We start from the raw sequence: 72,089 nt of genomic DNA on the forward strand, positions 1-72,089 counted from the left end.
TTTTTTTACAAAATATAAATTAATTTAATTAAAAAGAACTTTTACACTCTCGCTAACATATGACCATGGAAAATCATGATAACAACCTGAAGCCATTTCTTTTTACAAAATATAAATTAATTTGATTAAAAATAACTTTTACACTCTGGCTAATATATGAACATGGAAAATCATGATAACAATCTGAAGCCATTTCTCTATATAGCACTTGGCTTCGTGCTTGTAGAAGTAACTCTTCACTGTTTTTCAAACCAAAATGTGTTCAAATAAGGCTATGCGGTAAGCGTATTAACCAATAATATTATTTCAGAATTGTTGGGAGGTTATAGAGTAGGAAGACAACTGTTGAAGGACCTATCTACGTGACACTCTAGTGATGGGCATAGAACTTTGAACGGAAGTGTACTCTAGTTATGGCGCATTGAACTTTGAATGGAATGGTAAGATTCTGGTGTATGTGTGTTTAATAAATATTATGTCAACTTTAACATCCCCAAAGAAAGAAATCTATTTTGGTTTTTTTTGTTTAGTAGTTTTTGCAGGACAGTGCATAAGATGATAAATCTTTAAGAAAACAAGTGCTGGATGTAGTCCTTGCCTATATAACCAAAAAATTAGCAAGTTATCTGAAAAGAAATTCTCGTGAGATTGGGGTTGACCTAGTGTATATTACAGTTGTTGCAAGTGTGTGACAATTGTTGCCACTCATATTTAGTTATAATATTAAAAACACTTTAAAAATAATATTATTAATATTATATAATATTTATAATTAAAATTAACCAATATATATATTCATTTTAATTTTTTATTATAATATAAAATATTTTTGTTTTATTTTATTTAAAAAAATAAGTATTTCAATTAGAAATTGAACACATAAAATTTTACATCTCCCTAATACTATGAAAGTCTCATATCAACGACAATTTTCAAAAAAGCTATTTGGGGTTCTTGTTTACATTATTTTCTTATACACATTATTAAAAAGATATGTTAACATACTTTATAATAATTTCAAAAATCAAAATATTATTATGATTTATGTTTTATTATTTATATTAATTTTAAATTAATTATAAAACTTATAGCATTTTTAAACTGTAATTAACAAAGTTAAATAAATATGAGTAAAATCAAGGATTTCACTTAGCTTATGCTCATCGTATTTTCGAAACCTTTCAAAATTTACAATACAAAATCAAGTTCCACCAACTACGTGTAATTGTGATTGTTGTCGTTGTCCAATATTGTTGCTAGGTTGAAATCACATTTTATTGAGTTAATAGTAAGAAAATTGGTGATAACATGTGTAGCATGAACCCTATGAATGAGGAAATGTCTAAAAAAAAGCACGATATCGACATGTGAGCTTAGCTAAGCATGTGTGAGCTTAGCTAAGCATGTGTGTCTGCGGCCCGTGTCATGGTGACCCGATAGGATTGGAATGTCTGCAACTGGAAGAGTAATATCTTGCCTGTGTTAGAAGGGCATTAAGAAAAACCAAACACATAGTTAGTATGTCAGAAGACCACAGGATGAAACTAATCTTGTCATTGCTTCCTTTTTCAGCATGGTTCGTGTTTATGTTTGGTTGGATTGCGAGCTGACCGCTGGCCTCGGCACACAACCAACTTACTCATAGTAGAGCAATCCTCTTGGCCAAAACGTTGTGCATCGGCACACAACCAAATTACTCATAGTAGAGAAATCTGCTTGGCCAAAATGTTGTGCAGTAAGGAAAACAAATTCACTAGCTACCCTAACTACCCAAGAGAAACGTCCTCATGCTTCTATATTTTATCGGTTTGATGGCCGAATATTTGGGGAATATCTTAACGTTTGATTATCTAATATTTGGGGAATATTTTATCCGTTTGATTGCCTAATATTTGGTGAATATCTTATCTATGTGATTGCCTAATATTTAGAGAATATCTTATAGATTTAAAGAATTATGCCGTGTCACGTAACAAGTGAACAAAGTAATTTTGTTTGGCAACAGTTCAATAGTTTATTTTTAATATGGTTTTTAATAATTAATTTTGTATTTTTGTGATATAATTTGGCTAGTATATTTATCTAATACAGGTTCCTTACCACTCTAATTTTCAAATATTTAATATATATTTTTCTAAACTCATGTATAAATCTAAAGATTTAAATTTAAATAATCCTCATAGACAACACCTCATTTTCATAATTAATAAATTCAATATTATGTAAAACCATTTTAGAATTCTGATTTACAATATATTAAATTAAAAAACCACGGCTTTTGCTTCACTCCTACGCAATTGAATAATGATTTCAGTACAACACATTCATACACCAACTCTGATGCAATGCGAATACATTCATACAAGGTGTTCTACGTGGAGATGTATAATTAATTCAAGAGAAGCGATATATCTATTCTCAGCATCAAAAGCAAAACAAAAAATCTATTCCTAGCATAAGTGTCTGTTTTTTACCACTCCCTTAACTCTAATCTCAATCTCTTTATTTTTTATTTTTTATTTTGGGAATACGCATTACATTTCAGTCCTTAGTAGCAAATTAAATATAAACCAAAGAAACGGGGTTTAATGGCAGTCTACTGAAAGTATTTAGGATTGAGTCTTACCGTGGGTTTTACAGGGGAAATGTCCTTTGGAAATGAGCATATCTGAGTGATAATATATTATATACGATGCAGCGGACTGAGTCCACAACGAGATGAGAGGAACGTTGAATTTCTTGGCAATGAGCACCGTCCATGGCAGAAACGAATCTGCAATGATGCGGGAAATTTGATTGTCCTCCTGTTTGTTCAGCGTCTCGATTACTTCGTCCACTGGCTGCATCATTGTATTGAGAGTAAACTGTAAAAATCCTTCGTTGTACAAAGACCTATCAAAATCCATGGCCAAGTTATTTGAAATCTCTGCACAGCGAATGTCTAAAGCAGTTGTTTGAACAACATTGTTGATGTATGCTTGCGAATCAGATGAAGAACATGGTAACATATTGGACTATGAGCATTAACCATTAAACTTACCTCACTTGGAGCGATTCTCACAATCAATCATGTGTTTTTTGCAGCGATTCTCACGCATGTCTTTTCTGCTCTCAGTGCTTGCCTTGTCTTCTGTGGTGCAGGCGCAGATGAAAGGAGTCTCCATTTCTGCCACTCCTCCATTGCTGCCACTCCTGCCATTGCAGACTTCGGCTCTGAAATAAGGATGGAAAATAATACATTCAAACATTGTAATTATAGTCATAATAGAAATATTATTTTCTTAACTGTCTTCAAAAAACGAATGTAACCATTACCAGCCAGGATTTGAAATTCACCACCCTCGGCGACATATACAAACATGAAACCCCGGTTGACATGCCGGTATAAAAACAAAAAGTTTATAAAGACCGGAGGGCCGCATAGAAAACCTTAACTATCACAAGTGTTTACAGTTTTCGAAAAAGCTTAAGCAAAAGCTTGTGATATTACAGACTCGACAAAATAAATCATACAACAAGCTCCCTATGGAGCTGAAGCGCTCACCTCATAAACCAAGCAAGGAACCATGCACAATGTAAATACCCAGAAAGCATATGGGCCTGTTTTATTCGCGTTCAGGGAGCCAAACAACGGTCTCATCCAGTTCCTCGCCTGACGCTTTGCCTTTGAAAAAACCCTCCACCCCAACTGGGAGGAGAAACAGAGGTTAAAAACCATAACACAACAAATAAGAACAAAAGAGAAACCTTAATGATGACATTCTGCAAAATATACCTGGTTTAACTCGGTTGAAGAACCTGATCGCGGACGAAATCCGCGCCATGAGCACTGCGAAACCCCAACATATGTCAGGAGAAGCCGAGTGTTTAGATAACCAACAACGACCACCGTAACCGGAAACCTTCCTCCGCAGATGGTAAAGACTAATTTCATATTGTGTTTGGTGGCAAGAAATTGAGAGGCGGTGGTAGCCAGCTACCTGAGAGGTGGCAGATGGTGGCAGACGGTGGTAGCCAGCTGCCTGAGAGGTGAGAGGTGGCAGCTATATAATAAACTTTGCATGCGCCTAAGTTTCATGTTTGTCACCACAATTTTCCAGACTTTGGATAAAATATAACTTGTCACCACATTTTTACATTGGTATAAGCGAAGCCTGCAATAAGAGGTCCTTTTTTGCCCAGCCAAAAACCTTGGTTAAAATTTTGATAGACGAAAATTGTCATTCTAAAACATTGGTTAAACGATGATAACGCAAAAAAAAACATGGTCAACGAATGGATTAATAGGCGGTCAACGATCTATCGATCGCTATAGTCCCAGGCAGGGACTAATAACTCGTTTATGTATATTTTAGAAGTGGAAAATATGAAGAATTTTGGTTTGATTGTGCTTTCAACTGTAGATTAGTTCAACCCCATTCTAATGTGCAATTATTTTTATATGTTTTATAATTGGCTTAGAGTTTGGGATGGTAGATTTGTATTTGATTTATGTGTGATTTTAATTTAGATTCTATTATTATTTTTATTATTTTGGGTAATATAGTTTTTATGTTGGATTTTTGTTGGAAAATCTTAAGCCCTAAATTTTATAAATAAGTTCTTTTTTTTCTTTTTCTTTTTTTTTTAATGTTTTTTTTGAAAAGTTTCTCCAAATATTGTATAGTTTATTAACAAATATGATTCACCAAGGTTTTTATATTTTTAGATAAATTTTTATCCCTAAAAAATTTCCTAATTTTTGTCGGGGAGAGAATAAAAGCAATCATTAGGTGTAGGAATTTATAAACATTATTGGATTAGTGCACGAGTTTTTATTTTATTCTTATGGAAATAATGGTGACTGACCCAAGGGCTACGCCGCATATACCCATAGTATGCATAAATCTATTACTTTCCAGGAAACTCAACTCTCTGTCGAGTCAAACCTTCATTACTTAAGGAATGATTAAAGCCCCCTTTATTAATATCTCTGCAGAAAGATTCATTACAATAGCCCAATCTTTCCCTTAATTAATCCTTCTTTCCATTGGGACTCTATAACTCCTCTTAACCCTTCATTAATCCTTAATTAACCCTTAAGCCCGCATATATAACTAAAATCCCACACTTTACTTTGATAATGTTGGACTTACCCTTAAACAACCTCATATCGCGCTTTATTCTATTACAAACCATTTATAATAGAAATCCTTTGTAAACATGCCTTTCCGCTTTTATATGGTCTTTGCTCGTTTTCCGATGCAGGCCTTTATCGCCAATCGCAATCGGGGTTCTCCATGGTCACACTACACACTCCTCCTCCGCATCCGATATGCAATAACCAGACTTCAATATAACTTAACCACGCTTACTGCTTCATTGCGTCCACTTCATATCGCTTGTCACAATCCTTTTTTGGCCAATACAACTCCATTAAATGTTTGTGATGCAATCACTTATGGCCAAGGTTAATCACTTCTCAATGAAACATTGTGATTCAATCTCCTCCGTTGATCCTCTTCTCGATCTGACGGTTAACAATGTTGTTGCATGATCACAATTGCTAATCGCTCGGGTCGGGCTCATTCATTGCTGAGGCTCTCCTCCGATGTGGTATTAACTGCTCCGCTCCATTCTCTGTGATCTAATCTCGTCTGTTGATCTCTTAGGTCCAACGGCTTCTCTGCAATAAGGCTTCACTTCTTTGTTCTTCCTTTATACTTGGATTTACGCCTTTCCTTCAGTGTTTCACTGTGGTTTTCGAGTTTATTCCATGGTTCTGGGTCTTCTGTTGTTCCGCTGCGCAATCCCTCCTAAGCTTAATGCTGCGTGATTCTTTCATCACTATCCCTCTAGAGTATTATCTTGATCTTTTAAATGGATTCTGCGATCCATCATGATTCCATTGAATCTTACCTCTTCTCCAATTTCGACGAAGTTTGCCTACACACATGTACTATACAAAATTCCATGATTCATTCATAATTCAACGTTCGATATTCAAAACACACATTTGTATAATCTTGGAATTAAATCTCTGTCTACGTAAATATAACAACTAATTACATAATGAGTCTCTTTGTCTCTCAAGCCTATTCTTCTAATAATAGTGGCCTCTTTTTCACACTCTGCCCGCAAGCTTACAATCACACTCTCCTTAGCTGGCTGGCTGGCTAGCTAACCTATCCAACCTCCCCCTTTTTCTCTTTTCAATACATTATTAGTAGTTTCTTTATATTTGAGGAACTGTTCCTCAGTAACTTTTCAGTTGCTCAACAGTTTCTTCAAACAAGTTCCTAACTAATCCTAACTTGATTTGTTTGCCTAATTTTAAAACTAATAATGGTTGAGTTAGCCTCAATGTTAAATGAAATACTAAATAGATTCCCTATCTACGCTTGCTAAGAAATAAATATTGTTTTACATGAAATTTTACAGTGGCCCCTTCTTAGCTAATGTCTAGACCCTTAGGTCCGATTAGTTACTTCGAGCTTGATCTTTGAGAGCCAATGCTCCTACATCAGACTCCCAATGTTGAAAACATTTATGGTCTCCTGATCATGTGACTTCATGTGTTGATAGGAAACCTCCAGTGTCCCAAACTTTGGTTTGTAGTTGTCTGAATGCTTTGCACCTTTTTTGTTGTTGTATGTCACCTGTCTTCTGTTTCCTCTTCCTCTCATTGTCAATCAGTTTCAAGTTCGGATTGATCATTCTTCCTGTTGCTTTCAACCTCCTCCATATGAACTGCTTCATCATTAATTGCCGTAACTCTTCAATATCCATCTCTAGCATATCTTTGGGCTGGTCCATATTCTGCCATTCACTGTTACTTCTTTCTCTCTGCTTCAGGTTGTTGTTGCTGTCCACTAACTTTTCAAATTCCTGTTGGTTACTTCCACTGTGTAGTTGTTGGTTCCTTACTATCACCCTTACATCCTTACCCTCTTTCATGATTGTCTCTTTCTGCATTGAATCATGACTTTCCAACGTTCTCTCCAGCAATTGAACATCTATGTTCCATGGATTAAAGTCTTCCATAGAATATTCTTCTTTCATCTTTATTTGGCTGCTCATTTGTGCCAAATTTCCTCTAGCGTCTGCAACTAAACTTGCACTCATAAAACAATTGTTAAAATCAAAAACATAAGGCCTTGGTGCCTCTTCTTCCTTTGGCAACAACTTAGTTTGCTGCTCTAATTCTTCCTCCTCTGTCAGCACATGAGAGTGCTTTTTTCAATTCTCAAAAGAATTCATGAGACTGTCAGCTAATCTCTCCTCCACATCATCTGCTCCAATGATGTCTTCCTGTCTTTGTTCACTGTAGTGAACTCCTTCTGCAACTTCCACTTGTTGCTTCATATCCTTCTCCACTTCTTCTTTCTTTTGGCCATCATCATAAGCCAAAATTTATTTACTCTTACCCCTTACAATATGTTGAAAAGCAATACTTTTCCCCAACTGTGTATGGACATTTATATGAGACCTAGCTATCCCAACTTCTTTCGGAATAGAGTTTAGATTCTGCATGTCTTCTTCCTCCTTGATGACAATGTCAGCAAATTTTCCTTCCTTACATGTTCCACCTGCAAACATACACAAGTTATCAAATTTAACACCATAAGACCTCTTGGCCTCACTTGAAGTTTTAGTCTTCAAGTCTTCCTCCTGATACTCACTTATTCTAAGTAATTCTTCCTTCAGTTGAGCATTCATCATTTGCTCTTTCCTCCTCTGTAACTCTTCTTCCAGAGCTATCCTTGTCTCATCATCTGCAGTAATATTCTCCTGCATTTGTTCTTCATCAATAACATTAATCAAATTCATTTGATTACCTTTCTGAGACAATATTCCTTCATTCTTCATCAGAATAAGATCCTGATCCCCCATCTCTATGACAGCTTCCATAGACTCATCCATAGACTCTTTCTTCTGTATCCAGTCAAATTCTTCTTCTTCTGAGAAGTTTTCTTTGTCACCTTTTACTTCTAGATCTTCATCTATTCTGAAGATATCTTCAAAAGGTTTCTTTTCTCCTACAATACCTGCCATCATACACAAACTATCAGTTTGAACAACATAAGACCTTGTGGTCTCACTTGATGCTTCAGTCATCATGTCTCCTTGTTATTCTAAATCCTTCATGTGATTCATAAGATCTTCTACAAATCTCCAGTCTTCAACTTCACCCAGAATTTCACTCTGTTCTGGTTTACAAATGGATTCTTCCATTTCCAACTCTGCCTCTCTAAGTTCTTCCACTAGGCTCTTCACTTGCCTCTGCTATAGTCTTCTATGTAGCTTAGACCACTTCACTGCCTTTTTCCTCAAGGCCCAACCTTGTCTTTGGCTTTCCTCTAGCAGCATTGTTAACACATTGAGTTGTTCTTTCATCTCTGCAATTTCCTTGTCAATTTCCTCTTGCCTCATCCTCTTTCCATTTTCCTTGGCATTCTCTTTCTTCATCTTTCTTCTGTTGTGGTCTTCTTCAGAACCTCTGTTACCTCTATTATGACTATCAGTAGTCATCTTCTTCTCCATCTTCATGAGTTTCTCATTCATTCACTATGAGCTGCACTAAAGCCTCTGCAACAACAAGTCCTCCTTGTTGCAACCTACCTCACCAAGCTTTCCTCTGAACTTGGCCTTTTGGCAAGCACTAGTTCTCTATCTCTGGAACCTCTTTGAGCACTTTTCTCTACTCCTTCTAGGCTTCAACTCATCTGCCTCTTCTACGAACACAACTGTCCTCTTGTACTTCAATCACAATTGAAATATTAGGTTCTGACCACCTTTTTCTTCACTCAGAAACTCTTACCAGCTTTCTTCATCCTTTAGCAATTCTACCCACATCCTTTGTGGAATTTCCTTTGTGAGCTGCAACACTACCTCTGTGGTAACAAGTCTCCTTCTTGCTACATATGCCTCACTAAGTTTCTTTCCTCTGAGCTTAGTCTGTTAGCATTTCTCTGGTTCTTTCCTCTGAAACCAATTTGGCACTCCTTGCTCTAGGTTGCTGCAATTCCCTCACTTTCTTATGCTGTTACCTGTGTATTAGTATAAAAACATGCATTCTCCAATCTTCAATCAGATCAAAACAAAACATATCATCTCACCTTTTCAGGATCTCTGCATGATCTTGTTCCACCATTCTCCTGCACTTTTAATGGATTGTTCTCTGTCTCCTTACATCTGCAAGTTCTGTTGCACATCACCTCTATGTGCTTACCATTTGTTAGATTAAAATTTGATCTCCTCTTATCTCCATAAACATCTTTACACATAACTCTGTTCTAAGTTTTCTACAAAGAACTTTAACTACTCTGATAGCAATTGATGCAGGGGATACCCTGCATATACCCACAGTGTGCATATAGTATGCAGAAATTTGTTTCTCCCTAGGAAACTCAATTCTCTATCGAGTCAAGCCTTCATTACTTAAGGAATGATTAAAGCCCCCTTTATTAATATCTCTATGGAAAGATTCATTACAATAGCCCAATCTTTCCCTTAATTAATCCTTCTTTCCATTGGGACTCTATAACTCCTCTTAATGCTTCATTAATCCTTAATTAACCCTTAAGCCCGCATATATAACTAAAAGCCCACATTTTACTTTGATAATGTTGGACTTACCCTTAAATAACCTCATATCGCGCTTTATTCTATTACAAACAATTTATAATAGAAATCCTTTGTAAACATGCCTTTCCGCTTTTATACAGTATTTTCTCATTTTTCGATGCATGCCTTTATCACCAATCGCAATCGGGGTTCTACACGGTCACAATACGCATTCCTCCTCCACATCTAATATGAAATAACCAGATTTCAATATAACTTAACCACGCTTAATGCTTCATTGGATCCACTTCATATTGCTTGTTGCAATCCTTTTTCGGCTTATACAACTCCGTTGAATGTTTGCGATGCGAACACTTCGCTTTATTGCAATCGCTTATTGCCAAGGTTAATCACTTCTCAACGAAACATTGTGATTCAATCTCCTCCGTTGGTCCTCTTCTCGATCTGACAGTTAACAATGATGTTGCATGATCGCAATCGCTAATCGCTCTGGCCGGGCTCATTCACTCATGAGGCTCTCCTCTGATGCGATATTAACTGCTCCACTCCATTCTCTGCAATCTAATCTCGTCCGTTGATCTATTAGATATAATGGCTTCTGTGAAATAAGGCTTCACTTCTTTGTTCTTCCTTTATACTTGGATTTACGCCTTTCCTTTAGTGTTTCACTGTGGTTTTCGAGTTTCTTCCATGGTTCTGGGTCTTCTTCTGTTCCGCTGCGCAATCCCTCCTAAGCTTAACACCACGTGATTCTTTCATCACTATCCCTCCAGAGTATTATCTTAATATTTCAAATGGATTCTGCGATCCATCATGATTCCATTGAATCATTCCTCTTCTCCGATTTCGATGAAGTCTGCCTGCACACATCTACTATACGAAATTCCATGATTCATTCATAATTCAATGTTCGATATTCAAAACACACATTTGTATAATATTGGAATTAAATCTCTGTCCGTGTAAATATAACAATTGATTACATAATGAGTCTCTCTATCTCTCAGGCCTATTCTTCTAATAACAGTGGCCTTTTTTTCACACTCTGCTTGCAGGCTTACAATCGCACTCTCCCTGGTTGGCTCACTGGCTAGCTAACCGATCCAACCTCCCCCTTTTTTTCTTTTCAATACATTATTAGCAGTTTCTTTATAGTTGAGGAACTGTTCCTCAATTACTTTTCAGTTGCTCAATAGTTTCTTCAAACAAGTTCCTAACTAATCCTAACTTGATCTGTTTGCCTAATTTAAAAACTAATAATGGTTGAGTCAGCCTTAATGTTAAATGAACCACTAAATAGATTCCCTATCTACGCTTGCTAAGAAATAAATATTGTTTTACATGAAATTTTACAATGGCCCCTTCTTGGCTAACGTCTAGACCCTTAGGTCTAACTAGATACTTCGAGCTTGATCTTTGAGAGCCAATGCTCCTACATCAGTGACATTATGAACAAATTCTCAAGCCATCTTCTCCTTTTTCAATATGTTAGAGCCTAGATTTACCTCAGGCTGAAAAGGTAAGGTTCTAGGTCCACATCAAACCACGCTCAGCCTCGTAGCTAGCCCTACGAGGATAAGAGAGGGCTCTCTCCGGGTCAATTTCAGCAAAATATAATCAGATGGGACTTGAGATGAGTGATTTAACAACTCATCTTAGGCTAGGTCTGAAGTGCAAGGATTTGATTTGATTGTTTTGGGGGTTTTTTGTTGGAAAAATGGAAAGGCAAATTTGGGTTCAGGGATGAGGCCAAATTTTTGCAGAGTTCCAGCGGGGGAAAGGTAGGCAGTAATTTTGATGCTTTAGATGAAATGAATGGATAGAAAAGACCGCTGAGGAGTTGAAGAGGGCAACAGGCTACAAGAAACCTCTCCAAATAGATGAAAATATGTAAAACTTAACAAAGTTCCAGGCAGAGCACCATAAGTTAATGAATTCTACCTTTGTCACTCAATTTGTTTAGTTTCAGAAGCAAAGAGAAGGGAAACAGCATACATAAGAGATCAATGAACTTATAATTACGTGAAGAAAAACACCATCAAAACACATAGCCACAAGGATCCTAACAAGTGATGCAAAACCCTGGTCTTTCCTTTGCCAAAAATGCAGAAATCAGATGTACAATGAAGTGCCAAGCAATCCCAAGTGTCCAACCCTGAAAATGACTGAGAAATTACATGATATAGACAATCCTAAATCCTTCCCATGCCTCTAGGGGTCAAGCTCATCATTTTAGGAGCTGTTTCAACCAATTCTAAACAAGGCACTGAAATCTAGGTAGTCAAACAACTTGCCTCTATATGTTAGGAAACTGATTCATTCACTCACATTTCACCTTTTGGTGAATGAATCTTCTAGAACAAGTAAAAATGTGCCAAAATTACATCATGGTCATGAAATTACATCCAAATAGATCAAGAGTTACATGAAAATGTGAAACTAGTCAAAACTGGGTGAATTTCTGAGCTGAAGAGTGAAAATGAGGCCAAATTTCTCTATGCGCCGCGCCCAATATCTCTATGCGTAGTGAAACTTTGGAGCTGATTTTGAGGCACTTTCCGAAGTCCAAATTGAGCCCAAGATAGCTTATTGGAAAGCCCTACCTGTCTACTTTCCAACCAAGTGGAATTTCTAGATTTGGATGTCATTTATCCCTCCAAAACATCAATCTCCCAATACTAGTGCTTGTGTGTGCAAAAGGTGGCAGAAAGGCCATTTTCAAGGTGTTTTTGACCCTTTAGGCATCCCAGAACTTGATGAAATCTCTCAACCATTCCTGAGCATGCATAATTTATCATAAAAAACCCAAAAAATATCAATTTTTCCTCCAAAATATTTCCCAATCATAAGCGCGCGCCAAGTGGCGCTATGCGTTGGGCTAGAAAATCTGTTTTGTGACCAAAAAAATTCAAAGATGACAAAATTTTCTCCAAATTCCTTGAAATTTGGGTTGTAGGTCCATCATTGAGTATCCTGCTCAGCCAAAGAAGCTTCGGCCAAGATTCGGAGCCGATCATGCGTTTTGCGCCTCCTCAGTACCCTCCTGGTGTATGCAGTTCCGTGGTGCAATTACTATCTTGTTCATATGATGAATCCGTGTTCATCATGGTATTGCAATGTGTATGAAAAGTGTATGTTTGATTGGTTGAAAATGAGAAATGAAGACTTGATGTCTTTGTCTCCAAGTGCCAAATATGCCAAAGGGAAATGAGGGACTGTGAGAAATATGGAACAGTGGATATAGTGGACAGTGGGAAAAATATGATTCAATCAAGTGAAGATGAGGACAATCACTTAACTGTGTTTTGGAATTGGGATTTGGGGATTTTAAAAGTGAAATGAAAGAGGGAGAGTGATAGGGAATGATAGGCTTGGTAGCACAATAGTTAATCAAATCCTAAGCAGCAAGGGTTTTCAAATGGTAGGGTTTGATTGTTTTTTACAAGTACCACAAAAAAAACATCAACTTGGCTAGCAAACGGTATTTGAAGGCTCTACCCTATTTCTTTCAAGACCATTCCATGCGATTTCGGGCAATTGGAGAGAGTTTGGGCAAGTTTCGAGCCCTCTGGCTGTATGCGCCGCACACCCAACCCAATGCGCCGTGCCTCACCAGTGCGTCGTGCCTGTGTAAAAATGCACTAAGTTTTGAGGCCCACTACACCGCGCCTCACCAGTGCGCCGCGCCTCCTATCCAGTGCGCCGCACCAGCAACTTACAGTAATTTTTTACCCAAGCTTCACACTTATTCACCCAAATCGTTTAGCTTTGGTTCTCTTTTCTTTCTTACGTGTAAATGAACTATTGAAGCACAAGAATATCCCCTATGGCATGGACTTTGATTCTTCATTTGGCAAACCCACTTTTGTAATCTTGCAGACTTTGGCACTTTCGCATAACTCTGTTTTTGCTTCCACTTGGATTTTTGGTTGAACGATGAAACTCGTCTTTCTGTGCAGGGATAGCTATCATTGGATTCGGCAAAGGAGACCAGGGCTGCGCTTGAAGAATTTCACAACTGAAGGAGCTTTGAGAATTACATATTAGATAAAATGGACGATTTTTCTTCAAAATAGAGTTTTGAAGAAGAATCATGATCAAGCATATTGACAATAAAATTATATCATGAAAACTTATTGGAGACATCCTCATGGCCTGCTGGCATTATTTGACATTCTGAAGACCAAACCCTAGACCTAATGACTGAAATGACTCTTGTTTGACCACGAGAACAAACAAGATTGTACATGACTATAAAAATGATTTTGATGAATAGAAACATATCAACAGGTACATGACATGAGGGGTATGAGTGAAAAGACCCTTCTGTCAAGAGAACGATGCTCCTAGTGGAATGCAGATGATCGAACTGAATGAGACCCCTAAAATGAAATACAACAAAAGAGATTTTGATCGCTAACAGAGGGATGAAAAGACCGACTCTAACATTGGCTCCAATGGGGATGGTAGCTCCTTGGAGGTGCCAAGAACTGCAGATCTTTGGGAGAGCAGACAGTGCCTTCATCCATTGGGCAACAGAGTCAAAACATAAAAACTGACATTATGCAAACTGACTCTGACTCAAGGCTAAGACCAAAAACCATAATAAAATCAAACATGACTAAAACATAACTAACAAACTGGAAAGATGCTCATAATTAAGCTTATTCATCAAACCTACTCTAATTACTCTTTTCACCACCCGATCAAGTGAAATGGAACAACCAATGCAACCAAGAAAGTATTCCGACTGGTATTTGATTTCTTCCCAAATGTTTTCTGATGTGCAGGTAAAGGAAAGAATCGAAAGGCAACTCCCATGGAAACTTGGGATCAAGTTGAGTAATGATAAACTTGCAAAGCGTGAATTGATTAGATGACTTCAAGAATACTGCGAAAGGATCTTCATAAACATCGCTATTGATTTCCATTAACACATTACTGCTCTGGTCCAAGTAGTCTTCATAATTGGATATTAAGATTTTCCTCACATATGTGTTGTCTTTCTTTGGTGATAGCAGCAGGCTATCAAAAGGATCCTGAATTTCGTGAATAACCAAACTCTGTTGTTGATTCCAAATAGAACAAAAGTCTCCTTTATCAATCTCCTCATATGACTGCAAACCTTGGTATGGGGTATGCAATGAACAATCGGTTAAACAAGACAATGAAGGTGACTTTTGAATAAGATTATTATCAACATTATTTTCTGGCACATGGTTAGCCAATGGGGAAGAACTTTTACAGCAAACATCATCCAACACACGAGCAATAGGATCATCAAAAATTTGAGAAGACTGCTGCGATGTATCCATTAAAACTGTATGACATCCTACTGGCTATTCATATTTTTCTTTAGAGATATTACGAAGATTCTGCCTTATAAATTGAAATGCTTCGAAACAAAAGGGTACAGAATCCTCTTGCATCATTAGATCATGTATTTCAAATTCCACGCCTTCATCTATAATCTGATCTTCAATTGCATTTGGTGGCTGCAAATCTGGTGTTAGGGAGGGTTTTGTATCCAAAATGATTTCATCAATCATTTCAGGGGAAGATTTCTCATTAACAACTTGCTCAAGTATTTCACTATCTATCTCATCCTCAACATTAAAACTGAGAGATTGTTGATTTCCTATAGGTTGTTCATTTGAAGATTTACTATGCAATTTACCCTTCAAAAACTGAAATGATTGAAAACAGAAAGGTAGGGAATCTTCTTGTATCATTTGATCATATGTGTCAGCTTCCATGTCTTCATGTCCAACTTGACAATCAATGGCATTTGGGGGATGCAAAGCTGAATATGAGAAGTCAGAAACAAATTTTTCATCGCCCTCAAGAGGGTCCAAATCAAGACTTGTTGACAGTTGATTTCTGATTACATGGAAATTGTCTCTGATGAACTGAAATGAATCAAAACAAAAAGGCAAAGATCCTTCACTTACTTCAAAATTTACTGCACTTTCCTTGTCATTGTCATAGCTGATATGCATCGGTTGATCACTGTACTCGAGCTGCTAAAAGTGAACTTATTCCTCCCACAAACTAGCTGTTGATTTGTCTGCAAGATTAGCTTCTGTTTGGAGAACATAATCATCATCATACTGATCAAACTAAGGCAAATCATCAGTATAAAACACATCATCAAGCATACATGTCATATCAACAGATCTCTCTTCTCCAAGATGATCTATAAGACAATCATTATCAGATCTATGACAACTGGGATAAGAAACAAAATGTCTTGGATCAGCCACTTGTTCATGAACGTCATTTTCATTTTTTGCAGTCATTTTCTGCACCATCTCTTCTACTTCACTTACCAAAAAATCAAGCTTTACCTCTAGAGATGTTGATTCCTCCGGATATATGTTTTTCATCTCTTCTTCTTTCAACCTTGTCCTTCGGATCAACAGATGAGCCTCTATATTTACTGCATTGTTCTACATCTCCTCAAGTGTTGCGACATTCCTTTCTCTCAGCTGAAAATCCATTTCCGGATCAAAGGTGCCCGGGTAGTGCAAGAGAGGAGATCTAGGAGGAGGCCTTATATCAACTGGCACTGAATAATAAACTTGATTAAATCTGGCTGAAAATTGTTGTACTGTCTCCCTTGGCAATCTTTTCAGCTGGTTATACTCTTCTATAATCAAGAAAGGGTTTTGTCTTACCACCCACCTGTCGAGGAAAACTTTAACGAACTGCTGGAAATCTGAGATGCTCGCATCAGGCAGAGTTTTGAACCAAATCTTGACTTTGCCTTGCAAAGAAAGAGAAAAAATACTTATACTGACATCTTCTTCATCAACTTCAAAAAGGTCTAGAAAAGTCTCAACATTCTGCACATGTTGCTCAGCATTGACATTCTTACATTCACCGTCAAATCTTGGTAAATATAGATAATAATTTGCAGGGAAAGCATGGAGTACAGAAGGTAAAACAAGAGGTTTATACCTATCTGGGACTATAAAAGGTGTAGGAGTATATACAAGAGCTATGGGATCATTTTTGTTTTCTTTAGGCTCATCACTCTGAAGAGAGTCATCATAAGATGTGGGAAAAGTAAGGAGGCCAGGATCAAAGGGAAACTTAGTATTTACACTTTTTGAATAGGTCAAGTGAAGATTTTGATCACCTTTTCATACAACAAATCTTGAAAAACTTTCAGGACAGCTTCAAGAACAACAAATACGTAATTTACAAGAAAGAAGACTAGATCCAGAATACCATTCCACTTTGGATACCCGAACTTTTTGTAAGATCCTTCCATTTTCTCAGAGAAGAGTTAGTCCTCCAGTGGAGTCTCTACATTGAGTTGGAGTCACCAGGTGAATGATTTCAGCCTTCTTATGTCTGATCGTTGTCCACCATCAACCATCAGATCTAACTTGATACATGTACTGGGGTGATCGTTTAGATCAGATGTTCAGTTTATAAACTAGACCAGAGATTGATTGAAGCAGATTTTATCTACTTTAGCTAATGCAAAGCAAGAGCGTTTCGAAGGCTACCTGGCTAACTTCAGGCTCTATCTGTAGTCTACAAAGCCAAACAATGAAAATAAACTTTCTTCCCCAGTATGGTCGCCACTATGTTAGAGCCTAGATTTACCTCAGGCTGAAAAGGTAAGCTTCTAGGTCCACATCAAACCACGCTCAGCCTCGTAGCTAGCCCTACGAGGACAGGAGAGGGCTCTCTCCGGGTCAATCTCAGCAAAAGATAATCAGATGGGACTTGATATGAGTGATTTAACAACTAATCATAGGCTAGGTATGAAGCGCAAGGATTTGATTTGATTGCTTTAGGGGTTTTTTGTTGGAAAAAGGGAAAGGCAAATTTGGGTCTGGGGATGAGGCCAAATTTTTGCAGAGTTCCAGTTGGGGCAAGGTAGGAAGTAGTTTTGATGCTTTAGATGAAATGAATGGATAGAAAAGACTGTTGAGGAGCTGAAGAGGGAAATAGGCTGCAAGAATCCTCTCCAAACAGATGAAAATATGTAAAACTTAACTAAGTTCCAGGCAGAGCACCATAAGATAATGAATTCTACCTTTGTCACTCAATTTGTTTAGTTTCAGAAGCAAAGAGAAGGGAAATGGTATACATAAAACATCAATGAACTTACAATTACATGAAGAGAAACACCTTCAAAACACAGAGCCACAAGGATCCTAACAAGTGCTGCAAAACCCTGGTCTTTCCTTTGCCAAAAATGCAGAAATCAGATGTACAATGAAGTGCCAAGCAATCCCAAGTGTCCAACCCGGAAAATGACTGAGAAATTACATAATATAGACCATCCTAACCCACTCCCATGCCTCTAAGGGTCGAGCTCATCATTCTAGGAGTTGTTTCAACCAATTCTAAACAAGGCACTGAAATCGAGGTAGTCAAACAACTTGCCTCTATATGTTAGGAAACTGATTCATTCACTCACATTTCACCTTTTGGTGAATGAATCTTCTAGAACAAGTAAAAATGTGCCAAAATTACATCATGGTCATGAAATTACATCCAAATAGATCAAGAGTTACATGAAAATGTGAAACTAGTCAAAACTGGGTGAATTTCTGAGCTGAAGAGTGAAAATGAGGCCAAATTTCTCTATGCGCCGTACCCAAAATCTCTATGCATAACACAACTTTGGAGCTGATGTTGAGGCACTTCCCGAAGTCCACATTGAGCCCAAGATAGCTCGTTGGAAATCCCTTCCTGTCTACCTTCCAACCTAAGTGGAATTTCTAGATTTGGATGTCATTTGCCCCTCCAAAACTTCAATCTCCCAAGACTAGCTCCTGTGTGTGTAAAAGGTGGCAGAAAGGCCATTTTCAAGGTGTTTTTGACCCTTTAGGCATCCCAGAACTTGATGAAATCTCTCAACCATTCCTGAGCATGCATAATTTATAATAACAAACCCAAAAATATCAAGTTTTCCTCCAGAAGATGTCCCAATCATAAGCGCGCGCCAAGTGGCGCTACGCGTTGGGCAGGAAAATCTGTTTTGTGACCAAAAAAATTCAAAGATGACAAAATTTTCTCCAAATTCCTTGAAATTTGGGCTGTAGGTCCATCATTGAGTATCCTGCTCAGTCAAAGAAGCTTCGGCCAAGATTCAGAGCCGATCATGCGTTTTGCGCCTCCTTAGTACCCTCCTGGTGTATGCAGTTCCATGGTGCAATTACTATCTTGTTCATATGATGAATCTTTGTTCGTCATGGTATTGCAATGTGTGTGACAAGTGTATGTTTGATTGGTTGAAAATGAGAAATGAAGACTTGATGTCTTTGTCTCCAAGTGCCAAATATGCCAAAGGGAAATGAGGGACTATGAGAAATATGGAACAATGGGTATAGTGGACTGTGGGAAAAATATGATTCAATCAAGTGAAGGTGAGGACAGTCACTTAACTGTGTTTGGGAATTGGGATTTGGGGATTTTAAAATTGAAATAAAAGAGGGAGAGTGATAGGGAATGATAGGCTTGGTAGCACAATAGTTAATCAAACCCTAAGCAGCAAGGGTTTTCAAATGGTAGGGTTTGATTGTTTTTTACAAGTACCACAAAACAAACATCAACTTGGCTAGCAAACAGTATTTGGAGGCTCTACCCTATTTGTTTCAAGACCATTCCATGTGATTTCGGGCGATTGGAGCGAGTTTGGGCAAGTTTCGGGTCCTCTGGCTGTATGCACCGTGCACCCAGCCCAGTGCACCGTGCCTCACCAATGCGCCGCGCTTCCTATCCAGTGCGCCGCGCCAGCAACTTACAACAATTTTTTACCCAAGCTTCACACTCATTCACCCAAATCGTTTAGCTTTGGTTCTCTTTGCTTTCTTGCGTGTAAATGAACTATTGAAGCACAAGAATATCCCCTATGGCATGGACTTTGATTCTTCATTTGGCAAACCCACTTTTGTAATCTTGCAGACTTTGGCACTTTCACATAACTCTGTTTTTGCTTCCACTTTGATTTTTGGCTGAATGATAAAACTCTTGTCTTTTTGAGCAGGGATAGTTATCATTGGATTCGGAAAAGGAGAGCAGGGTTGCGCTTGAAGAATTTCACAACTGAAGGAGCTTTGAGAATTACATATTAGATAAAATGGACGATTTTTCTTCAAAACAGAGTTTTGAAGAAGAATCATGATCAAGCATATTGATGATAAAATTATATCATGAAAACTTATTGGAGACATCCTCATGGCCTGCTGGCATTATTTGACATTCTGAAGACCAAACCCTAGACCTAATGACTGAAATGACTCTTGTTTGACCACGAGACCAAACAAGACTGTACATGACTTTAAAATTGGTTTTGATGAATAGAAACGGACCAACATGTACATGACATGAGGGGTATGAGTGAAAAGACCCTTCCGTCAAGAGATCAATGCTCCTAATGGAATGCAGATGATTGAACTGAATGAGACCCCTACAATGAAATGCAACAAAAGAGATTTTGATCACTGACAGAGGGATGAAAAGACTGACTCTAACACAATACACTATGAGTGAGAAGGCATGTAGTCATATTTTTGGCATTCTTGAATAACAAAGAAATTTAAACATTTTTCTATGGTATTTTGTATTTGTAAATTAAGGAGTTTCTTTTCAAAAAATGGGTTGGAAGAAAAGAATTTTTTGTGCTAACAAGTGTGAAATTTCGTCCATGAAACGTCAACCTCAATTAAAGGCATTACTATGAATTCCATAAATAGCTGGAAAATTTCCGTAGTAATTATGGCTACTAGTCCTTTATTGTAGCAATTGGAGGATTATCAAATATTTTCCTCCACTAGCTTGTGGAAAACATTTAGTTTAAATATGCTAAAGTTGTGAGAATTATAAAGTATGATTGAGAACCATTTTAGATAGATTTGTTATATTTTGTAGAATAATAATTACAATTCAACTAATTTTTTTTCTTTTTAACAATTCATTAAATCCTAGTCCATATTTTCTCTATGCAACATTTCTCCATAACAAATAAGGATGTTGAAATATATCCAAATAGTGAGTATGATGGAACACCATTTGCAACAATTGTGTATTGAATTAATGATATTTGGATGCAACAATAGAAAGAAAAACCAAATATGAACCATAGTGAAAGCGTAATAAATCATTGAATATAGAAAATATTGAAGCATCATAATCTAAAACATGGTAAAATTTGTGAATTATATAAAGCAAAATGCTAGCATCCATCAATAAAACAAAGTAAATGCCTGCTTAAAAGTGAAATTTTTACCCATAACATTCAAATTAAGGGTTTATTACAAAAGGGTAAATGTTTTTTCTACATGTATTTGATGCTCCATGTATATCTATCCTTTAATCTCTATGCATGCATAGACTACAAGGACAATACTAGTTGAATCAATATAATAACTAGAAAATACATGTTGTGGCTTGTCCAACTGTGACGGAAAAGAAATGGATAATTTAATCTACCTTAGACTCTGATATATGTCCTTCATTGCATGACTCTACTTAATTTGGACAAAGAAAAATAACATTTTTGTGTGGGAGACAAATTTAAGGTTTATGTTCTACAAGATTTTAAAATAAAACCCTATACACTACAAGCCATCATTTTTATTTTTTTCTATGCTATGTGTTGCACTTAGCTAGAGAGTAATGTTAGTATCTTTCCTCAGGAAAACAACTAATTTCTTAGGGAATTATTAAGATTCCCTTCGCATTTTTATAAAGGTCCCAATCCTCTTTCTCAATTAGATTTTCGATATACTTTTGCAAACAATAAGATTAGGATTTTATTAAATCTATATATGTGGGTGGACTAGGTGATTGAAAAGAAAAAATAACTATAGATGATAACTTCACAAGTAACTAAATTTATTGTCACATCTATCCAATCACATAATGATGAAAATAAGTTTGAAGAAAAATTCATAGATAGAAAGCAAGACTAATGGTCAACAATGGCAGAGAGTTTCAAATCATTTCATTTATTTAAAGTCATAAGATACATAAGAGAGACATATATGAGATCTCATGCTTTATAAAAAGTCTTGAAGCCACAAATGTCATGAACTCCTCTCTCTGAGAGTAAAAATTTTACAAACTGAAGTTCAATTTCAAATAATGTGATTGACTATCACGTAAGACAATGTTAGTAATACTTAAACAGTAAAAGGAAATGCATTTGTCCTAAATAGACTAGGATGGGGCTATCTTGGGTAAAATAAGATAATAACAGTAACTTGGAAGAAAAGAGAAATGAAGAGGATTATCTTCATAAATGAAAAGTATAATAAATGAAGCTAAATGATCAATTATTGAAATGAGAAAAAGGAAATTGATTCAAATACAATAAATAATACAACTACTAGATTACAAAGGAATTATGGATGAAATGTTTTTTTTTGTGAGTTTCTTAAGTCTTGGAGAGTGTTTGTGTGTGTGTGTGTGTGTGTATATATATATATATATATATATGGAATTTTCTTTGTGAGTTTCTTAAGTCTTGGAGAGTGTGTGTGTGTGTGTGTGTGTGTCTATATATATATATATATATATATATATGGAATTTTCTTTATGTAACTACTTTTAATAGTTATTCTATATTAACAATTTCTATTAAAGATCTTTTAAGCCAATCTTGAATACACTTATTCATGGGGGGAAGGGAAATATATTGTTTCACCTTGACAGAAGGTATTTCTTCTTCGATTTCTTTAACTTATAAGCATAAGTGTTCAATTATTACTAGGTAATTTTCATTATATACTTATAAAAACAACCCATTATAATTTATATTTTCCTTATAATTTATATTTTCCTTAGTTAGTAAGATTATCAAACTCACTAGCCACGAAGCTTTAGTTATACTCAACTCCATCTCTAGTTGATGTTGATATTAGGGTATGAGGGTATTAGCATACAATCTCTTAACAAAGATCCCGGGAGATCTTTAACAATTTTGACTACTTTAGAAAAGGCATTGCTTTTTTCATAAAAGAAAAATACTTAGCATATAAAATTGACTTTGACTACTTTAGAAAAGGCATTGCTTTTTTCATAAAAGAAAAATACTTAGCATATAAAATTGACCTCGACCGGAATATGATGTTGAATCTTATCCCCTTATTCAGACAAATAACCAAAAAAACCTTAGACCATTAATCATGCTAATCATTATCCCATTATTCATGCAAATAACCAAAAAAAACCTTAGACCATTAATCATGCTGATCATTATCCCATCAATCATGCAAATAAACAAGAATATAAGATGTTGAATCTTATCCCATTAATCATGCTAACAAGGATGGAGACCTAAATTCTTTCCATAGATTCAACCGTCCACCTTGTGGTAGGCAAAAGAGTCGGGCCTTTAGTCTTTTAATAGGATCATGTGGTTGCAACCCATTTAAGTTGAATTAAGAGGTTCACTTTTTTCTGCTTCACTTAGTATCATAGCAACCTGTCACCTGGTTTGTAGAAATTAACATAGATAAGTTCTTTAGGATCTTATTATTTTTTTGAATATCAATTCTTATGGCTCTATTTGTTTGCTATCACGATTTGAATGTTAACAAGATGAGTCTAAGCATAGTTTACAGTGTGTAGCAATTATTTTGCGTGTCAATTGCTTGCACATTGAATTGCTTCGCTGTAGAAAAGCTTTACTACCACAGATAAATATCACACCAGTCTTAAATCACCTTGTTAATCTCAGAGGTTGCTTATAATTTGTTGAGTTAACCTTTGCAGGGAAAAACCACGGGCTGTTGAATTTCATTAAGTTACACATGAATTTACGTAGATTCAAGTTGAAGAGCGTCATCCTTTTCTGTATTATGTTCGCTTGCCTGCCATACCTGCATGAGCACTTTGATGTTTACTGGGTTTATAAAAGGATTGAAGTTTGTTAATCTAAGATTTCCCACGTCATTTCGAACTCAAGAACTCAAAATACCTTGGCATGTGAAGAGTAAACATTTGGGCTTTCTACTATCTACCATGCATTTGAATATTTGTACACACTGTATAGCCTCTATTACATTGGGTGAACCTAACAAATAGGTAATTTCTGTCTATAACTTCAGGGAGCTTTTTCAGCTTATTACAGTTTCCTTTAATTGCCCATCTATCTTCTGTGCAAACCTGAAATCATTTTTATCGAAGTTTGAACTTTGGTCCGAGACTGACTCGGAATACATGTGAAAAGTAAATATTTGTCTTCCTCCTTAGATCACAAATTAATATGCAGCTCAAAGTATATTAGTGTATGCAGCTCTTATGTGTTTCTCATTTTTATCAAAGTTATAATTTTATATATTCATATTTAGAAAGTCTCATATTCTATTGCCATATTAACTTTGGAATATTGAGTCTTGATATAAGAGGCCAGAGCTTGACCAGCACAATTGACAGGACTGTAGACTTGCTTCCAAGTCATATCTTGCCATTCAAATCGCTTTAATCCCCAATGGCATAAATACTGTAAAAACCAGGTGTAGTTTGTCCACGCCAAAATTGTGGTCCTTTTACTGTAAAAACCATTTTGTAGTTCGTCAACGCTAAAGTTTCTCATTCCAAAGATTTCCAACTACATCTAAATGATAATTCCAAATGGAAATGAAAATTTTTGAATGTGGAATACTTTAAGAAAAACTCTAAGTGATAATTCCAAATTAATTTGGAAATGAAAATTTTTGAACGTGGAATACTTTAAGAGGATTTTCTTAGTTTCTCTTGGGAGTTGGATCTTGTTGTAAAAGATCCCAACTGGCTAAAGTATACGATAATGGCATACTCTGATCAAATTAAATTCGACCAAAAGAGAGACATACATTTTCCATTCACAACTTCCTCTTATCAAGTTAAATTCAACCAAAAGCCAGACAGTACATTTTCCAACACCAACCACACTAGGCACATTACATTTTCCATTAAGAGATCTTTGTATTTAATAAGTGAAGTAAACGTCACAGGAAAAAAAATAAGATTTTAAGATAATGTTTTATAAAAAAATTGGTCAAATTGTCAAGGTTAAAATAAATCTACGAAAATAATATGCAGTAATGCAAATAAATTATTTTTTATAAAAAAATAAATAAAAAAATTATGTCAATAAATATGTTTATTTTGGAAATTAATTTTTAAAATCAATAATTATTAGAGATGGTAGGAATTTAATTTTCATATAATATTTTTAATAATAATTATATATTAAAAATTGATATTTATCTCAAAAATAGTTGTTTTAATTAAATTGAGTAAACAAAAAAAATGTTATATGAACATGTGTTATTTGGATGTGTGGTATTTATAAATCATGATATTGGCCCATAATATTATAACAAAATCAATTTACAAGTTACTAATCTCCATGGTAAAGTAGAGTTGAATTTCTATAATTAAGAACCTTGTTACATGTAGAGATTTTTAGGGAAAAGTTGTGTAATGGATTTCTAATTTGTGCAACATTTGGGATGGACTCTCCACCCATCAAGAGGACCCTAAAGCATAACAATTTTAAAAGAGTGTTTAGGAGCCTTTTATGGATATGAATACAAATTAGTCATTAAACTAAACCAATAAATTAATCATGGGTTTAAATTGGATTAAGATGATGTCAAAGGTTTGAATTAGAAATTTGAGTTAGATGAAACTAAATTAGAATAAGGGGCAACAAAAAAGGAAAACGGGGTTATTATGATTAATGGGGTACAAGGATTAAGAGAATTAGAAAAAACATGTCAGAATGTTTATATTAAATTAATAACATAGAGGTATAAAATAGGGGATAAGTATCTCAAATAAAATTATATATGTGTGTGGATATAAGAAATGACAAGAATGGGAGAGAAAAAGAAAGGGAGGGGAAAGAAAGAAGGTAGGTTTGAAACTAGAAGAAGTTATTATATATAAATGGATAAAAGAGGAGAGGATAAAGAAACATGAGATGGATATTGAAAAATTATAAGAATAATAGATCCAAAATGGTGAAAAAATCTAAGCATTCTAGGATTGGATTAGCTTCTAATTGTCTCTCTTCATGAATTTATTGGGGTGCTTCTCAATACTTAGTGCTTCCCAAATGATTTAGGAGTTATAAAAAGGATCAAAGGTATGGATATTAGATTGATCAAAGAAAATGGGGTGTTTAGAATTGAAAGAGTTTTGAAAGTCAGTAATGGCTCTAAGTAACCCCAATGGACAAGTGTTTTAATTTCTATTTGTTTTTTCGAACAATTTAGTTTGTATGGATGTACTAGATATGATTAATTATCATATATATGTAATGATTACATGGATAAGAATATGTCTTTCCTCTTAAGAGGTCATGAGTTCAAATTCATAAGGGTAAGAGTATATACACCTTTGTAAACTTTAGTATTCAAATCCTTGAGTGAAAGCTAAGGGTATATTTTCAAGTCCAATTTATCCATAATTCAGTAGGGATTTGTTGGAATCACAAATTTGAGTTGTGAACTCTTCACAATCCAAGTTCCTTGGGGGTCTTTAGGGTGTTGAATCTATATATGTAGTGAAAAATACATTCTAAATAACAAAAAATCATGATTTGACCAAAATTTATTTTTCCTAATTCAAACAAAAAAAATGTCCAACAACACATAATAATTATATATATATATATATATATATATATATATATATATATAACCTTACCATATATATTACATTTATTGAGTGAAATTTGTTTGAAATTACCCTGTATTATTTTATATTTATAATATGTTTACTTACTATATCATTCTCATTAACTACACTTTGTGTAATATTAAATAATTATTGGTATTTGAATTTTTTTTTTAAATTTATTATCATTCATTGTAACGGTTATATATAAAATATATTTGTTTAATTAAAATTCATTTAATAGTTATTTAGTTAATTAATTTTAATGTACAAAATAGTTTTGCAATAAAATTGTTATAAGTTTTTTAATTGAAATTGAAAAATATTATATTAGAAGGCTTTAATAATATTAATAATAATCATGCTTATGTGGTGTAGAATAGATGGTGATGACATGGCGTAGAATAGATGGTGATGGGGTGTATTGTTAAGTCACTCCGTGATGTGAAGGTAACCGATTCGAAACTCCGTGGGAAAAATCCAATCATGTTAAGGGTTGGTGTGGCCTAAGCCGGGTGCAGTCCAGTGATTTTGATGGCTTAGATGCCCATGGGTCACGGTTTCTCAAGCCACAGGTCAAGCTTGATGTAATCTCTAGAAATTCAGACAACTTGACTATATATATATATATATATATATATATATATATATATATATATATATATATATATATATAGAGAGAGAGAGAGAGAGAGAGAGAGAGAGAGAGAGAGAGAGAGATTTTCTTAGCAAAAATAATAGCTTTTATTACACTCCAGTTAGTTTTGGAAGTAAACCACTTAAAATGAACTTAATATTATATTTACTCTAAAAAAAAATAAGATTTAACAAAAGATATGTTGATTACTTGCCTCATGTTGTTCAACATTAGATAGTAAAGTATTTTTCTACTCAAGATCTCTGGCATTTTTATTCTAGCGTATTATTTACTCCTTTTTGAAGTCTACTTGGAAAAAATTAATTGGTGTTATATTGTTTGAGCTTGAGTAATGGGAGTTTTTGTTAATATTGATTGCTAAGTTCATGGTATGCTACACTACTTCAAGAGAATTTGATTTCCACATTTGTAGGACCAAAATATTCATGATTGGTGCAAGTGGTAAGGAACATTGGCATTTATTCTTGTGTACTCTGCTAGTTACCAAGAATAGGGAGCTTCTACTACATTGAATAGACTATTCATACCTTTTGACTACTCTTCTAAATTCCAAAACATCCATGCAATCCATGGTCTTTAGACTGAAATGGAAGGATAATTGTGTGTAGAGTCAAGATGGAGACACGATATACTAAATTTGGCTCCATCCTATAAGAAATGTATTTTCCCCCACAACCCTAGTAGAAGGAAAACAAGACCATTGTTTTTCCAACAATGGTCATAACATGAATTGAGAATCTTCACACTTGCAATCCTACTTGTAGCCTAAAAGATATATCTCAAACATTTTAAAACCAAATCATATGGAGACAATGACTAATTGCTAATAAAATATAGAAAGTAAGTTGAATAAATGGTACAAGACGTCAAGAGAATAGAGAGTCCCTACCTGAGCAGCTTTTCTTGGATCAAGTCCAAATCATAAAGGTAAATTCTAAATTATAAATCCAAGTATGTTTTAGAAAGACACACACTCTATTACTTGTTCATTGAATGCCTTAAAATTTTAATTCTTTTGTCTGCAAACTATTGTAATCAAAGACTAAAGCAAATAAAAATATTTGTAGTTTGTCCTACAAGGGTTTCCACGTACAACTGGTGTTTTCATGTTTTGATTGTATGATGGCTTTTATTGATGCTTTGTAATGATTTCAGTTATGATCAAATTGTAAATTTGTATAAATTGGTAAAATTGGCTACTACATTTATTCAAACCCCCTCCCCCTCTCAGTGTGATAATTATTCTAACAATTGGTATTAGAGTAGGTTCCTTCAGGAACAGTTAATCACTAGAAGGTTGATCATAGGGAAGATAGGAAATATCAAATATTCAAGTATTTCCCCTCAGTTTGATGGAAAAAATTATGCTTTATGGAAGATAAGAATGGACACCTACATCATATCCTTGGCTCTGATATATGGGAATCTATTGAGAATGATTTCCAAGTATATGCACTCCCTCCCACTGATGGAATTGGTAAATCTCTCTATACATCCAATGTAATAGCTAGAAATTCCATCTTAAGTGGTTTATCAAATATTGAAGTTGTCAAAGTGATGCATTGCAAGCCATCCAAAGAACTAGTAACAAGCTCAAAAATTGTTAAGAAGGGGATAAGAAGGAAAAGGAGGTCGAGATACACACTTGTAGAGGTCAATTTGAACATTTGAAAATGAAAGAAAATGAAAATATTTATTCATTTTTCCTTCGAATAGAAAATATTGTCAAGTCTATCATATGTCTTGGTGAAGAATTCAATGAATTTGATAGTGTTCAAAAAATATTGTGATCACTTCCTTCAAGGATCAATCCTAAAGTATCATCCATTGAAGAGTTATCTTACACACAAAAGTTAAGCATGGATTTCCTTCACAAATTTCTTAATGCATATGAACTAAGGATGGAAAAGGACAAGATCAGAACTAAATAAATCACGTTCAAGGAAGCCAAGGAAGGAAGCAAGCATGGGACTCAAGAAGACTCTAGTAATGAACTAGATGAAGAAGAAGCCAAATTTTTCAGAAAGCTAATGAAGGGAAATAGAAAGTTAAAAGGCATGCTTCCATTTAAATGTTTTGAATGTGGAACAATAGGACAATATGCTTCTAAATTTTCTTTTGTAAAAATGAATGATAGTGATGATGAATTAAAATTCAAGTCTTATGATTATAAAAGAAGACAAAATGCCAAAAATAGAAGTACTCCAAAGAAGATAATTACTATGAAATAAATGGAAGCATATCTGATGATTAAAGAGGAGAGATATTGTTCATAACTGAAGAAGAAATTGAAGTGGAAGTGGATTATGAAGGAGAACTCATAAGTGGATGAGAAGAACTAAAATCTCTAAGAAAGATGGTAGATCAACTGGAATAATAATTGAAAGAATATGAATATAGATATCATGATGTAGATTATATTGTGTCTCCCAAAATTGAACTAGAAAGAACGAAGAGGATAAATGATATTTTTTCAAAGCAGTTAAACAAAAAGGAAGAACAATGTGAAAAATTGGAAGGATAAATTGCACTTTTGAGAGGGGAACTACAAAATACCTCAGATAATATCAATAAAGACTTGAAGTTTCGTAAAGTTTCTGAGTCCCCAGATCATATCCTTAGCCTATAGAGATATCCCCTCATTAAGATAGGTCTTGGTTATCAAGAAGATTGTGATACATCCAAAGGTGAAGCGCCCTCAATGACACCTTATGGAGAATCATCTAATATTAATTTCATAAGATCGAGCAGTAATGCAATTGAATACCTTAGTCAAGTAAAGGACTAACCTAATCATGTTCACTTCGATAGTGAAACTAAAAGAGGATCAAGGATAACAAGTTACAACTAGCTCAAGCAAAGGAAGAAACCAAGATGTTGATATAAGGACCACTATTATGGAAAATATTATCAAGGGATTGACAAGTTTCAGTGGAATAGGAATCAAATATCAACAAATATATAAATCACTTCCAAGAAACAACTTAAAAAGAAATGCTTCATCAAGATAGCTCCATTCATCTAGGTATCAAAATATGTCTTTTGGTCATTGTTTCTCATGCACTAAATTTAGACATAAAGCAAGGGACTGAAAAATATATGTCATGAATGATTATGTTAGATAAACTATAAGATATTATCATACTTCTAGGAATAAATATATGGGAAATTGAATAAGAATTTATAGCAGTAGGTCATTTCCACTAATATTCAAGCCCAATACATAATGTTACAAGTGCCACAATGAAGGACATATAACACATGATTGCAATCACTTTGACATGGTTCAAGGAAGAATGTCTCTCTAATAACCCAATAATTATTAGAAAATTATATATTAGAGAGAAATGGAACACAAAAAATATTGTGGAAACACAAATACAAAAACGCATAAAATAAGAGAGACACATATATACGTGGTTCACCCAATTTGGGCTACATCCATGGAGAAATAGCTAGTCCTTCCTTTTAAATTATCCAGTAAAATGAAGAGATACAACCTGCAGAAGATCTATTGTAATTTTCTTTTTGCTCTCACACAACCTCCTCTCTCTTTCTCGCTTAGAATAATAATTCATAGTTGCAATACAATTCCTTGATATAAACCGAGGGTTTCCTTATAGGGGAAAAACCTTAAATTAACATAACTTCTAACGCCAGATCATTCGCCTAATGAACAACTCAAATTGACTTCGAAATTACAATATTTACAAGGCAATCTTTTTTATTTATTTTCAGCTTCAGGGGCATTGTCCTCAAACCCCCGCCAGGGGGGCGGAGGCTCTGTAAAAGTAGCATTTTACCCCCTGGTGGCTATCACATGGGTGGAATTTCCACCCCGTTTATGAACTAGGGTGCAACGCAGCTAAGACCTTTGAATCAAGAAGATAATCAAGCTCCACACCCAATAATCTCCCACTTGGAGACTAATTATAGAAACTTGACCATTGCTTCATTTGCTGGAGAATGCTTCCACTTTGGACCTGACTATTTCTCATATTCATCATCATACTTGAAGACCAATTGAAACTAAGAAGGATCGTAGTTTCTCCTTGGTTACAACTTTGTTAACATATTTGCAGGATTTTGGCTAGTGTCTATCTTTTCCATCTTCAATTGTCCATCTTCCAACATTGACCATATGAAATGGTACTTGAGTTGTATATGTTTAGTCTTGGAATGAAATTTTGATTTTTTTAAAGATGAATGGCACTCTGGCTGTCACTATATAACCTACCCATCTCTTGCTTCTTGCCCAACTCATCCTTAAACCTTTGTAACCAAATCATCTAGACTATGTAGCAACAACATACTTTTGCTCCATTGTTGAAAGTGCAACAATGTTTTGCATCTTTGAAAACCAACTGACAATTGTTCCACCTATAGTAAACACATACCCTGTGGTGCTCTTCCTACTATCTCTATCACTTGCGATATCTGCATCAACATATCCTTGTAGAGCAATGTTTTAAGCACCAAAGCATAATGCTTGATTTTTGGTACCTCTCAAATACCTGAGAATTCACTTGACTGTCATCCAATGCTCTTTTTCCTGTGCTATTCATATACCTTCTTACAACTCCCACTACATGTGCAATGTCAGGCCTTGTGCATACCATTATATACATTAAGCTTCCAATTATTGATGCATGTGGAAATTTACACATATAATCCATCTCTTCCCGTGTCTTGGGAAACATCTCCTTACTTAGTTTGAAATGGATAGCCAAAGTTCTACTAACTAGTTTTGCATTCTACATATTAAATATTTCCAACAAATTTTCTATGTACTCACCGTAAGGCAATGTTAATTTGCAATTTTCCCTTTCTCTAGTTATTCTCATACCAAGGATTTGTTTTGCAACACCCAAATCCTTCATTGCAAATGAATTTGCCAAATTTCTTTTGAGCACATTTATTTCCTTCATTTTAGACCCTGCAACAAGCATGTCATCTACATACAATAGCAATATAATATAGTTTCCATCGTTTTTTTTTTTAAGATAAAAACAATTATCAGAATGACATCTAGTATAACCTTGTTCAGACATAAACTTGTCAAATTCTAGATACCATTGCCTTAGAGCCAGTTTTAGTCCATACAAGCTCTTCTTCAACCTTCACACTAATTTATCATTCCCTTTGACCCCATACCCTTGTGGCTATTTTTGTTGTCTAGGAAAGTCCTCTCTGCGGACAGAGATGATCCCACTAGCTCAATGAGTGGGACTAGCAACCTACATGACAATCTACAAGACACTTTCCTAAATTACAATCGAAATGTGAGAAGAGGAATATGGCCTACCTTGTTCTGATGCTATAACTCACTCCTTTATTGAAGATCTCAAATCGAGTGCTCCTCAGGCTCAACTCTATTGCTCAAAACATTTTAATACCTGCACAAGTGATCAAAGACGCAACGAAGCATACAATTGCAACAAGCATAATCAAAAGTAATCTACTTAACAGATCAAGGAGCATTAAGATAAATGATGCATTAGCAAAAACATTTATGGAAAGTGAACCAAAAATTGTATATATTAATTAAATAAAGGAGGAATCACATAACCAAGCCTTGATGTCAATAAACTCTCCTTAAGTGAATATCCAAGTCCAAGCTCAAGCTCTCCAGGCACTTCTACTCCAAGCCAAATGAGTAGCATGTAGGCACTATCTCAGCATAAGGGTGTAAATAATCAGAGACCAACCATTTGGGAATGGGAGAGGATGAATATATAGGTAGGGAGAGGCAGTTAGGATCTCTCCAAAGATAGGAGAAGGCCCTCATCTCAATGAGGTAGCTCATAGGGATAATATTAGAGGGAATATTAGGAGAATTCGACCACATCCACACCAAACAACCTCCAGTTAATCATTCTAGAAGCCTTTAGATCACGAAGCTTCTTGTCCTCTCTGGGAAAACTTTCCTTTTAGGTATCAACACAGGTATCCAAGTAAAAATTATGCTAGCAGTGCAAGGCCAGTATAGTGCAACTCACCATCAGCACTAGCTTCCAATTTCAGGGTCGCACTAGTCCTGAAAGTAGGGTTTTAGAGCTTACTTCTTTAGGGAAGGTTCAAGGCATATTTCCATCAGTGTTTCGGGGAGGATCTGAACCGCATATCAGGATGGATACACTACATGATTGCCAAGTTTTGGGCACTTCAAGGTATGACACAAGGAAGTGCAGGAGGCATGACAAAATACTGTGTAACAGATGCCCCCTAAGGCATGAAGCGGAACATAGAGAGATGGTTGATATGCTTTATGATCTTTTACAAGGACGAGAACAAAAACTATCAGGAGACCTGCAAATCAAGGATTCATATACATATACGTATCTGATATCAAAACATGAATTCACGTGAGGGACACAACCATTCAGATAAAAAGGACTATGTGGAAAGATCCACGGCATGGGCACAACCATCTGAATGAAAAGGATCATTTGTAAATCAAAGATCCAAGGCATGGACGTAGCCACCTAATATAGAAGGATCATCATCATCATAAATATAAAGTCATACTGTATGGTCACAACCATCTATATAGAAGAAACATGTGTACAACAATACATAACTCCACGCAGCCTGAGTGATATGGGACAAGAACCAGGGTTTCAAAATCCATCCCTAATCTGATCAAAGTAAGAATTCTAACGTGCGAATGAATGTGTTGAAATCGAACATGCTATAAAACCACTTGATTACCGATCAATGATGTGAACTGTTAACAAGCATGAGAGGAACCACAAATAATGACAATGGCTCTCAAGGTACAATAGTACAATCCATGAATGTGCAAATGAAGCTGAAGTCGAACACTCGTGAAATCACCCGATCAAAGGCCAATAATGAAAACCAGTCGCTAGATGCGAAGAACTTGCCATTAAGGCATGCAAGCTCTAAGGTACTGAAAAGGATTCCTAAGCCACCTTCCTGGATAATGAGTTGAATTCAACGGGAAGTGACCCATCGAAGGAGGGACATGATGATTCCCTCATCATCGACATGAAACAGGAATAAATGAGTATGATCCAAGACTGTAGAAAAAGGTCAAACAATGTATAGGTAGTAAACTGTAGATAGGACTTCTCTTGAACATATCGGTAACATGACTTTGGAGTGTGGCATCATTTGACTCAACATAAGACCAAGGGTCATGATGATGAAGTGGAATAGTCAGATTGAGTGAGGATATCCCAAAGCTGACATGAGAAATAGATGATTGTCATGTTCAAGAGTGACATGCTGCCTATACAAGAGATGTTTCACTTTCATTTTTCCCCACAATTTCTAGCGAGTGCCCCAATTATTTTTTATCACAAGTTTGAAGGGGATAACATATGCTTGTCCTATAAGTTCATTCTTCGAATGAATCCATCCTAGTAAGTTTTATGATCCCTAGGAAGGAGAAACTTGGTCTTTTCGTAGTGACAAGCCTTTCGTCGTTTAATTTTTTACAAGTCTGATGGAAGAATAACTCGGTATCCTTTTCATATTTAGAGACTTTGAAAATGAGACAAAAAATAAAACTCCATCATGTCCCTTTTCGTAATTTGTATCTCGAACCCAAAAATATAGAAAACAATATTTGAGAGAACCTCTTGACCATGTCGACCAAGGTGTACATTTTTCGTAAATAGTCAATCTCGGTCCGAAAAAGGGGTAAACATATACTGAGATGACATCAATTCATTTAATTTAACAAGTTCGAAAAGATAAGTACTTGACGATCTTTTCATATTTTGAGAGTCAGGAAAGAGCTTAAAGATGACTCCATGGGGGTTCCTTTTTAGTTTATTGTTAACGAGTCTGAAAAGGAGATAAAACAAAATCTCATTGAATCAGTAAAAAATGATCACTGTAACAACTGAAAAGAACCTGTAACTACACAAAGACAACCACACATCACTGATATCGAGGAAAATAATAAAATATTGGCAAAAATGTATTTAAAATCTAATAAATAGGCCAAAATTAAAAACATTTTTACCGTTTTACTTGGAGTAAATTGGAGAGTGGATTTTACCCTATTTTCCTTGATTCTTCAGGCAAGGAGTGTGGGAGATCTAGGGCACCATTTCAGGAATCGTCAGTTGTTGTTAAGAGCTCTTTCTTTTCTCTTGGTTTTTATTCTACTTTCATGCCATTTCATAGGATTATTTTTGGTTAAAAGGAAGGATTTAAATTTTAAAATCGGGGGTGACCAGCGCGAGTCTACTCATCAGATTCATATTGATCGCCCCTAAGCCCAAAAGGCTCTCATGCTACTAGCACGAAAATAATTAAAACATACATGCTGGCCGAAAAGCACAAAAAATAAAGAGAAATCCTCTCCCTTGAGTTTTCAATCCATGGAAAAACATTTAATCAATGTAAATGATTGTTTTGCAGGAGATTTCGACAACATGTTCATCGAATGGAAGGAAAGAGGCCATGAGGCAGAACATCACTAGGTTGCCCAAAATTTTGAATGTGTCAATGCTTTAAGGGACTGTGGGTTATTGAAAATTCTTTCGAACCCTAGGACTCAAAGCTCAAAATGAGTTGCTACACTATCTGATCAGTCTATGGGATGTTGATCAGCAAATTTTCATCATTGGAGACCAAGAACTAAAGCTGGAAGTAGTTGATATCTACTTCATTACTGAATTGTCTAGAAGAGGGCAAAGAGTTCAATTCTTTGGATCTCGTGGTGGAGGTGAGAGCACCAATGCCTTAATCATAAGGCATTTCCTGGGTGCAGAGACAACTGTGAGTGGGAATGTGAAGATAGCAACCATAGGAAAATTTCCCTTGAGAACAATCCAACACACCATGCTCCGTATAGTTGGGGCGTAGACTTTGCATGAGATCTCGAAATCACAATTCCAGTATGCAGTGGATTGTCTTATTCTAGCAATGTTCAACTAGTGTGAAGGACTACTGGTCAACATGAAAAGAAAACTGACCAAAGGAAACTTGGGAAACTTGAAGCAGTTCGACTTTGGTTCGATTTTGGTCACTTTATTTTTGGAGCGTGTGCCCCTATTTCGGTACCAGTGGGTAGAGGTGGAGGATCCAGCTCCACAAGATCCAAGGATGCTCATATAGAGTGAGATCATGCCTCATGGAGGAGGGGGCCAACAGATGCATTTCCCTCTGTCATTCCTTGGTTGGTTGCACCAACAATCGATCGTTCTAGATGACTATGCTTATGCAGGCACTGACTTCAAAGGAGATCCAAATATGCCTCTACCACTGGCTTAACAGTGGATTGATGCAAGTAAAACTTTTTTTGGAATTTTTTCTTATTTTATGAGTTTTTTAGTTAAAGTTTATCTAAGATTTTACTTGTGATAAATGTGAAAATGTAGGACCAGAAAGGCCTCCTAGCATGTCGCCAATAGTATGAAGGGTAGCACAACAGATAGAAGATGCTTCATATAAGGAATGAGAAAATCCTATGGTAGAAATGGAACAAAATCTGGAAGGGATCACCCAAGGGATTCCAGAATATGCGACTATAGATGACGTGTCACTGTGATACCAAAGGCATATAGTAGGAGTGTCTGCGAGACTGCATCGGCTGTTAGGCAAAGTGATTAGGGTGGTCTCATGCTATCGCAAGCATCATGTGGGCGAATAACCTTTTCTAGTCATGTTTTTTGCACTATTGTAGGATTTGAAATGCATGTGTCCTAGAACACTTATTTTTTGAGATTTTGATTAACAAACTTTGACAGATGCGATATATATATATATATATATATATATATATATATATATATATATTTCTATCTTCTACTTATGTGTTCATGTATCATGATGATGCGACCAATTTTATAAGTTATGCAAATGTCTATCAAGAACATAATTTGCTAATGCATCTATTAATGTATTCGAGTTTTTTGGGATGTGTTGATATGTGATATAATAAAAATTTCTTTGCAGTAATCGAACACGTAGATACATACGCGAAATTTGTGGATTTGTAATTGAGTAATGACTATTCAATTGTAACACAACAAGTTGTGAATCTAACTTAAAAAACTAAATTTCTAATGCCAAGAGCAATTGCTTCTGATAACAATTCAATAACTGCACTGTACTCGGCAATATTATTAGTTGTTCGTTCAAGGCAAATACCTTGTAATTCGATTAACTCGCCATTAGGGGTGAAGAGTTCTTTGCAGTAATCGAACACGTAGATACATACGCGAAATTTGTGGATTTGTAATTGAGTAATGACTATTCAATTGTAACACAACAAGTTGTGAATCTAACTTAAAAAACTAAATTTCTAATGCCAAGAGCAATTGCTTCTGATAACAATTCAATAACTGCACTGTACTCGGCAATATTATTAGTTGTTCGTTCAAGGCAAATACCTTGTAATTCGATTAACTCGCCATTAGGGGTGAAGAGTTCCCAAGTTGTGGATGATAAGTTGTTTGCGCTATGAAAAGCACCATCAGCAAAACCAACATAATGGTTTGACAACATTTGAAAACTGAGTGGAACACAAGGTAAGCAGAAGGAACATATCTGCAAAGCAAACAATCACACCAAAAAATCAAAACTGCACACCAACGAATTTACACACTAATGTACAAAAGTAATTACACAGATTTCACGCATAATATTTTTTCAGATAAAGACCATTATGGGGTTGTGATAACACATTACCTTCGTAGTAAACCAGCTCATAGGTGCCTTTTTGCAAGACACGTTTAAAGATATATGGCCCATTCGACATAGGTTCGAAATTCCCAGCTCCCAACTTATCGTTGGCTTGATCACACACCAAGACCAAGTCACCTTCAGTGAAAATGCCTATAGAAACGGTTTGACCAAAATGAGCTTTAACGCATTTTTTTTGTGTTTCGATCACCATCGCAGCAATACAATGGGCCTCATCAAGCCTCTCGAGATAAATTAACCACTCCTCTTCAGGTGAGGTATGAGGAAGTAGTTCGATAGCTAATTTTAACGAAGGAATTTCACACTCGATTGGGAGTGTCTTCTCTAAACCGTAAACCAGTTGGAATGGAGTGAAACCAATGGTTGTCTTAGCCGAAGTCCGGTAAGCCCAAAGAGCCAAGAATATCATGAGATGCCAATTTTTTTTATCCTTCTCAATGGTTCGTTGAAGCATAGTAATCAAGACTTTGTTAATTGCTTCAACTTTTCCATTGGCATGTGGGTAGTAAGCATTTGAGCTATCATGGTGAAGACCCAACTGAGCAGTCAGCTCTGCCATCATGTACTGATGAAAATGTAATCCACGATCAGGGACAATGGCTTGAGGGACACCAAAATAGGCTATGATATGGTTAAAGAAGAACTGAGTAGCAATATACCGTCAAAATTATATGTGGGCATCGCCTCGGCCCATTTAATAAAATAGTTGATATCAATGATGATATAGCCATGCCCCCCAGCTGAGCGAGGGTTATATGGCATGAAATATACATGCCATTTAGCAAATGGGCCAATGGTAACAACTGGGTGTAAGGGTGCGGGTGGGGCATGTTGTTTGCAATTATAAATTTGACATTCATGGCACTTTTGAACTGCCAGAATACAATCTTTGAAGATAGAAGGCCAGAAATAACCAGCGCAAAGAATCTTCTAAGCAGTGGCATAGCCTGACATGTGACCACCACATGCCCCATAGTGGTAGTCATTTAAGACTCATTCATCCTCTTGAAGTGTTAGTCATCTGCGAAGAATAGAATCAACACCGACTCGGTACAACGTATCACCAATAATCTGATAAGGTTGAGACTGATGCCAGATGCGGCGTCGGTCAAATTGAGACAAATCAGATCAGAAATTTTGGGTTTGAAGATAAACAATGATATCTCCATACCACGGGTTGAGAGTGTTGATGAGAAATAAAGTTTTATCAGGAATCTGCTTAGTAAAATTAGTGGAGGTGTTTATGGAAGGGTGCAGATCAATTTGGAAAAAATGAGTGACTTCTTCGATTTGGTAGGAGTGAACTCCAAATCAAACTGTTACAGGATAACAATCCATTTAGAGTATTTTCCCCAAGAAACTGAGAATTCATTATATAATTCATGGGGTTACAATTAGAATCACTATGGTCTTCCGTAAAAAAATGTAATGGTGAAATCGTTGAACAACATGGACTGCTGCCAAGGCAAGTTTCTCAACATGAGTATATCGAGTTTCAATGTCAATAAGATTTTGACTCAAATAATAAACCACATGTTCATTTCCATCTTCATCATCCTGAACTAGCACAATAGAAATGGTACTATCAGTTGTGACCAAGTATAGGAAATAATCGCAGTGATAGTCAAGGGTGTTGGGTTGTGTTATATTCTTTACATGACTAGCCCACGTAGTGAACCAAGGGGTTAGGGCGGAGCTCCCCATTCGCTGCACCGATTACATAGTGGGGGGTTCACGGGGGGGCGGCAGGCCCCCTTGTTCGGGGGGTTTGAGGGGGGCGGGTAGTCCTCCTCTACGAGGTTCGGGGTAGCGCCTCGGGGAAATTTTTTTTGGACCCTATATTAGGTTTGGGGGACCTACCTATGGTTTTGTGCATGGTTTTCACACATGTTTTTGGATGCGATGGTTTTTGGTCCATGGTTTTGGACGCGATGGTTTTCGGTCTATGGTATTAGATGCTTCAACATGTATAAATATGTATTGTAACATTGAAAGGAACATAATGAAAAATCAAACTGGTAATCTCAATTTTGGGATCCAGGGGAAAATCTCTGTGTATATGTGTTATGCTCTTGCATTATTTATTTTCTATTCTTAGAATTCATATGCAGGTAATTTCTGTACGGGGTCAAAACCTACATTTGGTATCAGAGATGTTTTGGCTTCAAGGGGACACCTTTGTTGCTGAGGGGTTTCGCTTGGGCCTATGGTAGATCCTGTTCAATGGGAGATTTGCGATATTAATTCTAGTGGTGAATGATGATGGCGAGCAGTGGAAAGATAGAGATCAAGAAATTTAATGGTCAGAGTTTTGAGCTATGGAAACTCAAGATAGAGGATCTGTTGGTGGATAAAGATCAATGGATCATGGTAGATCCAGGTACTAAACCAATGAGAGTGTCTGATGGAGAATGGAAGAAATTGGATTAGAAGGCAAAGATTTTGACTCAAATAATAAACCACATGTTCATTGCCATCCTCATTATCCTGAACTAGCACCATAGCAATGGTACTATTGGTTGCGGCCAAGTATAGGAAATAATTGTAGTGATAGTCAAGGGGATGCAATAAATGAGCACTGATGAGTGTTTGCTTTAGAGAATCAAAATATTTTTGGGAAATTTCATCCCAAATGAATGGGATCCCATTTTTGAGCAAGTGAGTAAATCCCTTAGCAAGCTCAGTGTAATTAGGGACAAAGCAATGAAGAAAATTAGCCTTTCCTTGCAAACTCTATAATTGGTGCAGCGATGAAGGAGGGGGTAAATTTACAATAGCCTCAACTTTCAGAGGATCTATTCAGATACCTTCTTTGGACAAAACAAAACCCAAGAGCCGACCAGATTCTATGCAGAAGACACATTTATGTGGATTGAGATGAATATTATAGTGTCGACAACATAGAAAAGTTGCTTGAAGGTGGTACAGATGGTCAGGACACTTAGCATAATGAGTTGGTAAGTCGTCTAGATAAGGTTGAACAATGTGTTTAATATCATGAAATGCATATGACATTTCTCTCTAAAAGGCAGCACTAACGTATTTTAGACCAAAAGGGAGCCTCTTATAAGCAAAAGTTCCCCATGGACAGATGAAATTTGTCTTGGGTTGATCAGCGGATAATATGTTATTTTGGTTGTAACCAGAAAAACCATCCAATAAAGAGAATATCTCACTCCCAACACATTCATCAATGATTTGATCAATAAAGGGAGTGGGTAGTTATCTTTAGGGCACACATGGTTGATGTCGCGGTAATCAACACAAACTCGGACTGTTCCCTACTTTTTAGTAACAGGTATGATATTAGAGACCCAATCCGTCAATGGGATTGGGTAAATAAAACTAGCCTTTAGAAGTTTTTCAACTTCTCCCTTAATAGCTACAGCCTTCCTGGGATGCAGGGGACAGAGTCATTGGCGAATGGGCTTTGCATCTGGATACGTGGGTATTTCATGCACGACAATAGGTGGATCAATACCAGGCATTTCCTCATATGAATAAGTGAAAACATCATGAAATTCTTTGAAAAGGTCACTTTAAACCCTGTTCTCATCAAGAGAACATGAAACTCCAATGTGAATGTTCTCGAAAATTCCAAGTTTAATGGAAATGTCAATTAGCATGGTTGTAGCAATATTTCCCATATTAACTTCGGTCAAAAATTCATGCACCAGAATGGGTGTTTAAAGTGGGTGTGTCAGGTTATGAAAAACAAAAGCTTCAAGAAATGAAGGGATCTCACTTAGACTTGGAAGAAATGAGGAATGATGATAGGCATCATTCCAAGGAGTTTAGTCAAGAGACAACCTCAACAATACTCTCGTCAGTGGGGAATATCTCGTTTAAGGAATCTGGAAAATCCTAATAACCAAGGCAATGAGATCTCAAATGGGTATTGAGGTGCATACTGAGAACAACATGACTTTTTGAAGTAGCCATTGAAGCCGAGACAATTTCATGATAAGCTTGTTCTAAGGGACTTAGTGGCATAACGTCACTAAATGAATCAACCTGATCCAGAGAAGGAATTATCCATGGGCTAGTGGAGATAGATATCATGTTGAGTGATGTGGCATAAGGAGGTGGGAGAGGAAAAGTTCCCATTAAAGAAAAATCTTTGAAGATACCTACCCCCACGCTCTCATATGGAATATCGGTATTTCCCACATATGGGACATTGCTATTTGAAGCATCAGAAGAGAAAAAGGACAATTGATCAACAGTGACAACTTTTCCTTCATGAGGAAAACAGAGCACCCAGAACAAAGAGGAAACCACACAAACCTGGCATGGGTCCAACTTCGACCAAGTAGAAGTTTGTAATTTAGATTCGCATCTACAACTTCTACTTCTAACTCGACAGTCTTCCCTTCCAAAGTGATGGGAAAACTTGTGAGAATATCGTAAGGGCAGGAGCCTCTGCCATCAAAGCCCTCTAAGATGTTCGGGGACTAGTTGAGAGGTGAAGAGCCATTAGCTTTCCAACATGAAACATACATGATGTAGGTGGAAGAACCTTCACCATTGTCAATATCATGAATCATCTTTCCTTTTATAAGTACTTGAATAAAAAATGAAATTTGTTGAGGAAGACGAGGAACATGGTTTTCAAGATCAAAAGTAATCAAGTTCGAATCAGCAGGATCGATGCCTCCTATAGTAGACAATAATGATTTTTGCTATGTTGGACAAGTTTGGAGAACTTCCAAAGTAGACATCGTCGAAGGCGCTTGAGCTAAATCTTCGACAATATTGTAATATTGATCAGCTCTAACGTTCAAATTATAGGATGAATTCCGAAGCACACCTTTGGGAGGCAATCAAATAACAAATTCATTATTAGGTCTCTCGATGTGGAGAGGACTAGAACTATGTGGGGTAGGAGTAGAAGGTATATCAGTGGCTTATTTTTCCACCCTCTGTTTTTGAGGGGTTTGATAATATTTTGATCAAGTGACTACAAAGATAGGCAATGAACCTATCATCATGTAAACCTGAGAAACAAATAAGGTAGAGGATTGTGGTTGGTCTACCAACTGAGTCTTCTGAGATGGGAATGGCTCTTTCAATACAGTTGGGGTCCCTTTCAATAAACGGCTAAATTCTTCACGTCAGGGACAATCCTTGGTGTAATGATCTTCCTCACAAATGAGGCAAGGATATCTTAGCTCCTGTATGAAGACATAATCAGTAGATGACTTAGGAGGATCATGTTTTGGGGTATTAGATTTTGGTTTACCTTTACCCTTCTTACCTTTCCAGGATTTATCCGCCGCAGTAGACTGGACGATGTTGACCTCGAAGGTTTTACTAGGATTCGATGGGCTTTTCGAAGGATGACTAGAACCAGTATTCGAAACAAATTTTTTATTCAAAGAAGATTTAGTGGAAGTTTCAGATACTGATCCAATTATACCATCAATAGGTGGCACATCGGGAGACTTCAAAGATGTTGGATCCGAAGATGGCCTTCAAGCATCAAGCAACATTTCATACATCGTGCTCGATTGGGAATAAACCAAATCCAAATACTAGGCACGGGAAATAGCCTAATCCTCGGTAACACAACCACCCATTGCTATATTTGCAGCAATTTTTTTTACGAATGACTTGGTAAACCATTCAGTCAACAAATCATTAGGGATTTCAAATTTGATGAGGCGATGCCTACATCTCCATTCATGGATGTGATCAAAGATATGGGTCGTGGTATCTTGTTTTAGAGATGTGAGCAAGTGGGTACCAGTTTCATAACGAACGATGACTAGAAGTGGCTGAGGAAGGCCATGGCTAAAGAGTTGAAGTCTACATAGGTACTTCCAAGCAAATCGATGTACTACTTTGCGGGAGCACCTATCAAGATTCGCTGAAAGAGGCGGAGACAAACATAATCGTCAATGTAGGAATTAGAATAACACCATAAGCAATATGTCATCACATGGGCCTGAGGGTCCTCTTTAGCTTTTCCTTCAAATTTGGGGAAATCACTTGGAATTTTAGTGGGAACTAAAGGCCAATAAGGCGAATGAACAGTTGGATCATTAGTAAACCTCGAGACATCAGGTAGTTCCAACATCGCTAAAAATGGAAATTACGGGTTAAAAGGCATATAAGGCCTTTGATAAGGTCCAGTTTGCAGGTTCCAACCTTGTTGGTAAGGATTATGCCCCCAAAGTGGAGGATTTTTGCCATAAGGGGCTTGATTTTTCCCCCATTGAGGGGTACCTTGACCATAAGGTGGATTCTGTTCAAGGTAGGGTTGATACTGACATGCCATAGGCCATTGATAACCATAAGGAGGATAAAAATTATGTGCAGCATATGGATGGTAAGGTTGCTTCACCTACTGACCCTGGTAATAAAGTTGTTGGCCCTGCTGTTGCAGGGGCTAACCTTGTGTCTGCAAGGTTTGACCTTGTTGATATACAGGTTGAGCTTACTACTGCAATGGTTGACCTTGTTGCTGCAAGGGTTGACCTTGCTACTGCAATGGTTGACCTTGTGGATACAAGGGTTGGTTGGTTTGTTGGACAAACTACGTTTTCTATTGCAAAGGTTATTGAAATTGATGCAAAGGTTTCCCATGCTACTGCAAAGGTTATTGTTGAAAAGGTTGTCCTTGCTACTGTAAAGGTTGTCCTTGTTGCAGTGAAGGTTTTTGAACACTTCCTTGAGGGATTCCCTGTTGGTACTGATAATTTCCAATTGGGATTTGACCATATACATCAGGAATTGGATTTCGACCACATTGCACATGAGGACCAACTTGTGGATTATAAGGTGTATTTTGCAGTGCTTGTGAACCATATGGATCATAAGATTGTTGGAGAGGTATCTAGGCCATGCAAGGATGTTGATATTGGATATTACCTGCCCCGGATGGATCAATGGGATTAGGAATACCACTAGGATTAGGTTGACTCACTCCAACCATGTGAGGTTGTGATCCACTCACATGGGTTCTACCTGACACAAGAGGAAAGTTTGGATTCTCCCCCCCAGGCTGTGAATGAGATGGTGGTACATTTTGTTCACTTGACAGAGGGACTGAGGAAATTACAGAGGTATAAAACCAAAATGTCATTTGCACTAGAATGAAAGGTTGAAATGATGGTAACGGTTGTGATGGAATCGTCAGTTGAATCGGAACTGAAGTGACGACATTTTGCACAGGTATCTGAGAGGTCATGTTAGGAATAAACAGACCAGAAGTAGGCATAGAATTCAATGACCAAAATGGATTTTTGTATACATAAGAAGCATTGGGAGTTCCTAAAACTAATTGAGCCAAGGTTATATAACCATGTGGAAGCATAAACCCAGTGTTTTTATGAGGTGGTTGAGAGGGAACTATTCCTACATAAGGAAATCCTTCCGGAGGAAAGTCATATTTAGACTCATTATCAACATTAGGAGTGTAAGTAGCGGAGATTTCTGGAGGACCTCGAGGAGAGGTTGGAATCTCACCTTTTGAACCCATAGGTGGAAACAACTAGCAAGGAGGAATCTGAGACGAGCGAGGAGATAACACCAAAGGAACACTTGGTTGATCGTATGGACTATAATGATGTTGAGGAGATATCACAAATGGATCAAATAATGGATTTGAAGGATAAAAAAAAAACCTCTGTGGACTCTCAGGTGTTTCTGGATCAGACTCCTGAGATGATGATGAGTCTCGAGGTGGAGGACAAGAAGCAAGGGATTGGATGCTTGGGACAATTCCAATTTCAAACCCTTGAGCTTCAAGTGACTGCGAAATTTTAGGATGAACTCCTTGTGAAGAGCCTTCAGTATCAAAAAAAGAAGGGGAACTATGAGCTAAACTCAATGGTTCAGCCACAGTGACATTCTCTGAAGAGAAGAATGAGAAGAGATGATTCATTGAGGGTTGATTAAAAATTTTATTTACAAGGAATTACTCAATGTGAGGCCAAGAAGCAACTGCATGGGTTTGACATGTAATCATTGGCAGTTAATTTTATGACACGAAACAACAAATAAATAAAAACGGGTAATGTTAGGCAAGAGGGTTTACCAAGTATCCGTGAACGTTATATACACCTTAGTTGAAACCAAGGACTTGACGTACGATCACTGATCTCCCCGAATGTTGTATTTAGTGTATCACGTTTACAAGGCAACTGACTCGGTTACATGTGGCTAAAAGATAGAAACCTAGTGGGGTCTCCCAATATATACTCAACGGTACGGGGAGCACAAGTCTATGTTAGCATTGTCTAATGCATAATCGTTCGATGAGAGCATCCCTATATACTTTCCATACTGAAGTGCCTCCTATATACACAAAAGTATTGGAGAACCTTTGATATAATTCCATACTAGGATGGGATTTCACCCCCAGGATACAATGTAGGCAGTTAACAACAACTGCTATGTTTAAAGACATTAGAACACGTCTCTAGCCTAGACCTCTAGATATTTGCGTTAGGATACAAATGCTCCTTAGGTTCATTTAGGTAAAGTTTAAGTTTATCTTGAACTAAGTTTCAATTTGATGGCTCAATGATGTCACTTGAATTCCTATAATGCAACTAAATGATAAAAATGAAATATTTTCATTCGATGAAGGCTAAACTAATGAAGGAAGAAAGACAACCAAATAATGCATCAATCAAGGAAAATGCATCAAAACACAATTCTTTGTCTTTCCAATAAAAAAGGTAAAAATGAAAACCGATCTTTCACTTTCATTAACAAATTCAATGTCAAAATGCAACCCTATGAGAAACAAAAATCACTTTCCTTTCACTAAGATGCACTAATCTTTTGTTGTTTTCCTTTCACTTTGATTTAACAATGCAAACTAATGCAATCAACAAAGGAAAAATGCAATCTAAAACAACTAAAATGAAAATTCCATTCACTTATGGTTTTGAATGCAAATCTTTTCAAAAATATTTAAATGAAGAAATCTTTGACTTTTCTTTTCGAAACAAAGAAATCAAAACAAGAATTCACTTTCAGTCCTTCCAAATAAAACAACTTTAATCTATACTTGACAACGGAGCAAAAGAAATCTTCAAAGTACCAATATGGCTCAATACTAATGAAAATAACTTCACAATCATGAACCGAAAGCAACTTGAAAATTATGTTCTAATTGCAACAAGACTCCTAAATGGAAGTAATCAATCTCAGAGAGACATGCCAAGCAATGAGCGAAGGGTGACCTAAAAACCCTAGAAACCCTAGAAGGTAATCAAGCTTCAAACACACATCAAGAAAGTCAAGAGAAAATTGCAATCACACAAGGATAACAATGAAGACAAACACATTGTAGTTACACTGGAAAACCATTGACAGAGGTCGAAAACCACTGAAAACAAGAAGAAACCATAATTTTTCTCCTATCATTTGAGATGAGAGCAGCTGTTAAAGGCAAAAGGGCGATGAAAGGCAGAGCAGTGCGACTGTAATTTGAAAATCAGCTCTGTCAATGCTTTTCTCAGAGAAGAAAATATGCTCAGCGAGAAAAATAAGGAAAAAATAAAAGATATTCAAGATCAAAGCAGGATTAACATTCTTAGGCAATAAACAGTGATTACAAATAGCTACAGTGATGCACACAAGCCAATAAATCGATGGTTGGTCAAACTCATCAGAGAATTTGATCGAAGGAATGGATGGAAAGGAACATAACATCCCCAATGGAGTCACCATTTTGTTTTCTGGGTAAATCCTCTATGGCGACAAAGCCGATCCCTCTAGCCTAATGAGTGGGACTAGCAACCTATGTGAAAATCTACAAGACACTTTCCTAAATTACAATCGAAATGACAGAAGAGGAAGATGGCCTACCTCATGTTGATGCTATGACACCCTCCTTTGTTGAATATCTTGAATCACTTTCTCGTCAGGCTCAACTCTATTACTCACAGTGTTTGGATACCTGCACAAGAGATCAAAGACACAACAAAGCATGCAAGTGCAACAAGCATAATCGAAAGTAAATTATGCATTAGCACAAGAATTTATGGAAATTGAACCAACATTTGTATATATTAATGAAATAATGGAGGAAGCATACAACCAAGCCTTGATCTCAATAATCCCTCCTTGAGTGAATATCCAAGTCTACGCTCAAGCTCTCTAAGCACTCCTTCTCCAAGCCAAATGAGTAGCATGTAGGCACTATCTCAGCATAAGGGTGCAAATAATCAGAGACCAACCATTTGGGAATGGGAGAGGATGAATATATAGATAGGGAGAGGGAGTTAATATCTCTCCAAAGATAAGAGAAGGCCCTCATCTCAAGGAGGTAGCTCATAGGGATAAGATCAAAGGGAAATATTGGGATAATTTGACCACATCCAAACTGAACAACCTCTAGCTTGTCATTCTTGAAGCCTCTAGATCATGAAGCTTCTTTTCCTCTTTGGGAAAACTTACCTTCTCGAGATCAGCGTGAGTATCCAATTAAAAAGTGCACTGGCAGCGTGAGGCCAGTATAGTGCAACTCGTCATCAGCACTAGTTTCCAGTGTCAGGGTCATGCTGGTCCTGAAATTAGGGTTTTAGAGAAAACTTCTTCAGGGAAGGATCAATGTATGTTTCCATCAGTGTTTCAGGGAGGATCTAAACCGCATATCAGGACAGGTACACTGCATGATTTCCAAGTTTCAAGTACTTTAGGGTATGACATAGGGAAGTGTAGGAGGCATGACAAAATACTATGTAACAATTGCATATATATTTCTTCCTTCAAATCCCCATGGAAAAGGGTTGTATTTACATCTATCTACTCAAAAAGTTTTGATTGAAGTCATTTTAACTACAGGAGAAAAAGATTCATTAAAGTCTATATCTTTCTTTTGTGCAAACCCCTTCACCACAAGTCTACCCTTATACCTGTGTTTTTCTCCATCTTCTTCTTTCAACCTATAAACCCTTTTATCTTGTAATGTTGTTTTACCTGCTGGCAATTTTACTAAGTCTCAAGCATGTTTATGCATCAAGGAGTCCATCTCTTATTCCATGGCTTGCTCCGACTTCTTCCTGGTTTCTATCTGCATTGGTTCATCATATCTTTTTGGTTCACCAGAATCAGTCAATAATACATAATATAATGAAGGAGAGTATCGTTTTATGGGTCTACTTATCCTGGTAGATCTTCTAACACCACTTTCAAGTGTTTGAGGTGCTTGTTGTTGTTGTGGTTGTTGATCATTATGATTTTCAGGCACCTTTACTTTTTTTTATCTCATCAAGAATTGGATATTCTTTTTTTTCCTTTTCAAGTTTCTTTTCAAGCATCTGATCCTTATACAAGACCTTTTCGATTTTGGGATTTTCATAATCATATAAGCGATAATGAAAAGCATTAACACTGTATCCAATAAAGGTACATTTCTTTGTTTTTTCCTCAAGATTTGTTCTATTTTCTTTATTAATGTGGACAAAGGCTTCACAACTGAAATTCTTTAAAAATGAGTAGTTTACCTTTTTACCTGTTCATGCCTCCTCTGGAATACCACCATCCAAGTAACTTGAAGGCCCTCTATTTATTAGATAAACAACAATATATAAAACATCTTCCCAAAATTGTAAGGGAAATCCTACATGCATTCTCATGGACCTTGCACGCTCCATGATTGACCTATTCATCCTTTCTGACACACCATTTTCCAATGGCATTCCTAGAATTGCCTTCTCTCTGCAAATTCCATGTTCTGAAAAGTAGTTATCAGACTCTTTTTTGTAGTATTCACCTCCATTATCTGATATGATACACTTCAACTTCTTTGTTGTCTCATTCTCAACCAAAGTTTTCCATTTCTTCAAAGTATCAAATACATCAGATTTGTTCTAAATGCAATAAATCCAGGTTTTTCTAGTTGTATCATAAATAAAAGTAACATAATAGTGAGAGCCACCAAGATATGATACCTGAGTTGGTCCCCATACATCTGTATGCACAAGCTCTAATTTTTCTCTCTTATTTTCCTTCCCAACTCTGATAAATTTGACTCTCTTTTGTTTTCCGTAAACACAATTCTCACAGAAATCCAAATCAACATGCTTCAAACCTGGAAACAAATTTCTTGAGTGAAGAATATGCATCCCTTTCTCACTCATGTGCTCGAGCCTATGATTCCACAATGTCATATCTTCTCTTGTGGAGGTTAAATCATTAACAAAATTAGAAATACCATTGCATAAATACAACATACCAACCTTTTCTCATTTTGCTATTACCAGGGCTCCTTTAGTGACCTTCCAAGTTTTGTCTGTGAATGTAGTTACACAACCTTCACCACCTAACTTCCCTGTTGAAATTATATTTTTCTTCATATCTAGAACATGACTTACCTCCTTCAATAGCCATTGGTTTCCATTTTGTTTCTTTTATAAAACCTTTCTCATTATAATGATTTTACGAGGTTTATCATCACCCAAACGAACATGTCAAAAACCTCCTTGAACATAGTCATGAAAATGTTTCCTATTAGGTGTAACATGGAATGAAGCCCCTAAATCAACCACCCAAACATCAATAATATTTTCTAATGAAAGAATTAAAGCATCTTGCAACACATCATGTGTCACATTTGCTTCATGATTTTTCTCTTGTTGTCCATTTGCTTCTTTTCCTTTCTGAGATTTGTAGTCTTTCTTCAGGTGTCCTTTATTCCCACATTTACAACTCACTATCCCTGATTTGGATTTGGATCTTCCTTTTCTTGACTTACTGCGATTTTTTGGGCTCCCTCGTCTTTCCATTTTTCTTCCCCTAGTCTCTACAGTCAAAGAATTACCTAATGTATCACCTGATATTTTCCATTGCAGTTCCTCACTAAGGATAGAACCACCAACATCATCAAAATTTAAAGTATGAGATCTAGAGACAGAGTTACTGATAGCCATAACTAAGCCATTCCAGGTTTCTGGCAATCAACACAGAAACAACAATGCCCTAACTTCATCATCAAAATTTACTCCTACATAACTTAATTGCCTGGTAACCATGTTAAATTCATTTAAATCATCAGCAATATATCCACCTTTTGACATCTTCATGTTAAATAGAAACTTCAAAATAAATACCTTATTTGAGGCCAAGGGTTTTTCATATAATTTTTCTAATGTCATCATTAAACCTTTTGTTGTCATTTCCTTTGAAATTTTGAATGTCGTCGACATTGCCAGACATAGCCGTATTGTTCCTAGTGCCTTTATGTCGAGAATCTCCCATTGTGCATCTATCATACTTGTCGACTTATTTGTTTTTCCGCTCAATGGTAGGTACAAATATTTTTTATACATATAATCTTTCATTTGCATCTTCCACGGCTGGTGGTTTTGAATGTTAAATTTCTTGACCCTAAACCTACCATATTCTGCCATTTCTCCCACTCAAACAAGGAACCCTTCTCTCATGTCAGTTTATTAGCCAAAAAGACCTTGGGCTTTGATACTAGTTGTAAGAAAATTATAAATTACAGAGCAATGGAACACATAAAATATTGTGGAAACACAAATACAAAAATGCATAAAACAAGAGAGACACAAATATATGTGGTTCACCCAATTTGGGTTGCGTCTATAGAGAAACAGCCAATCCTTCCTTTTATATTATCTAGAAAAATGAAGAGATACAACCTACAACATATATGCTATACTTTCATCTTCACTCTCACACAACCTTCACTCTCTTTCCCACTCAAAATAGTAATACATAGCTGTAATACAATTCCCTCATATAAACCAAGGGTTTCCTTCTAGGGAAAAACACCCTAAATTAACAAACTTCTACCATCAGATCATCTGCCTAATGAAAGACACAGATTGACTATGAACTTACAATATTATACAAGGCAAATTTTCATCTATTTTTAGTTTTGGGGGCGCTTCCCTCGAACCCTGCCAGGGGGGATCTTTAAAAGTAGTCGTCACCCCCCTGGTGGCTATCATACGGGTGGAGTTGTTGTACCTTTTATGAACTGGGGTCCAATGTGGCTAAGACCTCTAAATCAAGAAGATAATCACACTCCACACCCAACAAGAGTGAACACAAGGGAATGGAGAATGAAATGGGAGGAACCAAGGATAAATATGATCACTGAGATCTAACCTTTCGGAAATATTGTTCAAGAATATAGATGATTGGATTAAAAATTAAAGAAGCAAGATTATGCAGGATAGATGCATTTGAAGAAACAAGGAAGACCGCACATAGGGGGAGAAGCTATCAAAAGGATAAATTGAGTAGAAAAGGTAAGTTATATTATAGATGTGCAAGGGGAGTATAGCCATATGATAGGAAGCATTCACTATGAATAATTTAAGCCATCGGAGAGATTAGTTGAGAAGTCTAGAAAATTTTTACAATAGGTTGGATATTGAGTCACTTGTATTAGTTCAAAATCAGAAAGAAATAACTGTAATATTTTCGCATTGGAGGGAATGGATCACTATAATCAACTAAAGACTATATGGCTTCCCTCCAACCTTTTGATAGGAGGTGTATTTACATAGAAGGAATATTTCACAAGAAGAGAGCCCATTCACAGGCAGAGCAAGTCCATAGGAAGATACAAGAACATTTATGTAGTATTGGCCCAATAATAAGTAGTCACCAGATAAGCATCCATCTTTAGTTGATACCTTTTCCTTTGATTTCAAAGGGGGGAGAAAGTAGACATTGAAAAGAAAGCAGATTTTTAGCAACTTGACAAGTGGTCTTAAATTAATTGAGAAAAATCATAAAGCAGACATTGTACTAGAAACTCTACAGTGGGAACTAATTCGATTGCCATCAATGACCATTAAAGTCTAGTGGTGTTGCCATCGATGAAAAAGGGGGAGATTGTTGACATTTTTTGTCAATGATGACAACTAGTATATCAAAGGGTATGTCAAAGGAATCTATGTCAAGATAAGGAGATTTTTTAGGATATTGTTTTCTTCATGTCTTGAAAGTTCAATACCTTACAAAGTGGAATGAATATTATTGAGATTTTAGTTGAATGTATTATGTTCAAATTAATTTATAGATTTTATGTTTGGATAGTACCCTCCAATACCTTTACAACGGTGTATCACACTTGTTCAAACTCTTCCTAGATGAGAAGATAATTTATTTTGAATATGACAATGTAAAAAGGGAAAAAACACCAAATTTGTTAATAGTCATACATATTTATATTAGATCCATGTCTTTGTGAGAAATAAATGGTATATGGTGTGTGGAATTGCACACTAGTTAACAGGATTATACTTTTCACATCTCAGGGTAGATTTTACCCATATAGACTTCATGAATAGTGGATGGAATGCTAACTTGCAAAAGGTTTAACAAAGGTCACACTCCCATGTCATCCAAAATTGACCACGTTAGATCAATGGAAATGTGGCACGTGGAAAGTGTTAGGTGGAGCCTTTTTTTGTATGCCAAGTGTACCCCCCAACCTAGGAGATTAGTGATGTGGCACCTAACATGGATGCACAGGTGGCAGGACCAAAATGGCTAAGTGAAAACATAGTGACACATGGCAGGATGAAATTGGCTCAAGGTGATGAGATGATGTGGAAGTTGGCTAATTGTTAGGGTCCTACAATAATAGGATTCATAATTTTGAATTGGTTATGGTTAGTCTTCTAATATTGTACATACTTTTTCTTTCTGCAAAATTTTTTCCATACTATGTCCTAAAAGAATAATCAAAGGACAAAAAGAAAAAGAAAAGATCAAAAAAGTGAAAAATATGAACCCCAAACAAAAATAGATCAAGAAATTATGCAAATTCAAGTGCCACTACTTTTACTTTTATGTGCAAAATAATGGTCATGTGCAGCTTGTCATAAATGCCACAGCCCATGATAGTCAAATAGCTTAATCTTGACTAATTCATGCTTTAAATTGCATGTTTATAGATAGAGAATAAATATCTAGCCAAACTGTTTAACCTTGGCAGATCCATAGTTAGGTAGAGAAATAAAAATGTGCTCATCAGATTAATCTGAGCCATTGCAAGTTATAAGGTTAGAATTAGATAGTTTTCTTGTCAAAAGAAAAGGAAATAAAGGGTCTTCTAGCTCAAATCTACCCAATAAAGTGAAGAAAAAATGTTAGGGTAAATAAAGGGTAGGTAGAGGAAAGGTTACAGATGTACAAGGTTGTTAAATCATGAGCACATTTATCATGTTTAAACTTATGTTTCAGTGTGCAGGAACATTTATGAGAGTGAAAGGATGTTCACTAGCTTACTTGATTAACTTCCCCTCATTTCATTTCACCCCCCACATACTTGCTTATTAATTCCCCCATTATCCCATCATTTCTTATAAAAACACCCTTTTTCCCTTCATTTTGACCCTTACCCCTTGGTTTCACACATTTCCTTAGTAAATTACCCTCCAGAGGTCACCCCCTACCCAAAACCCCTTTTCCCTAGTGTGAAGCCCATTCCCCATTGCAAAAATCTCCCTTCCCCCTTATTAATTTCCCTATTTTACCTCAAAAACCCATAAAAACCCCTTATCCTAAGTTTTAATCCCCCCCCCCCACATTATTTAATTAACTCATCGATTTATATTTCCCTGACATAAACATTTTAACCCACCAACCCAGGTGTAGTTAAACAAACCCTGCCATATTAACCCCTGGTCCCACTCCATTAAACCCGCTCATTATATTTTTAAACCCTGCCTTATTCATTAAATAATTACAATTAGTTGTAATTAACCCCCAGGCCCTGCAAATCTTCACCCCTATTCCCTCTGTGTAGCCTGTCCGCGCAACAACCATCCAATCTTCCAACCCCATATCTGATGGCACGCATCCATATCGTGCTCATTCCCTCTCTGACCTTTACCAACCCAAGAGCACACGAGATTCGCAGTTTTTCTTGGGCCCTATTCTGCTACGTGGCAGCCTCAGGTGAGATTGCATTCTCTCAAGGAAATACTGCCTGCTCTCCAAAAGTGGTGCGATGGCCCCTAAAACCACCTCCCCACCAAAAGCTAAAACCATCCATTGTTCATGTATGAATTCCACGCCAACTTGTGACTGTTGCTGGTTAAAAGGCCAAAGAAGCCCATTTCGACTCTTTTCGCTCATTTTCACTGTGAATGTCGCCCAAGCTTTCCTACACCACCCTGAGCCTCTGCAACTGAAATTGAGCATCATTTACCACCTAAACAAGCTTCGAACACCCAATTGAAGAATCAGTGCACAGCTGAATCCACCGTACCATCTACAGTCACCATTGAAACTAGTTTGCAACTAATACTGCCAATTTCCAGGTATTTTTGAGAAAAAAACATAACGACCATGTAAATTTGAAAACGTACAGTCAAGTTTAAAGATTAAGTAATTGAAGTTAATAAATTTTCCTAATTGAAGAGTAATTTGCCTGTATACCCAAAACCCCTCTTTTGCAAAGTGTGAAAACCCTCTCACTATACCAGTTTCCCAAACCTCACTTCTACAGCTACTGCATGCCTAATCCCAATCCATAAACTTAGTCATGGCTTCCCAGACATCTTTGGATGTGAGCCCTGTGTCAACCCCCCACTTGGACATCAACCATCTGGCACTAGCAAACAGGGATTTCTAGATAAAAGATACTGCTACCCCAACCTACTTTCTAAAGCTCCACTGTTGGAGTAAGGACAGATTTCTGAGCCATGCTGATGACATCCATCTATGGGAATCCAATTTACCCAAATATCTATTCCCAGAAGTTCACCCATTCCCTGATATCATACATTTTTTTCATGCCTGTTATATCCCTAGCCAAAGGGCTATTGTTGCCCTAAACCAACAACTCTTATTCACCATCACACTAGAGTCTATCAATCAAATGATGCAAGTCCAAACTAGCCCTAATCAGACCCCTCGATCCATTGGAGACCTGTTGGACTTATATATTGCACTGGATGTTGGCTTTATGGGGCCTGACCTAGGTTTGGAGTTAATTAGCCAAACAAATCCCTGTACTACTGGCCCTTTCGGCAACAGCCCATGAAGCGCGGATTGAGGTCTCACCCGAAGTAGTATGGGGGGATGATGGAACCAAGTTTCTACACCCTTGAGATGTCTGAGGGGTCGACTTAGTCCAACTAGGAATGTCTTCACGTAGGTCACTTCGTGCACTATCTTGACCTACGAGACCTTCGTGATCTATTATAATCGCCTTTGCGCAACCTAACCAAGGGCTGAGATGCTTTCGCGTTGCTAAGGCAGCGATCTGCGCTATTTTCCCAAGTACACCACGGATCTTACTTATCTTCTTATAACTGTTAGTTAACTTCGTGTAAACAGATACTTATCTTATATTCACTTGTTCAACACATTCATATGAGTTCACACAACAAATAAACAGTAAACTTGCAATTCATACCCAATATACTTCAATGCATCAAATAGGAAAAAGACACACAAAAGGGAAAGAAACTTCTCTTTATTATTTCTCCAACGGTTACAGACTCAACTCACCCTGCGCACTCAGCTGCTAACTACTAGGCCTCTACACACTTAGCTGCAGAGCCTTCTCCTACTCTATGACCCAAAGACACGACTTTACACTTCCACTCAGACTCAATGCTTCTTCTTCATTCTCTTAGATTAGATTCAATGTCTCTTTACAACTTAGAGCCTCGCTCTATTTATACAATCCCATGGTCCGCAGACCATGGGTAGAAATCTCAAGCTGACATTACATTACAAAAGTAAGGGCAGACAACCCTATGACTCAATTACAACTTTGTGCTCCGTGCCCACAAATTGCGGAGTCTTTACATCGGACTTAGTCAAAACTTGGGCTTTAAGCCCCAAAACTTGCCTTTGAGGATCCCGCACCCAACAGGCCCCCAACAAAAACATCGTGACTCGCCCTCGGTTCACTCTATCGGTGTGCAGATATTCACGTGGAGACATCCCAACTCTTCTCAGACTGCTGCAAGGTTGGTAGCGCACTGAGCAGCTGCCTGCTATATCACTTAAACGCATTGTTTAGAGACCGCGGTATCTGAACGGCTTCCCTATATCTGCTCCTGCATCCCCAGCATCTGTGCGAGCTCTCAGGTATAGTAGTTTATAGTCTCGTGCCTCCTTTCAACTGCCTAGAGCGCTAAGACTGTGTTTCCCATTGCTAGTCAGGTGGCTGCGCCACCTGTATATGGTTTCAACTGACTATCGTTTACATTTCATGGGAAAATTTCACCTTTTAACTTCAATACCTACATCACGCAATTTACCAACTACATCGCACCACCATCTGTGATCCCCTTAGTAATAGGCGGTCCAATCCAAGGCATCAAACTAATCAACTCTCAGTGGTAGTCTCTAAATTTATCATCATAACTGTGTGCACCCTATTGTATCACCACAGTCATTTTATCAAGAAAATCCATTTTTATTCCTTCCTCCAGCTTCTTGACTTCTTCTTCCGCCATGGCACTTTCCTCGCTCAAGTGAACTTTTTCCTTCATGAGTTCTTGGAGCCTAAGATCACCTTGCTGGATCTCTTCATCAGGTCCCAAGCATTCTTCTTCTTCCAACTACGCGATCCCTTCTTTCAAGGCTCGCGATCTGTCATATCCACAGGTGTTGCTATGCGCAGACTAGGCATGACATATTTCATCGGTATTTCAATGTTTACTTCATAAACCAACCTAGAAGATGCATGTCCCATTAGTTTCTTGCACATTTCCCTATAAGCCCATAGGACTGCTAGTATGCGCAGGTCCTAATCACTTTGTTGTGCATTACATACCTTGTTCAATGTTGTACACACTTTATTAAGGGCTTCCACGTGGATAACCTTCTGTGCGCTCGCCACATTATGTCATTCTAATTTGAGGAGTCGTTCATGCATTTGCGCCCCCAACACATGCTTATTGATCATATTTCCCATCGCGAAGTTCATGTGCATCTGCATAGGTTGTTTATCATATGCCTGTACCCACCTGGACAGATGCACGCGCGAACTATCTTGACCATTGTATCTATTCACCGACCACCCTATAGGTTTCCCCAACCATGTATGCATCATCCTCCTACATGCACGCCAGTCATCAAAGTTTCCTTTGTGCATACCCCACCACCTCGCGAGCATAGCGCACAGTACCATATTCAAGGCTTTGAAACGTTGTTTTTCCGGCACCTCCCTCTCAAATTGATCTAGGAAAGCATCTACTTCACCTAATCCATCATAAGTAGATAAATCTCTCGTTTCCATGGATATGCAACGTAGTGATCTTGTCATCATGTTACATTTTAACATGGTTACCTCATGTAACCAGTTCTACCACTGCTCTATCTCCTCATCTGAATTTGAAGTACAGGAGCTTTCACGCTCCCATGAAATTCGTCCATCTGTGGTAGGATTTACCCAGTATTTCTCTCGTGCAGTTATCTTGTAGATGAAATCCAAATCATTGTCACTTACATAGTCACGCACCGGCTTTGTGTAGCGCTATCCCTCAACAGGTTCCAAGGGTATAGCTACGCACAAAGATTTCTTCTCAAAAATCATCTTGCGCTTCTTCATATTAATCACCCCCTTCATGCCAATGGCCCAATCAATTCCTAAGAGCACGAGGTAGGGATTGCTTTCATCGACAAACTCTATCACCTTAAAGTCAGCTAGCATGCTTGCTCCTTCAATATCCATTGTGATTCCATGCAATCACCCTAGGGGTATTATCTTCTGTTGGTTCGCCATGCGCAGCTGAATAGCAAACCATTACAGCGTAGGCCTCCCCATGCACTCCCATGTCTACCTTGGAAGAATGTTCGCATCCAACCCTAAATACTTGGTCCATCTCATATTCTCCAACCTATGCGGTTAACCTCATTTCTCTTCCTATTCTTGTCCTATTCTTTCCAATCTTTCGGACTATGCGCGATTCTCCTGGCGTGGTCCCAACGCATCTGTTAATGAGTTCCTGTAATCCATTTATAGCCTTACTATCGCATAGTAACTTCATACATGTTTCCAGGAACATCGCGAGCATCGATGGGTCCATTTTCATCTTCGGTCTATCTTTGCTTCCTGAAGTGGAGGCATCAGCGAAGCTCTTCTTAGATTCCCTAAAAGTTTACCGAGTGCACTCCAAATAAAACTCCGCTTCTTTCGCCAGAGCTTTGTGAACCCAAGTACTTTCTTCAGGTTGTTTGCCTTTATCATCTCGTGTTGTATTTCCACTTCAGAACACAATATTCACATTTGGCTCTTCCTCGTGTGGCTCAGACCTCATCATTTGCAGGTTCTAAGTCAGGGGAGGTGGTAGCGCTCCATTGCTGCATATCCTAGCTATTAGCGTAGGACAATCTTCTGTCTCATGATCAAACAAGGTACAGTACAAGCATGATGAATGTGTTGGATTCGTAAAATCATAGGCATAATGTCCTGGCCCTCCGCAATTGTAGCATATTAGCTATCTGCAGCCTCTTCGAGGCCCTCATCCACCTCGGCCTTGTCCACGCCCCTGGAATCCAGTTCGTGACATCCCTGCTCCCTAGTCTAGGGGCCGTGCTTTGGCCTGAGCCCTGTAGGTGGGGGTTCTATCCATCATCAGCTCATAACTTCTACATGTGCGCTCATCGTGTCCCACCAACCTACAAAAGTTATAGAACAACTGTTGTGAATTCTACGTGTACTTCTGCAAAAAATGGCAGTTGTCTGTAGCATGCTTTCCTCCTATTTGACAAATCACGCACCACAGAGCAGGTTCTGCACTTGGTCCTACTTGTGCTTCTGATATTAACGACATCGTTCCTCCTCCTATGAGGTAATTTGTGAACACCAGGAAGTAATCTTTGTCAAGACCCTCACTCTTGCATTTCACGCACCACACCTTTTCATGCGCTTCTGGTCGAAATGTCCTGTCTTGTTTTAGACTCTACATCTCAAGACATAAGTTTTTCAACTGCGCATGGATTTGTTGAACTCCCAAGTTAGGATCCTGTATTGGGGTCTCTTGCAGCCTCATCGTGATTTCTAAAGCTTCCACTTGAGTTGTTAACCTCTTTTGCGACAGTGTGTTCCTCAAATGTGGCGTTAGTGATGCTACAAGCCATTCGCGGTGATGTCCATCTTTCAAAGTCATATTAGCTTTGTAAATCGTACACTTCAGCCCCTGATCAAGTTCCCATGGAGTCACGCCTGGTAGCATCGTGATCTCCTTAAATCCAATGATTGACTACGCCTCTGACTTTGGTCTGCTGAATTATTTAGTTAGCATAGCTTGGATAGCCACGATTCCTGCATTTGGATTATCACCTGAGTGCTTAATGTACCAGGTCATCGTGCGATCCTGCAGAGTGCTAACCAACATCGCTTTCTTGATATTATCATCTGTAACTCCCTGTGCTTCCCATACAGCCTTTACAACAAACCAAAACTGGTCCGGATCTTCATTTCCCAATCCTTTGAACACAGGAAACTTTATCGTGTTGGCCATGTTAAAATGCGGTGGTGGTGAAGGTGGTACAGGTGAAGATGGAGATGATGGTGGTGAAACTGGTGATAATGTGGGTGGAGGTGGTATGTGCAAAATCCTCTACCTTATCAAATGGATCACACTTCGTAGAGAGACCCTCGTAAACTCTTCCTCATCCCCTCATCATTGTAAAATCAAGGGGTTAGTATCTAGTCTTGAACTTCCTTCATTTCCGTAAATTTTCCCATTTTACATAGCCCCGAACATCAATGTAACTACATAATCCTCTTTTCGCACAGTAGCATTTTAATCCAAGTGTTCAGAGACTTTATGTACTTACCTTGCGAGCCTTTGAGAAAGCATCGCTCTGCCTCGCTATAGCTGACTGAAGTATCTACCACAAACTCAGTAATTAATACTCCTATAATCTGATCGAGCCAGTGATCAGCAACATGCGCGATCTTATAATCCGATGCTTCTAATATGCGCACCAATTCAGGGGTCCACACAATAGGACCATCAAGCTTCTGCCTTCCTTGGCTATCTGCTAGCTTCACGATCCACTCGTACAACTCAGTAGGGAAAGATGCGAAGAAAATTTCATGGATCTATGTGTATAGGTAGCAGTCTAACCACTCTTCCTTCGATAGTCACGGACTCCTGTTCTCCTGCACTGTGAATTCATGAATTTTCTTGTCCAACCACCCTTCAATCTCCTTCTTAGTTGGATTCTAGTGATGTGACATCAGACATCTCTATGCAAATTCCGGTCTCGACAACGAAACCATTTTTTGGCTTGATGGGGCTTGACCCAGGTTCGGAGTTAATTAGCCAAACAAATCCCTATACTACTGACCCTTTCGGAAACAGCCCGCGGAGCGCAAACTAAGGTCTCACCCGAAGCAGTATGGGGGCATGTTGGAACCAAGTTTCCGCACCCTTGAGATGTTTGAGGGGTAGACTTAGTCCAACTAGGAATGTCTTTGTGCAGGTCATTTCGCACACTGTCCTGACCTACGAGACCTTTGTGATATGTTATTATTACCTTTGCATAACCCTAACCAAGGGTTGAGATGCTTTCGCACTGCTAAGGCAACGATCTGCGCTGTTTTCCAAAGTACACCGCGGATCTTACTTATCTTCTTATAACTGTTAGTTAACTTTGTGTAAACAGATACTTATCTTATATTCACTTGTTCAACATATTCATATGAGTTTGCGCAACAAATAAACAGTAAACTTGCAATTCATACCCAATATACTTCAATGCATAAAATAGGAAAAGGATACACAAAATGAAAAGAAACTTCTCTTTATTATTTCTCCAAAGGTTACAGACTCGACTCATCCTATGCACTCAGTTGTAGGGGTCCACGCACTCAACTGCGAACTACTATGCCTCTCCGCACTCAGCTACAGAGCCTTCTCCTACTCTACGACCAAAAGACATGACTTTACACTTCCACTTAGACTCAATGCTTCTTCTTCATTCTCTTAGATTAGATTCAATGTCTCTTTACAACTTAGAGCCTCGCTCTATTTCTACAATCCCATGGTTCGGGGACCTTGGGTAGAACTCTCAAGCCGACATTACATTACAAAATTAAGGGCAAACAACCATATGACTCAATTACAACTTCACGCTTCGCACCCACAAATTGCGGAATCTTTACATTGGACTTAGTCAAAACTTGGGCTTTAAGCCCCAAAACTTGCCTTAGGGGATCCCGCACCCAACACTGGACCTAGTTAAGATAAGAAAAATCTTCCAAACCATCATCATTGAAGACTACCATACTTCCACATATACTCCACCTTATTCTGCCACCATTTTTTCAGAAACAGGCAGACATATAATCACCATGCTCTTTTGCATCCTAGGATATACCTCAGACGAGCATGTGGATGAGGTTATCCTGGCCTTCCTGTCCATATTCACCCCAAGAAAGCCTCCTGCTATCATGTACAATCATGCTCAGTTCATTGCAGACAAGATGCATGAATGATTCACCAGATTGCCAATGGAAAGAGTTTTCAGATACTCTTCAGTGCTATTTCACATGTTTTTGTATTACCAAGCAGATAAGTTCCCTGTAAGTCTAGAAGTTGGATACCAAGGGAAAAGATAGATCAGTGGTCTACTGGACACCCTTGATCGAGAAATACTCCAAAGAATTACCTACAAAGACTTCATAGATTCATTTGTCTACCCAGTCATGAACATGCTGACCAGTAACACTCAACCTAGAATCAGCCAATAAATCAAGAGGGTGCTACAGTTGGCTAAGAACAGCAAGGTGGGAGACTAGTACCTGTACCAGAACCACACCGAAATTAGGGTTTATGGCTGCCAATTAGCCCCTTATAAGTTTCCCAAATACCTCCCTATGAGGATATTTTCACTTAAGTATATCAGACAAATCATCAACTATGATGACCTTCACTTCCTATCTGCTAGGAATAAGACCCAATTTAAAATGAAAAATTAATTGGGCCCATTCATTTGCAATAATAGAGAGACTGGACCAGAGGCTGACAAGATACTACAACAGATGAAATTTAGAAACAACTTCATGTGGTAGTATGACCCTCATGGGGTCATAAACAAATTGAGAATCAAGGTCAAATTGGGACCTTTCATCCACCACCCAAGACCTGATATTGAATAGTTTGCCAACCAATCTAAGTGGTTGGAAAACACATTGATTGATATGGATATCACAGTTGTGGATGTTGAAAACACACTCATTGATCTAGAAAAGCAAATTGACCAAAGCTCTTTCTTGTAGGTTCCAGAACTAGAGGAACTAATGAGTAATCCTCTTGTTTTACAGACCCCAGCCAATGAGGAGAAGAGTCCAAAGAGGAACAGGGAAGAGGGTTCTACTGCCATGGAAACTACAGATGAACTTTTTGATCTCAGAAAAAGGTCCAAGTTGAATCTTGTGTCTGAACAGGAGGAGAACATTGAATCATTGGAAATAACTAACACTGAAACAATGGGGCAGAGGAGCAAAGACACAGTTTCTTCAGGTGAAACACAACAACCATCAACCTCCAACACTCAAATGATTGAGAGACAACAAAGTGTTGAGGTTTCTTCCTTTGTCAGGCCATCCGACAGAGAAAAGGATATCAAAGACATGTACAAGGAAATAAAAATGAAAAATGAGAAGTTGAACACACAGACATACACCCAATACTTCAAGAATACACCGACTAACCAGAGCAGGTTGATGTCAGCCTTTGATATCAAAGAAGGAAAGATGCAGGTCTCATTTTTACAGCCCACTGTTCACCAAACAAAGACCTCAGTTGATTACAAGAATACTAATTTTGAGGTGTTTTCCAGTGATGTTCATCCCATTGACCAAATAGAGTTTCATAAATAGGCTGGAGAAATGATTTACTCCACCCTTATAGGAAAGGCCATGGATGCACATAGGTTGCAGGATTCACTAGATAATGTAACAACCCAGTATAAATTGGAGAAGGCCTCCTCACAGGCCAAAGATAATAGGATCAAGTCATTAGAGGACTTGGTCATTGAGTTGGGCCATGATCCTAATAACATTAAGGCTGTTGAGAAATTGATAAAAAAGAAGAATGAGGATATAATAGCCCTCAAGAAACAACTTAAGCTACCTCATTTACAACACCCATAAACAAAGGAGGTCCTGGAGAGCCAAACCAGTCATGAAGAGATGATGGACCTAGTGCTGCAACTGAATGATCAGTTAAAGGAGATGGAGAAAGAGTTGGATAGCTTGATTCAGCTAAAATAAGCTAGTCTTGATGATGCCCCTGCAACTATCATCCCAACAGTTACCCCTGATGTACCTTCTACTTTGGCAGCAAGCTTAGCTCCCACAGCTCCAATAGCCACAACACTGCTAGCATCTACACCAAGTACATCAACAATAGGGTCAACAACAATAGGGTCTATAGGTGACGAAGCAAACAGGTTGGTCAAAGAAATGGAAGAAATGTCCATTCAGACCACTGAGATGAACATGCATAAGGAAAAAGTGACCAGCTTGGAAACAAACTACAAAATTTCCCAAATCATGCACAAAGAAGAAAAGTAGAAGTCTACAAGGGTGAATGAACGAATCAAAAACCTGGAGAAGGAACTGACATTGAATGAACCTATAGGTTAGGCTCAGGAGCAACTGTGGACCAATATCATTGACTCTGGCAATGATATTTGGCCATCCATACAGGTTATTTTTGAACAAATTGATTTAATAAAGCAGGCTAAAGAATCCATTCAAAGGGTCAAAGCAGAACTTAGAGACATGCCAGAGGAAGCTACAAGGATTATTCACTTCCTCAACTCCAAGAATAAGTATGAGCTGTAGGAATTGGAGATACCTGACAGAACAGGTACAATTTTGGAAGTTAAAAGGGTCCTCACCAAGAGGAATTTGATGTTGAAGCTAGAGGATAAGTGTTAAACCATGCAACTAGGATAAAAAGATTCATGGTTAAGTTCGCAATTTTGAGGCAAAAGGGTTTACCAAATCCCTTGGTTATAAACGACAAGTTAATGACACAAGTGGAATATAATAAAAAGATCAAGGAAGTAGCCAGAGATCAGGTGAATACTTCATCCATGAAGGGCATACCTACTGGCAAAGTATTATATTAAACTTTTGAGAATTTGTTTTACCTCTAGCATGAGGTAGAACACCATTTTGTCAATAAGCCTACTTTTTCCAAATATACAGAAGAAGATGAGATCTATAGGAAGATGCTCAATATCCAATTACCAGATGCTGAGACATGGGAAAAACTAAATGATTTATTGTAGAAATACAAAGTAAAAATATAAAATTTACAGTAAAAAGTAAAAGGGCACAGTAAAAGGATATTGACAGGTCAGCCAGGTCAAAGTGTATCAGAGATAAGTGTATCAGTTGAAAGATCAGAGTGAATATAGCATCCAGCATGAAGACCAAACAACAAAGAAAATTAAAAGGAAAAATATCAAAGATTAAAGCCAGCACAACCTAATAAATAGGGACAGCAAGCATCAGTTCAATAGCTATCTCTATCTTCTTGCATGAATATTTTTCTTTCTCCTAGATTAGTTCCCAAGATAGTTTGGGATATTTTGTAAAATATTTTTGTATAAATACTTCATAATTCGAAGTATTGAATGTGGATTTATATACATTTGTAAAGTTATTTTGATCATAAACCTAAGGGTTATTGTACCAATTTTCAAGTCAACAGACTGGAGCAAGTAATAAAGAGATTGCATTACATGATTCATGTGTAGAGCTATTACAGTGAAGTATTTTCTTTGTCAATTTGTTATTCTCTTATGTTTTTCACAAACTTAAATGTTATCTAAAGTTGAATGAATTAACTGGAAATTTATCTCAGAATTTGTTTAAGTACACTCTGTTTTCCACAGTTAATCATTTACATGTTTTCTTCTGATATCCGGATCTGAGAATCCTTAATTGCTCTCCCATCCTGGTTGACCTCTTTCACTTTCTTCATAATCCAGCCTAAGGAACCCTTAATTTCTCTTTGGATCCAATTGAAAACCACTTCACCATCCAGCCTTGAGATCTGAAGTAACTCTGCTATCTTGCCCTGTAGACACTGTTTTTAGAACTTGATCCAGTCCTGTTTGTCTGACATTTGACCCCATAGCCCAATGGTAAAAAGACAACCCTTTTTCATCTAAGTGATCCCACCACCAAATCTAAATCAAAACCCAAGCACAATCATAACTAGCCTAAAATCAAATAACTAAACAAAGTTAAATAAAAAAGAGAGAGCCCTCTCTGAGATTAGGAAGGCTAGATCCTAATCTCCAAAGTTGGTTTGTGGTTACCTCTATCATTTATTTTTCTAACAAATTAGAAGAAATTTTGGAGTGATAACATCATTGGCGACCATACTGGGGACTTTGATCCTCAGTCATCATTGGCGACCATACTAGGGACTTTGATCCTCAAACATCATTAGCAACCATACTGGGGACTTCGATCCTCAGTCAAATAAAACTTTAAGGAAACCTTGAATTTAATCTTAAGCCCCTTAAAGTTGTTTTTATAAGTCGTTCTTAAAAAGTTTCATAAAAACAATTAAACAATTAAAATTATGGCTCCCCAGAAGACTCACTATACCAGGGCAAATCCAAATTCAAACCCTGCTACCATAGTTGATGACCCAGATAGGATTTTAAGAAAACCAAAAAAGGTAGATACTCAAGCAAGTAGCAGCTAGTTAGTTAAAGCAAATTCACTCCCCGAGGAATTATCAATTTTAGAGGAAATTCCATTTGATTTTTCATTTGATCTCTCATTATTTAGAACTAAATCAGAGAATGCAATTCATGAAACCGTTTTAGACCCTAATTTTATTCAATTCATTGAGTCGAAAAAGGTGCCTATACATCCAGATTTAGATAAATTTGTGTTGGATACTTTTGACAAGTTAGAAGCTTTAACCTCCACATTGATAAGCCATATAGATGATGCTTACCTTCAACAATCAGTTGAACTAGCTGCCCTCACTGCTGCTGCCTCTGAAATTTCTACACAATCTTCAAATACTGTAAATACACCTTCATTTACTACCACCCCACCCATTGTATCCACCACACTTGATTACCCTAAACCAGTCATTCATCAGCTTCCTATCCAACCAAACTCCTCATCCTCATCTAGTTCATCTCCATCTATTTCAAGCCCTTCCTCAAGTACCAACACTTTACCCCCTAGTTAAGCCAGAATCCAAGCCATGGTAGACCGATATGCACCTTTGGTTTTAATAGCTCAACTCCATTCCATGACCCAAGATTATCAAAGAAAAATATTTTTTTTTTGATGCTACTGGTCAATATACTTCCCAACAGCATGTGAACAAAATGACTAACTATTTTGAATTGCATGAGATAGATGAATCTGATGTCCAAATGAGATTGTTTTCCCAAACATTAACTGGGGATGTTAAGAAATGGTTTAAAGCTTTACCTACCAATCATATTGCAAACTTAGCTTCTTTTCATAGATTATTCATTGATAGATGGGAGAGAAAGAAAAACCCCCTACAAATACTTTCTAAATATGATAACATTAGAAGAGCTCCTAATGAGTCAATTTAGGATTATTGTACTAGGTTCAATAGCATCTACAATGCAATCCCTGCTAATATTAAGCCTCCACCTGACCTAGCATTAATCAAATTCCCTTATGGTTTTGACACTGACATGTCATACCAATTAAGGGAAAGAAACCCTGAAACATTGGAACAAATGCAAAGTAATGTTGTTAGTGTAGAGGCCAACCTATTAGCCAAGAAAGCTAGAATGAGAAATGAAAAGAGAGTTGTCATTAAAGAGGAAACTTCCACTTTTGATGGTAAAATAGATAGTTTAGCAAAAAGTGTAGAGAGAATAATGGATAGATTAGAAAACATGGAAAGAAAAACTCAGTGGGAGAACCAACAACCACCCCCGATAAGAAACCCCAACTTCAAGAAGAATCCTAACACTGGAAAGAATGCAATACCATATTAGCAAATTAGGCCACCCTTCCAAGAAAACTATGCCGAGGGTTCACAGAGCCGTGAAGGAGAGGATGACACCCAAATAAAATTATTAGGAATAAAAAATGAAGATGTTTTTTTTCTTACTCAAGAAGAACAGGAATTGTACATGCTGCAACAATTGCAATTAGAATCTGAGGAATCTTTCGACTTTAAACAAGGCTATGAATCAGCCATATATGAGGTTCACAAATAGTATAGTCTAAGAAGTAAAAAGAACAATGAAGCTCCCACTAAGAGATCAATCCAGACCCAAACTAAAAAGATAATAGAAGCTCTTGTCACTAAAGTTTTACAAATCCTCCCTAGGGGAACACAGGAGACTTCTACCCCAAAAATTGTAGATATAACTTCATCTGAAACTCAAACTGAAACAATTACTCAAAACATTCCAAATAAGAGAATTCAAAACAAAACTGTTGAAACACATATTGAAGTTCCAAGTGCTGAAAAACAAGATAAAAACACACATACCACATTTTCTAAGGAAGATCTCATCCAAACAAGCAAAGCTCAACTGACTTTCAACATTAAAACTGAGATAGAAAAATTGAAAATATCAGTTCTGTTGACTGAGCTAGTGAAAAATGAGTCATATAGATCACAGATCATAAAAACTTTAAATATAGGTGAAGGAGAAGATGTTGTCAATTTGAATGATGATCAACCTGAGTTATTGTTTGGCCCTGAGTAAATGGTACTCATCAGTAAGGAGGTATCCATCCTTTCTACATTAGCTTGAACATTCATGATAAAATATTACATAATGCTATGCTAGACTCGGGGGCATCCCATAAATTGATGCCAAAGGCAATCATGGAGAGACTAAACTTAGATATCACCAAACCATATAAGGACTTGTTTTCCTTTGACTCTACCCAAGTTAAATGCTTTGTTTTGATTAAAGATTTATGTGTAACTCTAGTCCAATGCCCAGTAAAGAGTATTGTTATGGAAATAGTAGTTGTATACATCCCACCCAAATATCGAATGTTGTTATCTCGCTCATGGGGAGAAAAATTGCAGGGATCCTTGCAATTAGATATCTCATATACTACCATCTCTATTTTTGGTCAACCAAGGAAACTTTATAGAGATACCTTGATGAAATACATGGTGAGCAGTGTAGAAAAACCACAAAACTTCCCTATATACTCCATGAATTCTGATATGGACTCTTTCATCTTGTATAACTCAGACCATGACAACAAAGAAATCACAGCTGTAGAACAGAAATACAAAACAACTGACAGTGAAAACATTTTTCATGAATCACTGTGGCATTTGTATTTTGATGGATCTGTGAATAGACTAGGAGCAAGTGGAGGAGTGTGGATTCACAACATGGAGAATAATCATTTTGAAGGTCATGCCTTTAGGTTAAATTTTAAATTCAGAAATAACATGGCAAAGTATTAAGCTCTGATCTTAGGATTACAAATGGTTAGAAAACTTGGAGCCAAAAGAGTTTCTATAATGGGAGACTTAGAATTGATTATTAAACAAATTAATGGTGAATACTCTGTAAACAATACCTAACTTAGACAATATAGAGAAACTGTCCTTGATTTGATCAAAGACCTTCTGGAAACAAACCTTGTTGCCATTCCTAGAAAACAGAATATGCAAGCCCACAGTCTCACCACTTTTGCTAGTGCATGCAAACTGACTTTTCAACTAAACCATCAGTACACTACAGAAGTGAGACATAGGCTTATCATACCTGACAATTTGAAATATTGGCAAATCTTCTCACAGGATTCTCAAATTTATGACTTCATAAATGCTAAAGGTGAGTTTCAAAATTGTAATATAGATACAGATTGTACATTAGACAATGACATAGATAGTGGGATAGATGTGAATATTTTAAATATAGGTAAACCCAGTAATTTCACTAAATTACAAATGGATAACTTAGAAAATGTAGAAATAAAAGAAATAATGAATGATGATCTTGAAATTCTTAACCTTAAAGATAATTTTATGCCTAAGGGATTAGTCCCCTTAGAAAATTTGTTTGATTCCAATGATGTACCTAGGAAACCGAAAATGGGGTCTTTAAGAGAAGATATAGAAGAATGTAACATAGGAACTGAAGAAAAACCTAAACTCATTAAATTATTAAAAGCCTTACCTTCAGAGGAAAAGGTTAAATACATAAATATGTTTAAAGAGTTTCAAGATGTATTTGCATGGACTTATGAAGACTTGAAATCTTATGACACCAGCATAATTCAACACAAGATACATATCAAAGAATATCATAAACCTTTTAAATAGAAAATTAGGAGAATTAATCCAGTTCTTATGCCATCTATGGAGAATGAGGTAAAGAGAATGTATGATGCGCAAATTATAGCTCCCATTAGATTTTCAGATTGGGTTTCAAACTTAATCACTACTAGGAAGAAAACTGGAGAAATCAGACTTTGTGTTGATTTCAGAATTCAAACAAGGTCTCATTGAAAGAAAACTATCCTTTACCAAAAATGGACCATATCCTTCAGAGGGTAGTAGGCTCATCCATAATTTCATTGCTTGATGGATTTTTTGGATAAAACCAAATCTTAGTTCAACCAGAAGACCAAACCAAAACTGAATTTACTACTCCTTGAGGTGCCGTCATGTATTTGAAGATGCCTTTTGGATTAATGAATGTAGGAGCAGCATTTTAAAGAGTTATTGATATAGCTTTTTCCAAGGAGATCCATGACTTCCTAGTGGTTTACCAAGATGACATCATAGTCTTTTCTAAATCTGATAATGAACACATAGATCACTTGAGAAGAGTTTTCATTAAATGCAAGAAATTTGGGATTTCCTTAAATCCCCAAAAGACACTCTTTGGTCTAGAAGAAGGTAAACTATTGGGACATATAATATCCAAAGATGGAATTAGAATAGATCCTGCTAGAATAAAGGCAATGTTGACCATCACCCATCCTAGAAACATCAAATAATTATAGTCATTTCTAGGCAAAATAAATTTTCTTAGGAGATTCATTTCAAATTTAGCAGAATTGATTAGAGAACTAAATAACATGTTAAGAAAAAATTCAGCACTTAAATGGACATTGGAAACTAAACAATCTTTTGAGGCCATCAAACAAGCCCTTACTAAAACTCCAGTCCTTATAAGTCTTGACTTTCAGAAAGGTTTTATAATTTTTTCTTTTGTTTAAGAACATACTGTTGCAGTAGTCTTGTTGCCAAAGAATGATCAAGGATATGAACAACCCATTGCATTTTTCAGTAAATCTTTAAGAAATGCAACCCTAAAATACAACATAATGGAAAAACAGGCATTAGCTTTAGTGAAAGCTATTAAATATTTTAGAGTATACATCTTATATTCACACATCATTGCTTATGTTCCAAACTCAGTAGTAAAGGACATTTTGACACAAAATGGGCCTGAAGGGAAGAGAGGCAAATGGATTGCCACAATTTTGGAATATGACATAAAAATATAGCCTACTAAACTTATCAAAGGCCAAGGTTTAGCCAAACTCATGGCTGAATTGAACTATCAGGCCCTAGATATAAATTTCATTGGTGCCCTTGATGATCAGGAAGAGATGGCGACTCCACAGATCAATGAACCTTTTACAGATTCAACTTGGTATGCAGATATCATATTTGTATTAGTAAATTTACAAGCTCCTCTTGGTTTATCTAGAACTGAAGCTAGATTTTTGAAAATTAAATCAATGCGATATTGTATCATAGATAATGCTTTATTTTGGAAAGACAATGGCGGTATTCTTTTAAATTGTTTACTGAAAGATGAAGTTGATAAAATTATGCAAGAATTTAATGCAGGTTATTATGGAGGACGCTTGTATTGGAAGACTATTGCTGACAAAATTCTGAGGGATGGTTTTTACTAGCCCACTCTTTTTGCAGATGTTAAGAAACATGTGACCTCATGTCATAAGTGCCAAATATTTGAGGGAAAAAGAAAGATTTTACCTTTACCTCTCAAACCCATTTCCACGGAAATGCCATTTCAACAATGGGATTTAGACTTCATTGGAGAAATTCACCCAGCCTCTTCATCCTAGCATAAATGGATTTTGACAACCACTGATTATTTTACCAAATGGATAGAAGCCATCCCTTCTAGACAAGATACACACTATGTCATTATCTCCTTCCTTGAAAATAATATCCTGTCAACATTTGGATGCCCCCTGTTAGCCTCCTGTTGCAACAGGTGTTCATCTTTCATGATTGACATTTGTACATGCCAAATATGTCATACTTTGTAGGCTGCAATGTTCCATATTTCCTTAAGAGGCCAAAGAAGAGGCCATGAAAGTGTGCCAGTCTAAATGCCACTGCTGTATTCCAAATTTTGATGAGTTAATCATCTTGAAGAATTTTTTGTTAAGGGAAGGCCAAACAGCTTAATCTTGGCCTCCCTAGGTTTCAATTTCTTGTTTTAGAATATAGAGAATCATTATCTGTCCAAACAGCTTAATCTTGGCAGATTTGTAGATAGGTAGAGAAACAAAGGAGCCCAACTGCTTAATCTGGGCCCTTGGAAGAGA

General features: G+C 37.0%; 1 protein-coding gene across 1 annotated transcript; it reads right to left on the bottom strand.

Annotated features, from left to right (window-relative positions):
- Positions 1-7,392: 7,392 nt before the first annotated feature.
- On the bottom strand, positions 7,393-38,108 carry LOC149172170 (uncharacterized). Its single transcript, XM_089426228.1, has 2 exons — positions 37,535-38,108; positions 7,393-7,568 (listed from the first exon to the last, which is right to left on the bottom strand). The coding sequence occupies exons 1-2, from the start codon at positions 38,106-38,108 to the stop codon at positions 7,393-7,395; spliced, it is 750 nt and encodes a 249-aa protein (XP_089282354.1).
- Between the last annotated feature and the right edge of the window lie 33,981 nt (positions 38,109-72,089).

The sequence above is a fragment of the Pinus tabuliformis genome, chromosome 4_2, assembly GCF_031772625.1.
Source record: "Pinus tabuliformis cultivar Carrire ecotype Pingquan chromosome 4_2, CPIR1, whole genome shotgun sequence".
In the NCBI taxonomy this organism is placed as follows: Eukaryota; Viridiplantae; Streptophyta; class Pinopsida; order Pinales; family Pinaceae; genus Pinus; species Pinus tabuliformis.

Bases quoted from the DNA above. Each gene is read 5' to 3' on its own strand.
- LOC149172170 (XM_089426228.1), bottom strand. From the start codon at position 38,108: ATGGCAGAGCTGACTGCTCAGTTGGGTCTTCACCATGATAGCTCAAAT. The intron at 7,569-37,534 runs GTAATGTGTTAT...GTATGTTTGCAG, and splicing joins TGAGCTGGTTTACTACGAAG to GTGGAACATGTAAGGAAGGA.